This window comes from Diadema setosum, chromosome 7 (assembly GCF_964275005.1).
Source record: "Diadema setosum chromosome 7, eeDiaSeto1, whole genome shotgun sequence".
NCBI lineage: Eukaryota > Metazoa > Echinodermata > Echinoidea > Diadematoida > Diadematidae > Diadema > Diadema setosum.
This window is the reverse complement of record NC_092691.1, coordinates 5,479,091-5,540,746: the sequence shown is the minus strand read 5'-3', so window position 1 is coordinate 5,540,746 and position 61,656 is coordinate 5,479,091. Positions and strand designations below refer to the sequence as shown.

General features: G+C 37.8%; 2 protein-coding genes across 2 annotated transcripts; both read right to left on the bottom strand.

Moving 5' to 3' along the window:
• Positions 1-3,099: 3,099 nt before the first annotated feature.
• Positions 3,100-26,213, bottom strand: LOC140230409 (importin-11-like). The gene is made up of 26 exons (XM_072310558.1): positions 26,072-26,213; positions 25,222-25,322; positions 23,892-24,168; positions 23,133-23,265; positions 22,732-22,790; positions 22,049-22,097; positions 21,525-21,595; positions 20,777-21,004; positions 19,969-20,052; positions 18,477-18,554; positions 17,401-17,491; positions 16,631-16,678; positions 15,829-15,934; positions 14,622-14,785; positions 13,595-13,635; positions 13,289-13,354; positions 12,694-12,858; positions 11,709-11,824; positions 10,864-10,940; positions 9,727-9,806; positions 8,769-8,849; positions 7,903-7,998; positions 6,863-6,976; positions 5,561-5,772; positions 4,436-4,517; positions 3,100-3,351 (listed from the first exon to the last, which is right to left on the bottom strand). The coding sequence occupies exons 1-26, from the start codon at positions 26,204-26,206 to the stop codon at positions 3,193-3,195; spliced, it is 2,913 nt and encodes a 970-aa protein (XP_072166659.1). The 5' UTR covers positions 26,207-26,213; the 3' UTR covers positions 3,100-3,192.
• A 5,577-nt stretch (positions 26,214-31,790) lies between these two features.
• LOC140230616 (nucleolar protein 6-like) lies at positions 31,791-60,515 on the bottom strand. Its single transcript, XM_072310757.1, has 23 exons — positions 60,312-60,515; positions 59,090-59,206; positions 57,940-58,122; positions 55,730-55,898; positions 54,359-54,478; positions 53,592-53,752; positions 52,447-52,567; positions 51,351-51,514; positions 50,280-50,395; positions 49,515-49,692; positions 48,647-48,769; positions 47,754-47,902; positions 46,859-47,111; positions 46,046-46,166; positions 44,861-45,015; positions 38,171-38,334; positions 37,471-37,623; positions 36,565-36,662; positions 36,041-36,165; positions 35,556-35,648; positions 33,778-33,978; positions 33,111-33,212; positions 31,791-32,240 (listed from the first exon to the last, which is right to left on the bottom strand). The coding sequence occupies exons 1-23, from the start codon at positions 60,513-60,515 to the stop codon at positions 32,085-32,087; spliced, it is 3,426 nt and encodes a 1,141-aa protein (XP_072166858.1). The 3' UTR covers positions 31,791-32,084.
• Between the last annotated feature and the right edge of the window lie 1,141 nt (positions 60,516-61,656).

Below are 61,656 nucleotides of genomic sequence, written 5' to 3'. Positions count from 1 at the left end.
GTCATGAACCGTCGCGGCGATAGCTTCTCGCGATAGCAATACATCGCGCAAAACGTCGAGGGGGGGGCCTCGGAGGCCCCCCCCCGGCCTAGTTAGGGTTAAAGCTTCATCGAAATAGTATGCCAAGATAACATTTTGGAAATGTACATTGACAGATCCCTGCTTCCAGAAAGAGTTTCACTCACCTGGAAGAGATGTATAAAGTATGACATGGCATCATAATGCTTTCCAACAATGTATACACCCAATTTAATCTTTACAAACTGCTCAGTCACAAGTTTTTTAAATTTTCAACATGAGAAAAAACATTTTTTTTTTTTAAATAAAGAAAGCAAAAACACGAAGATCATGCGGGGATAAGAACTTAACAGAAATCTAGAGCATATTTGCCACATCATGTATTTAGATTGGTGAATCTAAAAGAATGTAATAAAACATTACTATCCGAGATAATATGTCCCCCACTGCCAACCACCATGTCCTAGATGGCAACCCGGTAATACTCTGGTATCATATACATATTCCACAATGTGCAATGTTAATTTTTTGTGTGTGAAAATGTACACATTACAAATAGTGAGTGACTAATACAAATAGTCTAGAAAAAAAAAATGTACACATATTAACATATTCTCCCATCTCAAACTCAAAATGAGATCTTCATATAAAATGGGCAGTATTAGACCATGATGTCCAAGATACTAGATTCTGCAGTTTGGTGCTGCATTTTTTTTTTTTTTAAATCATGACCCTCACTTTCTCATGAGGGTATTAGCAGCAAACACAAATGCTTCATTTTGAATCTATTTTTTTGTTACAAATGATTTCTGTTTTGGTTGCAAAAATTCATAACTGTCTACACTCAAAATTCATAAGTGATTCTTGAAATTAACTGCTAAATTCACATCTGATTCTTGAAGTGGAAACACATCTTCTAGGAGATGGAAGGTCCCGTTTTTCTGTCAAAAATAACATTTCTGAATTTTTTTCTCTGATCTTACGCAGAACTGATAACTTTACCTACTCCCGTCTAAGCTTTCTCTAATATCTGACATGCATTGAAATTCACACGTGCTAATTTTATGCTGACAAATGACAATTTCTGCAGATTTTCCCACAAATTGGATGTTCACAGAGTCCTAAGTTTCTCTTTATCGCTGAAAAAGAGAATGCTAATTTGCCTTACAGGAGGCAATATTTTGGTATGATTTCAATGCTGCTAATTGTAGTCAGCATGAAAACTTAAAAATTAAAAACAGCAACAACAATATCATCATGAAATACACATGTATTATCTCATAAACTATAATGAAGTTTCAAACTGAAAAAGAAAAATGATGATGTTTTCTTCTTTCCTGTAAACTTGGAAATGCCCAGTGAAGACTGCATATTGCCAAAGAACACACAAAAAAAGAGAAAAAGAAAGGTAAAGCCACAGCAATCACTTTGGCTACTCTCCACCAATCAGATAAAGCATTGTAGAAGACAGTGAAGTCAGCTTGTTAGTTTATGATCTGGTTCAGCAATCATAACTGTAAGACAATATGTCTTAATTCTGATTTCTAAGACACATCCTGATCACTATTTTCTGTCTTTGGATACTCTCTCAAGTGTCTGAAATATCCAAAAATATTTTCAAGGTTTAATATGAGATAATGAGAATGATATGGAACTGGCAGTTTGTGCACCCAAACACTGTAGATTGGCAACACACAGCATCCCAAAAGCACCACACAAAATGCAGAGACTCCAACCCAAAGCACCTTCTGATCTGGAGATTCTCCCGCCTGAAATCCCTAGCAAACGGGAGACTCCAAGTTGATGTGTACGAAGTGCAAAGTTCCTAGGGTTCTAGATGCTCTCTGGTGCTATCTAAGGCTATTTTTTCAACATACAATAGCAATAAGTAAGAAATCCTTTCCAACAGGAGTTACAGAGCCAGGGCGGGAGAAATTAAATCTCAAACGGGAGAACGGGAGATTTTGCAAAAATGGGTTTTCGGCGGGAGATCTCCCGTCGAAAACGGGAGAGTTGGAGTCTCTGAAAATGGCTGACCAACTTGGCATGTAGCCTTTTGTCAAGGCCCTCTTGCTGTGTGGTGTTGAGAACCCAGTTGTGAGTGGTGTTGCACGAGGCCCTTGCCTCAGCTGGGCTCACTTCACTCGCCCGTTACAGCGAGAGGGCCTTGACAAAAGGCTACTTGGCATGTAGCACAGTGAGCAGTGAACAGACACAAACACACACACATACCACACCAAAACTGTTCACAGACATAATTATAGTAACAACACACTGCAGTCCACAGCAAAATGCCAATGGATGATTAACTCACAATGAAGCACAGCGTAAACACACACACACACACGCATACTGTAAACACTCACATGCACACGCACTTTAACTTGTTCCTTTTATAGATACTAGGTTCTCATGATGCCAACTGATACATGGGAACCTGGTATACCAGGTTCGCAAAACATAGACAAAATTGCCTGCATTCTTGGCCTAAATTCTTGTAAATTTGTGTTACGCTGGACAGGAAAAATGGCTTTGCTGGATAGATTAGAGTCTCTTCTATCAATATCTGTTCTCCTTCTGTATGAAAAACTATGCATATCATTGCTTAATTCACCTACAGCTGTATTTCCCCCATCAAGTGTGGGTTTGTTTTGCTACAAAGCTTGTATGAAGATGTACATATATAGCGATCAAGGCTGAGCTCAGTAGATTTTGATTTTTCAGTGACCACATTCAGGTGTCTCTTTATGTATAACAAAAAGAGTTTGTCAGCCCATTAGTGCATGCTTTGCAGCCAATCAATACTTTCATCGAACAATGGCAAATATAGTTGGCCATGGAAAGGGGAGACATGTACTGCTTGACTGCTTTTGCACAGTTAGATTACTACCCTGTCTGTTGTTTGTCGACTTGCAAAAAGAATTTTGCTTGGGAGCGTTGAAGGCTCTCGGAAAACTGTGGGAGGACCGAGCTAAAAATTCCAATTCTCTGCACGGGAGCATGCCTGTATTTACTCTACTCGTCATTACCACCGCTGACCTGTTTCTGTAAAATGTTAATGCCATCTTGAGACTGGGACAAAAAGGGTTAAACCACAAGCCTGGTACACTACTGCAGCCCCTCTGCAGAATGTCTATCAGTTCAGAAATCCCAGTATCAGCTCATTACAGTCTCTCAGGAGATGAACCCCTGGAGCTGCTGCCGAACCTCCACGTCCACAGAGTCCATGATCTGCTGGAATGCCGCGGGGCCGTGGAGCCGCTCACACTTGGCGAGCTGAAACTTGACGTAGTCGGGGAAAGACGTGTTGTGCACAGGATCCTGCTTGGAAAGCTGCGGGGGGTATTAAACCACAGAGCAAGAAAAAAGGTATCAAAATCTCAACACTTATAATGTCATAATCACTTTTCTTTTCAGACTTCTTGGTACGGTTGTCTCAGGACTGCACATGACACTTTTCATCTGGAGGTACAGGGTCCATTTCGCACCATGACACTAATTGACCTTGCACATAATATTCTGTCCCTATGATGTATAACACAGACTGGATATCTAAATCTACAGAAGAATACACCAGAGTACCCTGTACCAAAGCTGGACATCCATCATTATTACAACTGAATTTAGTATGTGTTCCTAGTGACTGCAAGTCTGGCTAAAATGCTTCCCAGGGAGTGAAACGTATGCACTGTGGGTGTGGGTTAGATTCCAGTAACAAGAATTATAGTATAACATGCTGCCAAGTGCTCTGCGAACAGTGATAAGGTGATAAGTTCTTTATCTGCAGGGTACCTTTGGGCAACAACTTTAGTTTTGCTATATGATGGGTACACTACTCATAAGGATATAGCACAACTTATTTTTACTGAAAATTTCCTAGACTAAAAAAAAAGAAGAAAACATTTAGCAATTTTTTTTTTTTTTTTTTGAGGTTGACATTTTGGAAAGATAAATCACTCCAGGCAATGGATGTAACAAAAAGTAAATTTATTGCTGGTCCCTCCAGTACACCAAGTCCCAATCAAAAAGCATGCATGTGTGATAGTATTGCTAGTCTATACAATTGTATGTACTGTATGTGCATTTGGTCAGCTGATGCTTCATTATTATTGATACAGTGGACCCAATAAAGTTAGAAACAACAAGCAATGAATGTACTGTACACATAATATATACAAAGATAACAATGAAGTCACAGACGGAAGTTATACACTCAGTGTAGTCTCTACAAATTCTGTAGACTGTTGATTATTTCTTGGTTTTCTCTCCACAGAAATCATAGCCACGCCATAGCTATTTTGCAAGCAAGTGTTTTTAAAGAAGACTAACAAAGGTTATTCCTTGCATGGCGGTTCCGCTCCAAAAAAAGAAAGAAAGAGGATGATACTTATCAACATTATCAGGAAGGGGGACTCACCCGTCTCTGTCGCTTTTCGTGGAGTGTCTCATACTCGTCCTCCTGATCCTCTTCCTCCGACTCATCGCTCATCACTAAATAACTTCAGAGGATGACAAAAAATAGAAATCATCAAAGTCACATCACAACTTGCAAATATGACAGGAGTAAAGTCACTAAGACAGTAAGAGCATATCTGTTCATTTGTAGAACATATATCTAAAATATAAATTTATGGATTTCATGCTCTTTTACAGAACATTTCCACAACTTCAGGCCTGCATTACATAGCATGTGTTCTCCAAAAGCTCACATGAAAGGGACATTTCTACCAATCTCTCACAAATACAATGTATATGCAGTTTCCTTCAAAAACACCACAAGTCATCAAGGTACAATGAAGTTCTCAAAGGTGGTACAGATACGTAAATGGCTGATGCACAGACACCCAGCCTCAGATACAATGCCTCTTCAACAAACTTCTGCAAGGGCATAAAGGCTCATGGGACAAAGGCCAAAAATGCATGAAACAACAACAACAACAAGAGTCCAGACATAGATGTCACAGGTAGTGTTGCACTGTAATCAAAGCATTGTCTTCTCTTACTTTTTTCCATTCATGATTTTTGGTACATCAGTTTATAATCATTGTCATGTTGTTTTCAGCTTTCTGTAGTTAGAAAGTTTCATTGCTTCACATTTCTATAGTCCCTTCTTCCTTAGATTGATCACAGCGAAGTTTAGCACTGTTTTCTGTCATAATTTTCAAGGCAGCTTAGGGCTTTCCCTCTCTACTTGAACTTCCCCTTCTCTCCTTGATCAGTTTTTCCTTCATGCCATCTCCATCTTAGAGGAATTCCCTCACATCGCTACATCACTAGCACATCATAAACAAAAGACAAGAAGAGAATTCAAAGAGAAGCTCCCTTTATTTGCTGGTCATTCTCAAACAAAAATACATTTGTTTTTCTTGTACTCATTTCCTAGTGGTTTTAAGGAGTCTTTCCTCTTTACTTGAACTTTCCTTTCTTCAATTCATCAGTCCTTCCATCACAACATCTTCATCTAAGGGGATCTCCTCACAGGGCTTGCATCACTAGAAGATCATAAACAAAAGACAAAAAGAAAATTCCAAGAGGAGCTCACTCTACTTGCTGGTCGTTCTCCTCGCGGCAGACATCGTGAAGGACCTCTACGACCACGTACATCATGTCGGGAAGTCTCTCTGTCACCACTGGAGAGTTACTGGTCAGCAGCGAGGCAAAGGCCAGCCCGGTCAACTTTCGCCGCTCGGCCTGGGTCAGCTGGTCAGTGCGGTCCACCCAGGTTTGAATCAAGGCAGTCAATACTTCCTCGGCCTGCATCCCATGGCAGAAATGAATGCATGATCATCTCGTACACATCATACAATCAACATCTTACCCCACTGAGGACGGACTGATTTTGCTACAACACGCATTTCCCATAGACACCTGCCCAAGTATACTCGGGACTCGTCCTCAACGGGGCAAGACATGAATTGGCTGGTATAGGTCAAATAATGCAACACTGATCCCGTAAATATGTTCTGATTCTACAGAAAATCGGAATTCTAGCATCTCTCTGCAACAGCTATTGACAGATGCTACAACTACCAGTTTTTAAAATTCTCATGATATCTCAAAGTTCACGAGTGCTTATGATCACTGATGACAAGATTGAAACAAACAGCATCATCAAAATAATGAGTACAGAGTAATGAATTGCAACCCTAATGAGAAGCTTAAATCTTGTAAGAAAATCAACAAAAGCTGTCCGCTGATCCCATTACTGTTAAAGTCAAGACTATCATGGACAACAACATAATTTTGATTGATTGGTCTTGTAAGGGCTGAAGAAAGTTTAGGTGTGACTATAAGGTCTTTCTTGTAATGAATAATTTGATTAATCACAGTGAGATTAAATAAAATATGTACACTAAAATTATCACTAAATAGTATTTTATTGAGATATTCATGTCTCGCAGTCATAAGACTGAATTGCACATTCCCAAAGAATCACATCATAAAAGTGACAATGATTACAAAACAAATGTGACCTGCTGCAAGAAAAGGATCCGAAAGTCGGGGGAGGACAACTTTCTGAAAATGACATGATATTGTTCCCTTACTCTTTTTCTCCTTCAATTTCATTTATAACACAACTCATAAAAGCAGGTGGTTGCGGAGATGTACATGATTTTGTTAGCGCATATCGAGGGGTTTAGGAAATCAGCGTTTCAAGAAAACCGCCTTCAAAGTTTTCCTTCTGACACAATCATGATCAAGGGGAGGCAAACAGATTTCACCTCTTGACAATAGAAGGTATGCTCCTAGCAACCTCCGCGATGTTCATTCATTTCAAAACACCTTTATTATCTTCACTGTGGCAGTTTTGCAAGATTTACAAGGTATTATTTCAGACACTTACAGTGCTATTGTATTCTTTTGCTACAATGTCCAGCAGCTGGAAGAAATACTGTTGGTCTCTTATGATGATCCGACTGAGAAGAGACAAGTACATCGTCATCAGCACGGGGTAATTCTGATCACAGGAAAAGGATGGTTGTAAAGTAGTCAGTAGTTATTGTGTTGATGATGCTGTGAGTATACAGTGCACATACAGCTAGCAACAGCATTGTTCCAACATTATTCAGAAGACCTGTATCTGTTGCACACTGCCAAAACAGTAACAAATGTCACAACCTCGATGAAATTACTCTACCAACCAGATGCATATCGTCGCTGGGGTGACAAGACCTTGAACCTCAAATTGTGATGAAAATGACCGTTTTGGATTGATGGTCGTATAATCAGTTAAGTGATGTCCTGTCCAAATCCTAGCGGTCTTACTCCAAAAATTAAGCCACCACAGCATGTCAGAGGAAAGGCTATCCCATTTGGTATAGTAGTTTTGGCGGCCATGTTTTTTTTTGCTCTCCTGAATATTTGACATTTAGTAGATACAAGGTCTTGTGGCCCCAGCGACGATATGGCTATCATGCTAGAGCACTCCTATTGCCTATGTGCAACCAATCAACAATGTTCCTAGGTTGGAAAAGTAACCCCACCAAATAAACTTTCTCTTATATGAAATCAAGAATAATGATCACACTTTAATTGACACACTGACAGAATTAAAATTCTGCCAATATGATCACACCACATCACTGTGTCATGTGAAAGTAATTAATAGAACCATAAAGTCAAAGAATGAATTTAGATTTCATGAATACATGCTTCAAATTTTTTTTACTAAAGGGGAAAGGGATCTACAGTAGAATTTAATGCATCTTAGGCAAAACAGATCTAACTCTTAATTACTGCTGTTCACAACCAAACAAAAGGAAGTACATAATATGTACACACTTAGCTAAGAACACAAACTACTGGACATTTATTGACTGATAGGTAATGCATCACATTGATGTTGATTACAGGGAACAACAATTACACAAAACATGGACTTACATCCTTGTTGACGACTTGGTCAAAGACCGTCGGTAGATAGGACTCAAATAGCCGAGGTCCTTCCACTGGAAATACTTTGAAGATGGTTTCTATTGTCTGAAAATTTAATAGTGAAATCAGGAGAAATTTCACAGCTTTATTCTTGTACTTCATTCAGTGTGCAGTATTATATATGCGGGTACAGTAAATATGAAAAGACAGATAGCTCTGTAAAAGTTAATCAGAGCATGCTCTACAAGTGCACTTCTATGAAAAAACAATACTGATTTCATGAATTAGACATAGTTTACACACAAAATGACCTAACTTGGAGATGGGAAATACATTGGACACTGTAAATCGCAGCATGGGATCCCTTTCCAGTATCAAATACACACTGTTTTTAGATCTACTGTATATGCCGCACATTTAACGAGGTTTTTATTTTCGCAAAGTTTGCGAGTCAGGTGCTTTTTCAACTTAAAAACATACAGAAATATTATCTGTGATTCCTACACAAATGAGACGTGTACACATACACTTCTTTGTTCAGTACTGGCACTCCACAATTGCAAATTTAACCACTCGCAAAATTGTCGGGAAGTCCAGATTAAAAAAAAAAAAATTAGACTAATTGCAAAATATATGGTGCATACAGTATACATTACAATTGCAATTATCGGTACCACATTAAATAAACAAAGCAATTTTCTAATTAACATTCAGAATGTATACATATAAAGAAATAATGCAAAAAAAAACAAAAGTATAATAAACTCTTTCCATCTTCAAAGATGCCTTCACAGAGATCACCAGAGAAGTACAAAGTATGCACATGGGTTATTTTCTAATGACCACTGAACATCAAGAGTTGTCATAGGACGTACCTTCAGGACAAGAACTATCCCTTCCGTCCGGAGGTCAGTAAGCATGCTGGTCAGGCTGGTGGCAACTTGCTGACCATACATCTGGAAGAGTGAATAAGTACATCAAGACCACATGGTTGGAGGACATGATTTCATAAACCCTAGGGTACATTTTTTCCCCTTTTTTTTTTACACAAATGAGTGAAATTTCTTTCTTTTCATTTTTAAATCTACAGGATTGTTTGGAGCAACAACAGCAACAACAAAAAAATGCAATAGTACCCGGCAAGTCTATATTGCAGTATGATTACACTGATTACAATATATATCATTTACAGATTTACACTTGATTGCCAAGTGATAGATCACATAGCGCTCTGCTCACAGGTGGTGATGATAGTCCGACGGCCGTACAATCAAACAGCTTGGGTTCAATTTCCATCTCGTCAAGCTGAGCTATGTTGTAGGTAATCATGCCATCCCCTATATGAAGAGGCGTTTTAAACACTCTGTCCTTCAGATAGAGCATTAAACGGAGGATCTGTGTGCCAGGGATTCCATGACTCACACACACACGAAAAAAAAAAGATCTAAATTTTGTTCATTCGTTGCAAAGAGCAGGATGCTAACCTGGTGAAGTGGTCCACCCCACATACCAATGAAAGAAAACAGGTGAATAATACCAACCCCTCGTAGTTCACTCCAGGTGACAGCAAGAGTCAGCACATGACTATAACCCAGGCATATCATGTCATATGAATACAAATATGAATACAAAGGAAGATGGGGAGTATCGGGAGGAGGAAGAGGAGGAGGAGGAGGAGGAGAAGAGCTGCTCAAGAGCATCTGAGACATTTAAAGGTGAAGGGTGACTAGTCGATGACACAAGGCACAGGTTTAGTGGGCAAAAGGTCAAAGGTCATACAGTTCAAAGATGTTGTATTGTCAAAGGGTGTGAGGTTAAATTGCAGATACACACCTGCATAAATTGCTCCTTGCCGAGGACCACATAGCTACTAATGATGAGAAGACACGTCCTAAGGTTCTCTGTGGCTATCTCTGAAAAGTGAGGTTTGCATTGGTAAAACAACATGAACAAAATGAAGAGTTTGGTCGCAAAACGGTTTAGGCAACCTTTTTAAACATTTAAAAGTAAGTTCATCATCAGGTACAGCAAAGTAAAACCATTCCAGTGATACCTCACTTGCTGCATAACAAGGAATTTTCTTAAAGTTATGATTAAAAAAATCCAAAATTTTATTTTTCTTTTACATTGTTTTAGAAGAGAGTGAGAAAACTTTTTATGAAATATAGAAGAATGTACACCATATAAGTCTAAGAGGAATTCAAGGTTTATTTGATGAAAATTGGTTTGAAATGGCTGAGACATCCAAAATCAAAGTAAAACAAAGTGATCCTAATAAAAGGTGGAACCCATCTTTTGTTAGGATTGCTCTGTTTTGGATATCTCGCCATTTCAAAACCAAAACCAATTTTCATCAAATAAACTTTGAATTCCTCTTAAAATTATATGCTCTTCCATATTTCATAAGAGGTTCATCATTATCTCAAAAAATTACCATAAAAAGCGTTGGAAACCTAAAGCCCCATCCAACCAAAACTGTACCATGCCTTCAATAAAAATGTTGATAAATACCCAGTCATTTTGGCATCACAAATTAAGTTAAATGACATGAAAATAAAAAATCTGTTACTCACAGCTGCTGTACTTCCAGACAATTCTTTTGACAAAGAATAAAAATAGCATCTCCGCTACACATTCTTGATAATACACCTTGGTGTACTACTAGCAACGATAACAATATGATAAATGACAGTAACTGCAATATGTGTTTTATCACCCTTTTAGTCTCATCGTGTTATTTAAAAATACTGTTGATTAAGAGTGGTAAGACTATCTACAATGTACCTTTGCTGCTCATAGGAATATATAATTCAGCAGATTTGAGATGTGGCACAGGGCTCTTGTTCAAAAATGACCCACTTTTTCCTGTTCACTATTCAAATTATAACTTCTTACTGTGTTTTCTTTTAAATTCACTTACTCTGAAAACTTGAGAAATGTAATCAAACGATGAACAGCAATTCAACTTACCTAGCACTTCTGGCATGTTTGGGAAAAGCTGGAGAAGTTCTGGTGTCATGACTGGTGCATTCTCAAGAGTTGCAAACCTGGAATTTGACATAATAAAATAAACAGTAAAAATCCTTGATGGCATTCATCATTGATTTGCACAAATCCCACCATACATATGTATGTGATTTGACAACAGACGGGATCATAGCAGAACTAGGGCAGAGAGTGAAATTAGGGTTCCACTTGATAAAGTTCTGCTTGAAACATATCTATTGTAGAATGTGCAAATAAGGTAAAATTACTATTCATACTCTAGATTATTATAGTAATGCCATACACTCCCCTTCTGTACAATGTATCTACTGTCAAACTGATCTTCATCAACAGGCCATTTCATTGAGTCATTCAAAACCATAGATATTTTTCTTCTTGGGTTGTAAATTCAAGCTATTCCATTTACCTGACAGTACATACACAATAAATATCACTCATAGAATCTGGTTTATCTGCATAAGATCTTGCTATGGTAGGCAAGCTCCAGGGAAGGTTTCTGAATGTCCCAAAACACACCTTTGTTATCAAGGTGCATATGGAATTTGTATACGTACATGGATCTATTTCAACTCCTTCCCAAACTTGGCATATGAATAAAACTGATGCATAATAGAACATCATTCTTTTTCCAATCATTACCACTTTACCTGACCTTTCAAACATAAACATCATATAATTTTGTCAATGACAAACTTAAACAAAGCAAGTAATAACTATAAGGACTTCTAAACGGCCATAAGCCCAAGTGACAGATGCCTAGTTTCACCCAAAAGCCTCTCATTTCATTGTGACTGATCGATGTAGCTCACCAGAGGTCTACTCCATCCTCCATGAGGTAGACGTGAGGAGGCTGGGAGACGTCAGTACTGAACTTGATGACTGGTATCAGGAAGGAGTACAGGTTGACGCTGTATGACCCAAGACCCTGCAGGATGGGGGATGGGGAGATGGAATAATTGATTGGAATTCATGACAGCTACCTACAGTCATGCTCTATTCGGCAATAATAATAAATGGTCACGAGAGTGATGGTACAAGATTTTGCACGAGAAGTAGCCAAGTTGAATACTGCACCTCATCTTTCAGCGAGTACAGAATATTGTTCCATTGCACAAGTAAAGACCACACATTTACATTATTTGTTCAATATAACACCTATCATCATCTACCTAAATAGCCTGGCCTAGTTAGGGTTAAGTAGAAGTCATGATGAAAGAAATCATGGGCATACTCACTCGAGCAGGATTCAAACCTACCACCTTCTGATTTCTGGACAGGTGCCATCTCCACTAGACCAACAGCAAGTGCTGGTTCTAGGTGGTCTAGTGGAGATGACTCCTGACTGGAGATCAGGAAGTCATATGTTCGAATCCTGCTCGAGTAGGTACGCCCATGATTTCTTTTATTTAAGCAAGTGCTGGTTCTAATTCTTTTGCATCAGCGGGTACTGCTTCATTATCAAAATTCAACCTGTTGCAATAAAAACCTGTTGCAAAAAAAAAAAGTGTACCACCTTCTGATTTCTGGACAGGTGCCATCTCCACTAGACCAACAGCAAGTGCTGGTTCTAGGTGGTCTAGTGGAGATGACTCCTGACTGGAGATCAGGAAGTCATATGTTCGAATCCTGCTCGAGTAGGTACGCCCATGATTTCTTTTATTTAAGCAAGTGCTGGTTCTAATTCTTTTGCATTAGTGGGTACTGCTTCACTATCAAAATTCAATCTGTTGCAATAAAAACATCTCAACGGAAGAATTTCATGAATTTGAATAGAATGTGTTGCGTTGGACCCACCTGGATGAGATGGACAGAGGTTGAGAGGATGACACACCGTAACATGTTGTGTTCCGCAGAATCCTCCCAGAGGAGGGGCAAGTACTGGGCAAGGCTGGTGGAGAAGGGGCGGATCTTCGCCTCCATCCGCTCTATGATGTACGACATCACGTGCAAGACATTCATCTGGGATGAAAGGGATAAAGGGCAGTGTGTACCAAGCAGTCATTTTGATAAACTATGAAATAGGCTTCAGTCCAAGATGCCTACACAACTCATTTTATATATTAATTTCAATTTACAGACTGGATAGTCCTTTCAGTAAAAGACTGATCTTCAATGGAATACACACACAAAATATAATGATGTATAATGTAAGCAAATGCAAATTATATAAAAAAAAACTACAGAAAACAAATCAACACAAAATACAAATCACTGAACATACCTTCACCTTTGCTTCAATTTTTTTTTTCTCTACCACTGAAAATAGATTCAAATGAAAGCATATAAGAAAAAGAAATTTACACTGAACTTAAATTGTTTGAAGTACAATTGTATCTCTGATTACAATTTCGAAATAATTCTATACATTTATCTGTGATCTCCATCTCACCTTTGTGTCACACTCAGACACTTGTTGTAGCAGATTGAAGAGCAGGGAGAATATGGATTCCAAAAACTGTGTGTAGGGAGAGAAAGAACACTGCATCAGGATCAACACACATCATGAAACATAACAGTAATAATTTCTTGTTAGATATTCTGCAGTCTTGATAATGGCTGCCATATAATGCAGTTTTACTAGCATAAGATATAAAAGTGATTAAAATGACATTACGTGTACAGTTCATACCATGGAATGAACCATGGAACAAACCACAGCTGTCCTTTTTTACTACCTCAAAACTAGTTTACTCACCGGTAAAAAGACATCTGACTTGAACTCAAAGTCATCAACAGGTGAGCAGAGAGAAAGTCAAGGAAAGACAAGATTCAAACAGATCACACATGTTTGAAATTCAACTTTTTAAAAAAAAGTGTCCTGTATTTTGCTTAAAGACCCAGTAGTGCCCCTATTCCATTTGCTGCCCTCTGGGATGCATTAAAAAAAAGAAAAAAAGAAAAAAAAAGGCAAATACATACGTGCATCGAAGCGGCGAAACGGTGTTTACTTTATTGTACATTGAAATCAGTCACAAAGCTGTACACAGTAAATTACGGGAGACTCTCGATATATATCTGAACCAGGCCAGCCTTCCCACTCCATTAGTCCCCACTCTACTGGGTCTTGGCATTCATGTACTGCTTAGAATATTGCCATATCTACTTGCCCTGTCACCACGCGTGCTGCATTCTTCAAATAGCATATCAACAAATAAGTTTCAAAAGACAATCAGTAGACAGCATAAGTGATGATTACCAGTTTTTAAATATAAAGATTTTTCAAAATAGAATCAAAGTACCAAGAACAATATTACCACATGAGCAATAAAACAGCAAACCACAAAAATTAAATGAAAACACATGCAAGCACAGAACAACAAAGAAGAATAACACTCACTGATTTTACTAGTATATCAAACTATTGGTACTCTCTGCTGGCTAACCATGGCAGTATCATAGACAGTTTTTCCTCAGTGTGAACAATCTCAGCACAATTCCAGCACTTACTGGAAAACCAGAAATATTAACGGCATGAAACTTTTCGCAGATTGCAGCTGAGGGCCTTTTTTACAGCATGAAACTTCGCCACTAGCATTCAATGCATTGTGTGGACAATAACTTTTGCATACATGTACATACATCTTACTTTGGCAAATCTTGGCTCCTTACGAAAATCATGAAAATTTCATGCAAAGAAAAAATTCTGGTTTTACAGTAGTGGCGCCTGAAAACACCAACAAATTGTGCTCAGCAGAAACTTTTAGGGTGTTTTCAAAGGATATCAAGTTTGAGGGCTTGGGCTGCCGATATCCTGACAACCATATCTTCCTCAGCGGCTAAGAGAGGCTGGACGGCCTGGTAGAAGGTGGGATGGAGGGAGGGGGAAAGTTTGACCCCAATCCACTGACCAATCAGCCAGATGACCCTTCGTCGGATGACCTTGTACCTGGTACGTGATGTTCAAAAAGAAAAAAGAACAAAACATCAATACAGTACTGGTATGAGTGCTAAAAGGTATTATCAGTTCATGATGATAACTGTACCCTAGCAAACATATTCTGTAAAACCCTCTCAAATTCTCTAGATGTCTTTACTTTGTAACCTAAGGGACTGTTGCTAAAGCTGAAATTCCTGTAATGCTGGATAAGCAAACATTTAACAATTCTACAACACATATGGGCAATATTTATGAAGACAACATAATCTTCAAAATATAAGAAAAAAAAAATACATCAACATTTTTAAGAAGGCAACAATTCAATAATTTCCAAATGAAGAGATAAGAAACAGGAGTGTGCCATCTTAAAGACATAATTTACAATTTGCAGATGAAACAAAAACCCAGCATTAGTGCTTAAAAATAGTTCTGAAATGTGAGTTAGGGATAGAAACGACCAATGTAAAAATTTGAACCAGTATATTCGATGTTAAGTATTGTCAAATATACAAAATGTGAACAATAGTTATAATAAAAATGTTTCCAGACTAAACCATCTACAGTTATGGTTTAATGAGAAAAATAGTAATATCTCCTTATATTTTAGGCTTTATTGCAAAAATGTTACATGGTAGGATGTTTTGTGAAACATCTGACCTACAGGTATGCATCAAAAGTATTATCTTGAACATTTTTAAAATCACTGTTCCCAAAGGTAAACAGGACCTTTAAGCAGGTACTTGATCACTGATTGAAGCTTTGGAAAAAAAAAAAAAAATCATATGAACCACTGACTGAAGGTGATAAATATACAGTCTTCTTTCACATTCCTGTCAGCAGTGTGTACATGAGACTTACAAGATACTTCACAAAGAATTATGACAGAGGCATAATCCAGACAGTGGCATAAACTCTAACATGAAATGGGACAGACGATCATACATTGCACCAAAGAAAGATTGCAAGTAGAACATGGTCATCACACAGTGCTCTGATTAAAGATTCTAAATGGATTTCCACTGCATGGTTCAACGTTAAGATAATCCGCTCACCTTGGATGCATGTTTTGGAGTTCTTTCAGTAGATGTGTTGAGAACCACTGATCAAAGTCGACATCATCAAAGAGTTCGAAGGCCGCCTGACCAATGGCATTGTACACTGGACGGAGAAGGAGAGAGTGGTAAATGATTATTTCTCAGATTGAACATTATATATCTGGATTTCTTTGTTTTTGCTTTAAGCTTTAAATTACTAAACATTTATAGAAGTCCTCAAATGCAAGATATCCCAATACACAAACGAAATAAAAAAATGAAAGTATACACAAAACTGTAGTAGCACTCTGATAGCACTGATCTCTGTCAAGCAGCTCCTTTCCATCACTGCTCTTGTTCTTCCATAGAGATTAGTGATTTCCACCCATACGTATGCATGCTAAAAATCGCCAGATTTCCCAGCAAAAGTGTAGAAGCCTTTTGTTACGTCATCAACTTCCAGCTGCATGCCGCGCCTCGCCCTAGCAGAAACTACTTGTTCAAAACCTTAAAAAATGTGCAGCTTGAACTCCCAATTTCATTGACCCTACCTGCCAAAATATAAAAAATCATTCACAAAATCCATAAAAATTCCCATATCACTACAAAAATCTAATCATTTGTTGCTTGTGTTATTTTCAACCTTTCCTGTAAGTTTCGTCCAAATCCATTCACGACTTTTTGAGTTATTTTGCACACAGACAACAAACAAACAAACCAGCCACAAACAAACGACGATGAAAACATAACCTCCTCCCTTGGCAGAGGTAATAAATCATAAGCAACTATACTGTACAGTTGCCCCTTCATAAGGCCTCACCTGCTTCTTTCTGCAGCAATAACTGCATATTCTCTGTATCACTGGCATCTGCATGGATGTAAGGAATGCAATCAAATAAGAGTAAGAAATACATTGTACAGATAAGAGTAAGGAATATTGTGTCCCAGTCACAGAGATTTTTGTTTTGAGGTTCCTTTTTTTCATGTTCTTTTCTTTTTGCGGGGTTCTTTCCAAGTAGGAGCACTCAAAGTCTAATTGCTTAATGAAATGATAAAACAACTCACATTTGTGACAACTTGCATGGTTTTGATGCATTCAAAAGACTTCAGTATAATTTATTGTTTTGTTTGTTGTTTTTTCCTGAGGCATTAATCACAGAGAAAACATGTAAACAAAACCGAAGGCAACCTGCCATGGAGTTACTCAATCACTCTGTTTGAATGCTCTGTCACTACATACAAGTTTTGGTACATTAAATTTTCGTACTTTTATGAGAGTTAACATTTTAGAATATTAGCAATTATTCTACCTCACCTTTCACAGATAGCATTCACTGAAGTAGACAGCACAATAATAATCATGCTACTTTGATAACTGGCTCAAACAAGAGGTTATACTGCAAATGAACACTTCATGATCTTAAAAGCACTGAGTTTTATTTGAATCTTAGCATGGCATACTGTTATCTCCCAAGGGTATCTGAAACATGTCAAGCAGAGAAAACAATACATAGTTTGAGTCACTTACTTGACAACTCACATCATAGTAGGTAACAAGTATGACCATCAAAATGAGAAAGGTGAGTGTACCTTGCACTTTCTGAACCATTTCGATTAGAACTGGTGTGAAGACTCGTTTGTAGGCATGGAAAAGAGCAAGAAACAGTGCTTCTGTACAAGGCTGAAAGGGAAAAATAATCAGCAGGCATCATGATATATTGCATTAGTTTTATGTTTAAATTTGATAGATTTTTGTTATACTGGTTCATAAATGATTGCTGTGTTGCCGTGTTTTACATTATTACCAGGTTAACTTTTGTCAATGCACACACAGAGACTAAACTGAAAGAGATTTTCTGAGAGGGATAAAAGTACACAAAAAGTAACAAAAGGAAATATACAGAAATGGATTTACATTTGTCTCCATGCATTTATGTTCTAACTACTTATGAAATAGCCCTCTCTGATAATCCTAATATATCCATAATTACAATTTCTCTATGTACAAGAACACTCATTAATCCAACTGTCGTCAGTTGATCGGGATGCCTACGCTTCTCATACATCCACTACATGTGCTATATATACATGGTCCTTCATTTGCATTTTTATGACATTCATTGATCTTGACCACTGACTAAGGGCTGACCTTTAACCCTCTTTCACCCCAGTCATATGGATTAACTAATCATGGAATGTTAAAGCAGATATTTTTACTTGATTATTTTTTCACATTCCGTCTGGTTAGATGAAATTCAGATGTTTTGAATTCCAACGCATCAAAATATAAAATAGCATTATGTACAACAAGTAACAAATTCACATTATTATTTTTCACACAAGTTTCAGGTTGCACGAAAAGCACAAAATCTCCACAAAGTGAAAATAGAAAATGTCTACTTTTGCAGTATTCACTTAAAAGCTTAAATGTGTGCAGACAGATACGAAGATGGAGACACAGACACCAGGACTCAATTTCATAGAAGATCACTTTAGATGGCAACTGTCCCTGCAGTGGCAAATGCCATGGTAAGAACTAAAATTACAGTTTCTTGATTAGCTGTTGCTAATTTAGTCAAAATTGCTATCCCAACACCTCTTATGAAATGAGACCTAGAAACACAGCAAAAGAGTGACAGATGATATAAAACCGACTAAGTGCTTACCCTCAAGGTGAATTTCCAGGATTCTCCTCCCTCGTCAGCAACGAAACCTTCTGGGTCCGACTCCCAGAGCTGAAGATCCTACAAAGGGATAGAAGAGAAACAATACCAGATCATTTCATGTCACCAGTAAGTCTTTCCCCTTTTCCATAGGCTCTGATAAGAATTGCTCCCCCTCCTCGAAGGAATATACTTTGTATGTACATAACAAAAAAAATCCACAAAGAGATTAAATGGAATATCAAGGAATGCAGGAAACCATCTCTAATAGCATGTCAACTGGAGAAAGTGTCCACAAAAAGTGTGTGGATAGAAAAGACAGATATTTCAAAGAGCTAGTGGAATAATGGTGTAGGTCAGCCCCAAACACTAAATCAAACTACAAAAGTTGTGTGTTGTTGATAGTGTTGCTCTTCTTGTTGGTGGAGGATGTAGACTTTAAGGTGGTATTATATGATTATTAAGATTATAGTGGTGGTGGTGGTGGGGATGGTGGCAATATGTGTACGTGTGGCTTTTTTTTCTTTTTTTTTCAGTAAGTCTCACATTGACCCTTATCATCATGACCATTTAACCCTAACAAGGCCGGGCTATTTAGGTAGATCATAGAGCCGGGGGGGGGGGGAGGGGGGGCCTCCCAGGCCCCCCCTCCAGATCTCGGCCGTCGACTGCGTGATCGTGACGAAAATTGGCACACACATTGCCTATGATGTAATCTAAAGGATAAATTTAAATTAAAAAAAAAAAAAAAATCATCATTTATGCTAAATTATGCTAATTTATGCATAATGATGCATGAAATCAGACAATTTGGTATAAATCACTAAATAAAGCTCAAAATGGGCACATTTTTGTGTAAATGTTCTTTTTATTGTCCTGAGCAAATACAAGAGAAAAAAATTGTGCCATCAGAAAAAATTTCTGAATTATTTTATTGTTTATTGAATTTCTTATGTATTTCTTTGTTTCTTCGACTTTATGTATTTCTTTGTTTTTTTCGACTTTATGTTTTTCATTGTTTTTTCGATGAAACTTGTCCGCGACATTGTTCCGATCAAGAAAATATGTTATTAATGGATTTTAATCAATAAAACCCCAAAATAATCATACTTTTATGAAATTTGCCTGTAAGCACAAGTTTGCATTGAAATTGTACACGAATTCACATTTTTGAGCAATTTTTGGTCTGACATGCATATACATATTTATGCGCAACTTCGTAACCGTGTGCCCGGGCATCGCAAATTCGGAGTCAAAAGATGCGGGAGACTCAAAAGAAAAAAGTCGTGAAACCCTCCCCCCCCCCCCCCCCCCCCCCCCCCCCCCGGCCTAGTTAGGGTTAACTCATTGTCACCACCTAAATATCTACCATCATTATCATCTTCATCTTCATGAATACAACAATCACAATCAGGTTCATCATTGTTATCATTTCTATAATCTTGATTACCTCTGTCATTATCATCATCATCTTCACCAACCCAAAGGAACTTACATCTTGTCTGAGAGGGAAGTAATGCATGATCAACCTCTGGCAGATCTCTTGTAGCACTGCATCGGTGAAGAATGTAGTTTTTGCCTGCAGGGAGACAAGACATTACATTGTATGCAACATTTAAAAAAAAAAGAATTAGAAAAATACATTTTTATTACCCTAATTATGTTTCTTTTTTTGTTTACTACTTAAAAATATTACCTGGCATCTACTATTTATCATATTTTTTTCCTACATTATTTAATACTATAGTGCAACAATAACCTAAAAAAGTCTCAAGTTGACAAGAGAGGTGCAAAGTCTATTCAAGAGATGCATATGCAGTCACTGTAACAGCTTGAATGATGGGAAGTGTTGAGCATGATTGTGGCACACGATGTTGGGGTAATTTGAACGTTTTGGATTGCTTGCATAGTAAACGGACCGACATGATTTTATGACTACAGCACATAACATGCTACATTTAAGGGAGATATGAACTCTCTGAAAGGAGGGGACTGGCAAAGAGGAAGCATGGAATAGATGACTGTTTTTAACCAGTTGAGGACGAGAGAGTCCCAAATATACTCGGGCAAGTGTCCATGGGAAATGCATGCTGTAGCATAATCAGTCCGTCCTCAATGGATTAATGTCACAATGAGCAGAAGAAAGATAGAAATCAACTTATCAAACTTTCATGGAGAGACTGAGATTTGAAAAAAAAAATACATATATCAACTGGTTTTCCTTCCTGTCATTTCTTGACAGAAAACATGTTTCCATTCTATAGAATCTCTGTTTGTTATCATGGATCCTTTCTGGAACAAACCTTCTCCGCCTTCACTGAAATGGGGCTAGGCTCCTCATCTGGCCCTGCCCTAACTTTGTAGTTCTCGCACTTGACAACCGCCTTGATGAGGTTCATGCTCTGGACAGTGAAGCGCTCAAACAGGAGGTGCTGGTTGTCGTCGGAGAAGACGCACGCGACGCAGAATTCCAGCGAGCTCGAGATGAAGTCAACGTAGGCCAAGGGGAAACTCTCTTGGCTGTCAATAAGCTGTAGACAGATGATAATACTGCATCCTTTAGGCCAATGCTCCATCTTACATATATCTTAAAGGTCACAGTCAGTAAGAATGCACTTCAAAACAATAAAAATATTCTTGAATAGGGTAAATAACTATGAGCACATATGAATTGAAATGTAATGAAATAACAGCAATAAATATATAAACGTTTATGCAGAAACTAACATATATGTTGATATATTGAACATTAGAGATCTTCTTGCTTTATTGCCTGATTTCAGTGTAATATCGCTTCTACATCATGATTCTTTTCTGTCTGTTTCTCACATGACCCTACTTATTAATGATATCATGGTTATTGCTTTGGAGAGGAGCATCAGAACACGGGAGAAACAAAATAAACAACTTACATGTATGTCTGATGCACTAACACGCACTCAAACACACACACATGGTAAAAAGACATCTGAGCATTATGGCTGCACTTTATCACAGATCAACTGAAGAACAGGAATAATACTCATCAGCTTTAAAGAGCTTCATACTCACCACTTTGGTATGCAGGATGGCCATTTTCTCCAACTTTTCCCTTAACGAATGGCTGGCAGGGAGACTGGCTCCTGGAATAGAAATATTAAACAAAACCATACACAGTGCTACGTAAAACTTCATACGGCAGCTCTGATTAGAAGAGCACAATGAGTATATCAATCCCAAGGTATTTGTGGAACTGTCTGTTGTGGACAGCTCTAGATCATCAAGCTGATAGCAACATTTCTGTCACAAAATGCAATTAAAGACAGACTTTCCTGTTTGAGCCTCACCTGTGAGGTTTATGCATGAAGACAAGACTGTATTGCGATAGACAAGGCTGTATTAATACCAAGAATTGAAGACGACGAACTTCATCTCATTTATACTCATTAACACGTACAAAGAAAATCATGAATGATGCGTCATTTTACTGACTTGTTAAATAGTTTTTGTAAATTGGCATCACCCTAGATTCCGAGGATTCTGGCATTAAAGCTCTCGCCAATAAAGAACTACATCAAGCGAATAGTTATACTCACTGACTTCTAGGAAAGGGCGGACTCGCTGAAACACAAGTTGGAGCAGCATCTGGCAAACAAAACGATATACGTTCCCAATAGAAAATACAGCATTTGAAAATGCACAAAAAGTATCAATTATTCAGCAGGGGTGCCAACATTCACTATCAAAGCAGCTTTGATGCAGATGCTTGTTTCATACATCTGAATTTTAAAGCGAATTCCGTCCGAAGCAGGGACGGGATACCTTTGTCAGGACATGAAGAGACACCTAATGTTTCAAAGTGATTTACGCACATCTGAGCACACTGCTAGCAGGTTAAGAAATTTGTAGCTGCTTACAAACAATCCACACTTTGCAATGCAATATCATCATTCTGATGCAATAGGTGCCTTTCAGAAATGAAAAAAAAAAATCACACACACAAAGACAAACAAACAGTGGACATGCATCATGACTACAAAATTTGCAGTAAGCTCTAGAGCATTAAAAGTTTTAAATTCTAACAGCAAACCCCTTTCCCAATCTCAGATGGATGTATTAGCAGCTACTCTGTCATTTATATTATCATACTTAGTACTGATGACCTTTAAAGTAACATATCAGATAAAGCAATGATTACTATTTGTTGGTAAACCCAATAATCATGATTACAGGAGTACATGACTACGGAATAAAAACATCTCGACATGGAAAATCTTACCATGGCATCTTGAGACTTTTGTGGTTCACTCATACCAAACACCATCTGCTTTCTTAGAACTGCAATTGAGAATACAACAAATCAGATGCTCTTTTTCAGTCAAATCACCAGAAATGAACACACACAAACAGAACACAAACAAAACTGAATAATCACAATATATCAAACAAAACATGGTGATGTATACATCTCAGTCTGTACAATAAATACCCAAAGCATTTTCTTCGGATTATCTGACCCGAGGGGCACAGTGTTATGCCCCATCTATGAGAGGACGACATGCTCTGCACAAAATGGACACAAATTGATCACCCTTGAGGTTTTGAACCGATATCCTTTCTGTTCCAAAGCAGATGGTTTACCACCTGACTCAACAAGGTACATCTCCTCTCATTTCTCACCTTTCAGAGCCAGGGTGCTCAGTTCTAGTGACATCGCCATGGCTGCCTGATCCTGGCTACTGGCTGCCTGAAAGAACCTCTCAGTGTGCGTGTTCCAGAGGCTCAGCACAAAGCCAAAGATGTTACCCGTCAACTGCACAAGAAGGTCACAAGAGTTCATGAGAGCTGATTGTAGAACACACTTAAATTTTTCATTATATCGTCGGCTGAGAATGATAAGGACGTTAAGTTGCCACTAAACCCATAGTGTTCACGACCACTTAACGCCCTTCTCATTCTCAACAGACGATATGAAAAAGTAGATGACGAAAGACAGGATACACTGTTTTTGTATCTTCTCCATATCTCGCCCCACCTACATATCTCTCTCTCTTACCTACCGTATTCTATACCAAATCAATTAGCCATGTCGGTACATTATTATTCACTATACTATATTATTTACTCTACATATACTTTATGTTTTAAATCAAGTTATTTCTTTATTTAAACCTTGAAAAGGGAATGATATAAGAATTCATTAAACTTGTGTTGATATAATTATAAAATGCACACTTTGGAATCTGTTCTGATCACAGCAATATAGAGCAGTTTTTTACTACTAAGGTAATAACACAAAATTCAGAAGTAATAATAGTGAGTAAAGTGCTCATAACTAATAAAAATGCACAACAAAGGGCATTCACAGTTCTTCGTCAATGACTGATAACACAAAGTATCAATGATGAATTCCCCTACATAACGGTTAAATGTTCCCACCTCTCTGAACAGTTTCCGATCCGTTGCAAGCCTCTTGGATGCAAGCGTTTTCATCACATGGTGCAGCGTCAAGAGCGCCCTCTGTTGGGTTAGAGGATCTGGCTGCTTGACTGCCTCCAGGAGGATGGGTACCAGCTCAGGCCAGATTCGGGGGCAGTCCATGCGGGCTATCTTGCCTATGAGTACGGCCAGCTGGGTGGCGATGGGTGTGACGGGCTCATCAAACCGGGCCACTAGCTTGACTCGGATGCGTTCCTTCTCAGCATCTGAGATGGCGCTGCAGTTTCAACAAAATGAATGAATAAACAAATATAAAAATGAATAAATGAATAAACAAATATATAGATAAAAGATGAGACACATTTATGATGATAATGATCAAATGATATCAATCATCAATAAAAAGATTAAATAGGTAAACATAACCTATCAGACAAAGGTTAAGTAAATTATAAAGAAGATGGTAACTCCTATTTACTCAGGATAGCCTAATTAGTCTGGACACTGATTTTCCCTGAGGGTTACTTATCTTTTACACAAGAATTGTCAGACACCCATTTGCATTCTTGAATCAAGAGGGGCAGGGCGGGATACAATATTACAAACCTATGGTCGTTTGTTCAAAGTCTTGAGCTCTCACCATTGAATCGCTATGCTTGAAGAGTATAAAGCACTGCTTCAGTTGAGGAAAGCAACACATTCAAAGACATCTTGATTTGAGGAGGCCTGGGGGAGGGGCTGTGATTGTAGTCTGTGATTTCATTAATATTATAGATGAACTAGCCTGATTTATCTGCCATCACATTATTTCATAAATGCATGAAAATAGAAAAGCACTCAGAGTGCAGACCTCCACCAAGCAGCTCATTTCCATCTATGGTGGTGATCACTTAGAAACATCAGTATTAAGTGCTACATAAGTATTTATTATTATCATTATTATCTAGATCATTACAAAAAAATAATAGTTCCTTGCGTCACTTTTTAAATTTCCTGAAAATTTTCTCCAAGTCCATTCATACCTTTTTGAGTCGTTTTGCTAACAAACAAAGAGAAACACAACACCAGTAAAAACATAACCTCCTTGGTAGAAATGCAAAGTATGTAAATGTGATTAAACATCATTCTGTGAAGTATAGTTTGAAAGCACTCAATTTGTTCAGTCAAGGAGCAGACCAATGATATTTTTGTCACACGCACATGTGCATGTCATTCATCAAATGTACTTGTAGTTCAGCAAGGTTTGAAGATGTCTGCCAAATTCTACTGCATCTATAATCTACACCATGCTAGGGAGCTTAGGCCCAGTTTTTCCCACTGCAAAACTTACTTGTGAGCAGTTTTCCTCCAGTAACGATCAATGCCATTTTTGAAGAAGAGCACAGCCAGCCATCTCACATTTACGCTAACACTGTGGTTTTGGATGATGGTCTAGAGAGAAGAAAGATACACAATACCCAGTTGAGGAAGGCTGAAAATTGTAACAATAAAATCAAGCTATGCTGGATTCTTCGCAAGAACTCTCCAGATGGATCTATTTTTTTCTCAGTAGCTAAGCACAACCTGCAAACAAATGGACTGTTTGGTTTTTTTTTTCATAGTGCAATTCAAAATATAATGTCACTATACATGTACTTGCAAATATGAGACATTTTAAAGCAATACAATATATCATCTGGGATGCCCTCGAATACACAGAAGAGATACCATTCAGCAGCAGTAACAAGGAATCTGCCCGTGGCCTTCTTTGGATTGTGACAGTACTAACTGTAGCTTATCAATATCTGTGCATATAGAGAGCTTTTATTGGTGCTAATGCAGTTTGTAACTATTTGCTCACACCGATCATACTTCAGAATGAAGATATGGGTAAGGTTTAGGTTTGGAGTCTAGAGGTTAGGGTTTAGGTTTAGGGTTGAATTAAGCCATACATGTAAGTTCATGGTTGCTGAGTATAAAGCAACTTACAAGATGTGTGTACATGTAATCCTACAGGGGGTTGCTGTAAAGAATTGAAGCCAACATTGATGCTTACTGTAGCTCAATTGCTTCAAATTCTGCTGGGTGATGTATTGTTGTACATATTACTCAACACTGTCATAAAATTTGAAGAAAATTGGTCAATGGGAACATGAAATTAGAGCATATGGATACACAAAACTGTAAATAACTGCTCTTACCTGCAGGACTGAGTGAAAGCCGGGCTGAGTCTCCCATTGTTTGAGTTGCTGCTCAGCTGGTTTTAGGACACTAGGGTCCTGACTAGTGGCTCTGGTCAAGACCTCCAGCACAACATTGCAATCCCCCTCATTCATTGTCCAGGCACTGTCTCTCTGAAGCACAGAAAACAGAAGAGGAAATGATGGATCTATCAGTTTACAGACTGAACTCATAAAAACTTTGCTGTTTGATGGTAGGTTTTGGCTTAAGTATGGACAACATGGATGACAGATGTTTAGCTTGTGAGTCACAACATTATAAAATAAAGAAACTACAAGATATTATCACTACTGTAGGCCTACTGCAACAGGAACTGAAACAAGGCAGTGACCATCAAATACATTCACATGTAGACACACTTTTGTATGCACAAGAACATATTATTATTTACATCAAGTATACCATCAATAGCACGTGCCCTCCCTATAGGCTATATTGTGATTGATTCATTATGCCAGTTGTACACTTTACTAGTAGTAGTAGTAGTAGTAGTACAATGTACCAATCCAGACTTTAGGAGCTGATAATCCAGTGTATCGTTGAAAATGACAATCCTTCTTTTAGGCTAGTCTGCAAAAAAAAAAAAAAAATATATATATATAAATTTTATTGATGGCAGCTAGCGCTAGAGTCTAGCCAGTACACTGGATTTTTATACAAAACTTTAGAATGCCTTATCTGGCAATTTATATTGGCAGAGGAAGAAAACAACTAGCATGGGACTGGGAGTTGTAATGTTCTCTCATGCTCAGTGCTTTCCACACAACTTCATGACTTGGTCTTTTTGTGTGTGTGTGTGTGTGTTTGTCACAAACATCATTACCAGCACATGGGACTGTACAAAGAGAGATTGCGCACGAGCTGTCTTGTACAACCTGAAATTGGTGCCTTCATGTGGTTATGTCACTAGCGTAGATATTAACCACATAAACATAGTTAACAGTCATTAATCGACAACATCTTGGCAACTAAGAATTGTAAAATATCTCACCTGAACAACAGTAAAGGACTCTGATCTCCCTCACCACAACCGAGGTAAACACGTCGTAGAACACCAATATCGTGGATACGATGACTAGGTGTTAGCGCGTGTGTGCCTTCACTATGTTATCGATCCTGCGTGCACACACGTGACAGTTTTTTTTTTTTTTCATGTTCATTGCATATTGCAACTACTGATTTTTTTCCTAACTTCCTGCACTTATTTTCTTTCTTTCTTTCCTTCTTTTTCTTTCTTTCTTTCTTAATTTCTTTCTTTCTTTCTTTCTTTCTTCCTTTCTCTCTTTTCCTTTCTTTCTGCCTGTCTGTCTCTCTTCCATTAGGCCTATACTCTGACTTTATTCATTCTGATCATTACACAATGCATGTATTGGTTTATGTTCCTATTCGGCTTGTATCTACAGATATGCTTCATCATTTTTTCTTTCTTTCTTTGCTAAAAGTTATCAATTTATTCATTCTTTGGGTCATTCATTTTCCTATATTGATGCAGTAGTGTACATTAATTTTCTCTTTTTCATTTAATGCTGTAGTATATTATTATGTATATCTATTTTTTTTTTTGAAGTCATTTATTTGTGTTGCAATCTAAACCGTTTTGGGATGACCTACTGAAATTTTTATGTTATAGTACAGCCTTCTATAAATGACAACCAAGTAGCAATTTAAGTTTAAGAAAGAGAAAAAGAACTTCTTTATTTTGTGTTTCAATTCGGGGAGTTTGTCATTATTATTGCTGTTTTGTTTGAAATATAATGACTAGCTGTTGATTCCTGTAATATAAAATCATTGCTAATTTAATGACCTACATACCGTGTTTTTCGTGTTTTTTTTTTTATGAAGTGTCTTTTACTTGGTGATGCAAGTGTTCAATCGTTTGACAAAGGAAATCACTTGTATTCATGAGCGTATGAAGTAAATGATTTTCATACATACTGCATGCCCAGGATATACTGTTACAAAATTCACAGCAAAGATAAGAGGATCATCAACAGGTACACAAAGGTAAACATTTAAACCGAAAATGTGTCATATTTTCCGTGTTTTCACCCCCCCCCCCCCCGAAAAAAAAAAAAAAAAGATGATGAGGGAGAGGATTTATTTTACCCTAAGGGAGCACTTTAGCATGTTGTAAAGTTGGCACAAAGTGGCTCAGAAGTGTGAAAGAAAAAGAAATGAAAAAACAACTTTCAGGGACAAGCGATAGAGACAATTTTGCATCAACCAAGAAGCTGACTTTAACCAACGAGGGAAACTTTTCTTCCCTCCTGGATATTTTACTTCATTATCATCATTTTTCTTTTTCCTTTTTTTTATGGGGGTGGGGTTGGGATTGGGAGTTGGGGGTTCAATCTTGATGTATCTACCTATCTGTTCAGCCAACAAGTTTCCTGTCTTCCTACATTTGTATGTCAATTATATATATATATATATATATATATATATATATATATATATATATATATATATATATATATATATATATATATATATATATATATATGTATATATATATATATATATATATATATATATATATATATATATATATAATACATATATATATATATATATATATATATATAATACATATATATATATATATATATATATTATATATATATATATATATATATATTATATATATATATATTATATATATATATATATATATATATATATATATATATATATATATATATATATATATATATATGAAGAGTTTGTTCGCAAAAACCGATGTCCATTTTTTAAGATTTTGAAGTACGGTCTCTGTCATAAAGTACAAAATAATACCTTTAAAATGACCATACATGTAAAGGTACATTTTTGAAGTTATGGTCAACAGAAGCAAAAATGTTCTTATTATTCTCTTTATTTTTCTTGACCTTTAATCGCAAATTCGCAAATACACATTTGTATCTCCATTTGGCAAATATGGACTTATCGGTTTTTGCAAACAAACTCTTCATGTGTGTGTGTGTGTGTGTGTGTGTGTGTGTATCACATATAGCATTCAGCGGACGTAGATACCATGTAGTTCAACATGGTTTATTGCCTTACAGTCTTTTCTTTAGACCTTCATCAAGGCTGCACAGTATATATACAAGATCCCATCTTCTACCTGTGTTTATATTGCTTTGTTTTCCTTGTGCTGAATTGTTATCAGTCAGCAGCTGGATATGACTTCTTGTATACTGTACTGTATTCATGGAGTGGGTTTGCAAGTATTGCATGAAAGAATACAGAGGATTTACACTATGATCATGATGGCCCTATTTAAATTGTACATGTTTTACAAGTTTTAAAAACAGATGTATCAGCAAAATGTAGATTTCTTCTCCCCTGCTCCCTCCCCCCCCCCCCCCACCTCTACACATGTATTTCTCTCTCCAGCAGTAATACACACACAATAAATGCAGCATCACCATGGTCAAAATGATCAAAATATCAGATATGAGAAAGTTTATTACAGGCTGATATGATTACATGTACACAAACATTAATCAATACATGACAGCACAGTGGCATTGCAAACAACAGACATATTACATTCTATCATACTTGTATATGAAACAGTGGAATATTTCACTTGTTCATCACGACATGGCTATCCTATCTGTGCATTCTGCATCATGCCCCTTCTAATTCTGAGATGTCAGACAATGTGTATTAAACTAAAAAAAAAAAAAAAAAAGACTTCACTGCAAAATGTCTTAATAAAGTACTAGGTTATGAATCTGAATCATGACTAATGTTTAATGTGGCCGCTCTTGAAGTAATAAATGCTCATTTAAAGCAAACAAGCAAGGGACTGGCTGCTTAAAGTCCCCTCTATGACAAGAAGGACTTAGATCTACATGTTGTATCTAAATCAAAAAGGAAAAAGTGCCTTGCACAGGGCACAACCACTGCAGTCAGAGTACTCAAACCAGAGAAATCAGCGCTGCTGGTTTTTTAAGTCACAAGAACCTCTCCAATCATTGCCATCAAGACATTATTCAGGGATAACCTTATGGCATAATCACTGTACATGTACTAACATCTTTGAAGACAGTGCACACAAGAGAAATTGTCTTAAGGTTGCTTATGGTCATCAGAACAATTCATCAAGAGTGAATTTTGATAAGAAAATCAGTATCAAATGTTTTCTGGGTTTGTTCAATAGCAAAGCACACTGTATGAGAAAATCCATCAGAAGACAGCGCATTAAATAAAAGAAAAGAAAAAGGAATCATACTGAAACTAGATATATCGCTACGGCGACTGATATGCCTCCGCCATAATGCATGGTTCTCCTAATAGGTCTATAGTACAATGTCTTGACAATGTGTGATGACAGTTTCACACAATTGGCAAAATATTAAAATGACAGGTTTGCCACAAATGTGCTGAATGTTCACTTTCCTAGAACTAGGTTCAATTGGATGAATGATTAAAATGTCAGAGTGCAGGTATTTGGGGAACTGATGATTTTTACTTGACTTTTGACCCTTTTATAAGTATATGCATTGAGTAATTTTCAAGGTATTGAGAAAAAGTATAATTTCAGTGTCAAATGGGAAAATAGCTTTATCTAAACCTGGCCTTTGACCTTTGACCTCACAGTTCCAAAGAGAATCACTGTTAGGTTGAACATGCATAAATATGTAAGTTTCATGATGATACCTTGAGTTACTTTTGAGATATGGAGGAAAAAGTGCAATTCAGCACTTTCACTTGACGTTTGACCTTTTGACCTTTGACCTTTTGGCAAGAAACTTCCCACAGAATATATATTGGGTAATTCATGCATACATCAAGTTAAAAAAAAAAAAACCTTCAGGCATTGCATAAATATAAGGAAAGTAGTGATATTTTGAGGAGTTGACCTTGACCTTTGACCCCTGACCTTTGACCCATGACCCCAACTTCCCTAGATAATCACTGCCCATCGGTACAAGCATATATACTAAGTTCCATGAAGATACCTTGAACCATTTGCGAGATATGGAGAAAAACATGAAATTTCAAATTTTTTTTCACAAAATAACCTGTGACCTTTGACCTTTGACCCTGTGACCCTAAAATCCACACAAAGTATTATCCCCCAAGGATATACCCTCATACCACGTTTGATGTAAGACCACCACACGGTTCTTGAGATATCGACAAAAACAAAACGGGACGGACGGACGTACACGTACGGACGGACGGACGGACGGACGACCCGAAAACATAATGCCTCCGGCCACTTCGTTGTGGAGGCATAATAAAAAGACTTGAGGATTCTAAAAGTGAAGGATCTCCTTCTCAACATCCATTCATGAAACAAGTCAACTGCCCTCGGTCCTGAAATTGAGCAACCACAGCTTTGGAAGACTGACAAGGTGTTACAGTGTTATAAACTGTACACTGTTTATACACTAAAACAGATAAGTGTGCAATACATCTGATTGTACGCATGTATGAATGAACTGGATAAAAAAAGAAAGATGAAAAATCATTATAAATCTTAAAATAAATAAACACAAAATGGTGATTCAAACTGCAGTTTGGTTTGAAAAGGTGATGCTTTGCTCAATACACTTTGCCTAGAGATTAACTGAATGCAGTTGTGGATATAAAGAGTACAGTAAAACCACAATTTGTGTGCATTTTAATTTCATGAACTTCGCAACAGCTAAGATTCGCAAAATGACAACACTTTTTGTTAGACTTTTTGTCTACACAATGAATAGAATGCCAGGGGCAGTTCACAAAAATTTACTGGTGTGAAAAAGGCTGTTGGCTCCAATTCGTGAAAAGTTCATGCCGCAAAAATGTCTTGCTTTTCAGAAGGTCCAATCCCTGGCTTGAGTCATCGAATCCAGGCTTGTAATTCCCATGGAGTTGACGATTGGCACAAATAGATTCCATTATGCAATGGCTTCATCAGCCACGGATAAGGGTACATGTTTAATCCTCATCCTCATTATCAGACTTCAAGTGGCTTTAAATGTTCCAGTTCTCTGTGCGAACCTCAATGGACGAGACAATGCCCTGTCCCATGGTCTGAAAGTCTTGAAGGATGGCCTCCACGTTTGGGGCCATCAAACTTGATGCAGATGTGGACGATGATGTCGGCGACTTGGCCTGTACTTGGAGAGCCTGGCATGGGAGGAGATGAAACATACTGTATTATGATACTATTGTCCTGGTTTGAAAATCATTAGTGTGGTATTGACTATTAAGTCCCTGCAGTTTTTACTACATTAACATATATCTATGGAGCTCAAAAGGGAATGATTTTTGAGTGGGACTACCAAACACACAAAACTCTGTCACTGCAGAGTCATGTTATCTATTGAGGAAATATCCATTAAACCTTGCTTTGTTTTCCAAACAGCATGCATGCTGGACAGCTTTCTTTGCAAACTGACACAAATGTCTGGAAACTAATCATCATTGAATAGAGATTACCTTATTTCCCCTATCCTTTTTGTGTCGGCAGGGACATCCTGCTGTACTGAGACACATTTCTACACATGAGTGAGTTTGCTTTCACTTTACAACTATGTGACATTTGTATAAACCAATGAATGCTGATAAAAAAAAGCTTGGAAAGTCAAGTGCGTGGGCACATGAAGAATTACATTGGAGGTTCGTAATTGACAAGTCCCACATACAGTCAGGTACCTAAGCTACAGATTTTACATTGGACTTGCAATATTTTTCTTTATCCATGCATATGGATATTAAAGTGCTTAGTGGTTCCTATGTGAGTGCGTTAACATGAACACCTCCTCTGGCCCTAAATGTAACCCTGTGGACGAGTGAAACATAAGGTGATTTCTGTCCTTTGTGAGTCAACAACAATGTCCACTTTGTTGTGAGACACTATACCTGAAAGTGAGATAGTGAATCTGACTGAATCACATCTGGCCACAAGTCAGATCTTGACATGTCACAGTTTCTGCATTTTGTAGTAGTCTTGTGTACTACTCAAGACTATGACTAGTCAAAGATCTTAGAAATTACCTTGAAAGGACCTGGTTTGAAGGCAGGTCTTTTCCACAGGACTGCAATGAGATTCCCACCATGGGTGTCATGGAAAAACAAGGCCAGCTCACCAAAAGCCTCCTACATGCACAAAAGAAAAGAAAAAAAAAATCAACACAGAATTCACTTTGAATACAACCCACAACCCCCCCCCCCCCACAAAAAAAAAACATAAAAAAAAAAACAAAACACAGATGCACAAGTATTTATAATGTCAAGAAGGAAAATTATACAAAAATTACATCGAAGTAAGAAAAGGATTAGTCCAAAGTCAGTAAACAGAAACTAACACTCATGTCATATTCCGTTGAAGAGAGAAAAAAAAAAGTCCTAAAGACTTTCAAGTGAGTTTACAACATTTGTACATGTATGTCATCATTCTATAGTGATATACCAGCAATATAGGAAATGGATAAAAACATTGCAATGTTGCAAATGACATCTTAAGAATAAAGTACAAACAAAAACAAGGAGATGGTTTTGCTATTCAGTGTAATTTGGATATAATTATGAGTGTATGTGACACATTCAAACAAGCCTAGCCACACATACATGTTGTATATTTAAATAAAAATAGTTTCAGTCCCTCCGCAGGATCATAATAAGGTCCTAAATCACTCGTCTTTGTGTTAGCAATAAAACTCACCCTTAGCTCTCGAAGGTAGCATTGGACTGGGTCAAAGTTGATAACAGGAAGTTGCTTTGCACCCTGGGATGTCTTCAGGGTCAGCAGTCTTGAGGTCACTGCTCCCTGGCTTGCGTCGATAGCCTCATGCCTCCTGGTTACCAGCTTGTCTCGGAGATGAATGATGACATCATAGGGCTCCAGTGGAGGCCGAAATATCTTCTAAAATATGTAAAAATATTGCAGGGCTTTAATTCATTTATTTAAAAAATGCAGGCACACACGCACATAGACTGTACACACAAGGAATGCTCCCCAGGAAGTGGAGAGTGAGCACTGTCAGTGCTGGCAGGAAATAATGTATCCAGAGAATGGGGTAATAGTAGTATGAATGCACTTTGAGCACTCTTACAGAGTGGATTTGGTGAAATATAAATTCATATTATTAAGAAGTTTCATGGCCAGAGTAATAAATGGAGTTCAATGATACAACATTCAATGTAATCTAGAACAATTCTTGGTTGTTTCCTGGATTTTGTCATGACAAAGATTCCCAGACTAACACATTCTGCATAACAGCAACATTTATGAAAAAAAAAATGTTGTCTAGTATAATTTTCTATCAATTTATTACTATCATAATTATCAATTCTTTTTAAAGGAAGGGGCTAGGGAGGGCATCCTTTTGGGCTGATTACAAAATTACATGTGAAATTTCATCACCAACCCTTACTGTGTGTTGTTCCTTGATAGGATGAGCAGCTACGTAGCATACTTACTTGTTCAACTGACATACATATCCATAGAAACTAAATGGTAAGGAACAACGATTAACCCATCGTTCCTACTTCATTTTGAATCCAAACAGCCTCTGCGTAGAGCTACTCCCTCTGTACCTGAATGCTCATATGCAAGCAACCACAGGATTGATAGCTGAAGTCCCCCCTATGATCTGAAGGACTGTAAGTGACCATGCATCACAAAACCAACAAAAAGTCACATGTACTGAGTTTGTGTTGGGACTGAATATAGGTGAAATGGGTCAACCCAGTCAATCTTGACTTTTTCATATTTTTCAAAAGACCCAGTCTTCTACATAATACTAAAATCTGGGATCATAAAACGAACAGGAAATTGTACTTTTGGCAGTTTTTCTCAAACGCTTTTTGATTGAATAGTGTGATTAGGTGTTTCTCATGGAGTCCTCTTTTCATTTTGTAAGAACCCTGTCCATACTCTTCACTTTCAATTCCAATAACTTTGGAAAGAATCATGCTACTGCTTTGAAAGCCGCCATTAATCATCTACATAATTGTAAATGTGTTAATTAAGCATGCTCAATTTCAGCTTAATCTGATAATCCCTTCATTGTTGTTACTCTGGTGGTTAACATCCTGTTTTTGTTCCATTCACAGCACAGGTAGCGCAGCTTGGTGAAAGATTAAGCGCTTGAATAGACCCTCAGTGTGCTTCAGAGCCGCTTTTCTCAGTTCACATTTTTCAGAGTGTGTGCTTTCTTTTCAATATTAGGTTTTGTGATGCAGGGTCACATAAGCAACAAGGAAAAGGTGCCTTGCATATTAGTGGCACTACAGCTGCAGCCAGAGTACTCAAACTAGAGACCTCGGGTCTGCTGGTCTTCAGTATCATCAATCGTATTGAAAGTCCATGTCTTTTCTTTTATTTACTTCGGTGTTTTGAATGTGAGGGATATACATACTTAGCTGAATGGAGTAAGAATTCCTTTGTACATTATGGCTAAGTCTGTGGGTATATAAGTTATCATTTTGAGCGCATACCTTGAAATCACACTCAGAGAGATGTTTGGCAGACAGCTGGTCCTTCAGTTCTTTGAGAGATTCCCCAGCTAGGGCCACTAGTCTCTTGAAAATCTTCAAAAAATAATGATAACAGCAAGAATATGAAGACAGAACTTCATTTCAGCAAACTTGGTTTGAAGAACTGTATTACAGTGTAAAAAAATTAAGGAAATAAAATAGTATGAAAAGAAAAAAAATCTGAACTATTGTCAACATTTGGAAACAATTATAGTTTGTGAAGGTGGTTATCTCTTACAAAGCATGTGAAAATCATTATGTGAAAATCAAACCAATGCTGTATTTGACACAAATTTATGAGAGATGACGAAGGAATTGGATGTACACATTACTTATATGACACAGAAATCAAAGAACACATTCAGCTCATCTGAGCTTATTTCATGAAAATAAGAAAAATCAAGGCTTTTGTTGTTTTCTTTTCCTCCAAGAAGCTTACTATGTACCTGGATTGTTGGTTTTTCCTGTGTCCAGATTGACTTCTGTCTGTCAGCAGGCGTTGCTAGGAACATAGTTGGCAGATGCGAGCGATTGTTGGTGAAATGGTCTCGGATTTCATCATAATTTGCAGCTGGACAAAAAAAAAAAAAAAAAAAAAAATTAAACAGCAAAATGAATATCCAGTGTAACATATTTATAATTTTTACATTAAATTCAGGAGAAACAAAATAAACAAAATCATACTCTTCAGCATGCTGTAAATGTTACCCATTACACAAAGAGGGGAATAATTTTATCAGTATTTATAAAAGAGCTGTACTTCATGTACAACACAGCCCAATTCATTTTGAGGAGAGTGACAATACAAAATGACCTTGAATAGAGATTACACTCTGCAAGAAACACTGCGCAATGTTGGTTTATGGCTGAAGAAAGTTTTTTTTTTTTTTTTTTTTTTTTTACAACCGGGTAGACATAACAAATACAAAAATGGGTGAATGGTATCAGGGAACAGAAAGAGCTGTAATACCTTTGAGGTCATTGTTGAAGTTGATGATGAGGGGGGCACTCTCCCAGTCATGGGTGCAGAGCAAGCTCAAGAACCGAAGAAACCCTGTTTGTGGACAGCTGAGGGTGGGTGAAAAAAAAAAAAACACTTCTCAGTGCAATCATAAAGTGAATTGGAACATACAGCAAATGGTTATGTGCCTATAATTAACTACTACTAGTTACAAACTTTAAGATACAAATCATGACATTTTAAAGTCTTCACAATTTGCTCATTATCTTTAACATTTACAAAGTGGAAGGCAAATTGCTCATCAAAAAATCCCTCCCAATTATCAATGACAATCCTTTTTAAGCTTCTGAAAGTTTTTAAGAATGTTTGAGCATGGAGTAGATATTTCCTCTTCACCTCTCACTCGCTGGCTTATATTGATTCTATTACAATTAAAACCCTTCAATTTGCGTTAAAAAAAAGAAACTTCAAATCCTTACTTCATATAACTATGAATCATACGTATGTTTCCACAGTGTATGACATATTAAACCACGGTTACAATTCATTATTTTGAAGGTTCAGAATTCTGAAGGTTTATTATTTCAAAGGTTAAAGGTTCATTATTTTTGAATCCTAAAATGTAACAAAGGTGGATTAAATGATCCTTCTCAATTACAAACAATATTTCATTTTCAGATTAAAGAACCTTCAGAGTAACAAACCCTCTTTCATTTTTGGATCGACAAACTTTTCGAACCAACCTTATCTTCATTTTCAGAATTAGAAATCTTCCAAATATTGACATTTTCAGATTAGCGAACCTTCAGAATGACGAACTTCACGCCTAAAACATAACACCCCTGCTCACATCCACCTCATCCCTCCTCCCCATACGTATTCTCCACACACATCAACACCCACACATTCACTTACCCTGGTGGTGTAAGAGGAGCAGGGTGTAAGAAGAGGTACGCCACCATGAGATCTAAACTCTCGGAGGTCACATGATCAGATAGGAGATGTGCCGACACCCACCTCTTGGCCATTCGGACAGTGGGACCATACACTCCATGATGCTGCTGTACACTGCCATGTGCATTGAAAACAAACAATTTTGAAATTCCAGATATTGAAGTCATTCAAAAGACATCTTTTTCTTATTTCTAAATTCATAAGTACATTACATTCAAAGTCTATCATAGCTCAACTAAAACTTTTCTTTTATGTCGATCACTTTATAATACAACACATCATGTATACTTTTCTTATAACTTTGTTGTTAATGTAATCTGCAATAACTTTCTAAGGGTATCTCCCCCTTCCCCCACGACAAACTCTGTTTTGCATGCAGGGTGACTTCTTCTTTTCATACTGTAATGGCAATCAATAATTTTTACCACCTACCTGTGACTTATTAGATGTCATAAATGGTCTCTATCTCGTTAAAAGCTTGATCTAGCTGTTATCATTATCATTTTCATCATTATCATAATAATCATCATCTTCATTGTCATCATTATCATAATCATCATCAACATCATCATTGTAAAAATATTAACGATCATTAATATTCTGATCACTGATGCAAGCACAATTTTCATTTTTTTTGCCAAAGAGTGGTGACAGAACTCACCCATTAAGCAGATTCGTCAGGTGTGGCTGGTGCTCCGTCTCCACTTCCAGGGCGCTGGACCTTGGGTTGTCTCTGAGCATGCTCAGTCCTTCCTTGCTGACCACTTCCTTGAGAAGGGTGATCTCTCGTCTGTGAGCCACGGACACCTCAAACACGAAGCCATCCTAGACACGCAAAAAACGCAAGGTGACAACAAACATTTAAAAACAAATCATACAGTTGAATGCTATAAATACTTACTCTCTGCAAGAAAGGTGATTCTTGGTATCTGAGAATATAATGCAAATGGATGAACTGCAAATCATATATTTTCTTTCTAGTATTATGGCCCTATTTCACATATAATATAATATCTACCTCTACGGCTAGTGCTGCATAATATTTCAAGTGAGAGATATGACGGCTATGGTGCTAGGGAAAATATTCAATCATGGAAACTCATTATATTCGTTTGTGATATTAAATCATACTCACAACAAGGAAAAGTAGAAATTACGCAGTGCGTAATATATGTCCCCGCCGGAAGTAGCATTTTGTTGCAAAATGTACAATATAGGTCAAAAATCAAGGTCAAAGGTCAAAGAAGTCAAAGGTCAAAATTCTGTGTAGAAGTTTTGAAGCCCTCACCTAGAGCCATCACATAAAGTAAACCGAATCGAAATCGGGGTAGAAATGGCGAAGGAGTAGCATTTTGTAGCCAATGTACAATATACGTCAAAAATCAAGGTCAAAGGCCAAAGAAGTCAAAGGTCAAAATTCTGTGTAGAAGTTTGGAAGCCCTCACCTAGTGCCATCACATAAAGCAAACGGAATCAAAATCGGGTTAGAAATGGTGAAGGAGTAGCATTTTGTAGCAAAATGTACAATATAGGTCAAAAATCAAGGTCAAAGGTCAAAGAAGTCAAAGGTCAAAATTCTGTGTAGAAGTTTGGAAGCCCTCACCTAGTGCCATCACATAAAGCAAACGGAATCGAAATTGGGTTAGAAATGGCGAAGAAGCAGCATTTTGTAGCAAAATGTATAGGTCAAAAATCAAGGTCAAAGGTCAAAGAAGTCAAAGGTCAAAATTCTGTGAAGAAGTTTGGAAGCCCTCACCTAGTGCCATCACATAAAGCAAACGGAATCGAAATCGGGTTGGAAATGGCGAAGGTGTGGCATTTTGTAGCAAAATGTACAATATAGGTCAAAAATCAAGGTCAAAGGTCAAAGAAGTCAAAGGTCAAAATTCTGTGTAGAAGTTATGAAGCCCTCACCTAGTGCCATCACATAAAGCAAACGGAATCAAAATCGGGTTAGAAATGGCGAAGGGGTAGCATTTTGTAGCAAAATGTACAATATAGGTCAAAAATCAAGGTCAAAGGTCAAAGAAGTCAAAGGTCAAAATTCTGTGAAGAAGTTTGGAAGCCCTCACCTAGTGCCATCACATAAAGCAAACACAATCAAAATTGGGTTAGAAATGGCGAAGGGGTAGCATTTTGTAGCAAAATGTACAATATAGGTCAAAAATCAAGGTCAAAGGTCAAAGAAGTCAAAGGTCAAAATTCTGTGTAGAAGTTTTGAAGCCCTCACCTAGAGCCATCACATAAAGTAAACCGAATCGAAATCGGGGTAGAAATGGCGAAGGAGTAGCATTTTGTAGCCAATGTACAATATACGTCAAAAATCAAGGTCAAAGGCCAAAGAAGTCAAAGGTCAAAATTCTGTGTAGAAGTTTGGAAGCCCTCACCTAGTGCCATCACATAAAGCAAACGGAATCAAAATCGGGTTAGAAATGGTGAAGGAGTAGCATTTTGTAGCAAAATGTACAATATAGGTCAAAAATCAAGGTAAAAGGTCAAAGAAGTCAAAGGTCAAAATTCTGTGTAGAAGTTTGGAAGCCCTCACCTAGTGCCATCACATAAAGCAAACGGAATCGAAATTGGGTTAGAAATGGCGAAGGAGCAGCATTTTGTAGCAAAATGTATAGGTCAAAAATCAAGGTCAAAGGTCAAAGAAGTCAAAGGTCAAAATTATTATTATTATTATTATTATTTATTCGGCATTTGCAAAACAATAAAAGTGATAACAGAGAAACAGAGTAAACAAACAAAACACAAGAAAACGAAGTGTCAGGCTTTCCCTGTTGAGCTTCCCGAAGGAGCCGGGTTGGAAAAAAGCAATCAAAATCACTATGACCCTTGGGCCTCTCCAACCAACTTAAGGAAGCACATCAGGAAATTGTTGAACATAAAAGAAAAGAAATAATACAATTTTGAATTAAGCGTGTACACCAAGGGATTTTTTCTTTATACAAGCAAAAAATATCATTGTGGCAAATGGGTATTCCTTCCACCCCCCGTAAAAAGAAAAGAAAAAAAAAATCCAGTATACAAAAAAAAAAAAAATGTTATCAGAGTACATCTCAACAACAAATATCCCCTCTAACTGCACTGCAGTGTATGAAGCCAGCAGGTATTTCAAACTTCAAACATCAACATCCCCCAAACATCCCCCAAATCTTCAATACACAGTAAATATAAAAATAATTTCAAAACTTTAACTTCATCATTATCCTGAGACTACATAACCCAGCACTTTCTTTAAAATTCCCTTGTGTGGTATTACATACACCACTGTGCAATATACATTATATATCAGACGCCAAAAGTCATAAATACAGTAATATCAAATAATACAAAGCATGAATTAAGGCATAAACATCCCCCAGAAAAAAACTATAAAATTACTAATCAGTTCATGTTGTATATGTCTTACACAAAAAACTGAAACCCACAGACAAAAATATAACTGGGTCGCAAACAAAACTGAATATCAATCATTATTCTGTGTTTTATGGCAACCAAGAGCAATCATGGTAAGAAAAACAGCAAAAAAAGAAATCACAATTATCAGGTAAAATCAATCATAATCCTCCTTTAGACATGTCCTGCATCGTCCAGGGATTGAAATTAGCTGAGTTACAATATACTGATGATACAGAAACCTGAAAAAAGTCGGTAAAATCCTCTCCAAATGAGAGCAGAAATCAGGGCACCAGGGCACCCGACCTGAGATAACACACTCATACAGTTTAACTTAACAAATTTGTGTATTTCAAACAAAGTCAAAGTACAGAGACTTTCATACACATGTACATTGTATGTTTATCATGCCTGTGGTTATCAATACACTACATTAAAATGAACTTTTCAGTTGTTGAAGGAAAGATGAGAGAGAATCAATGACTGCCGAGTCCCTTACTGAGTCAGGTAATTTGTTCCAGAGTCTGGGAAACCTACGGGTGGGGGACAGGAAGAGTACTTGGGTTCTAGACGGGTGGTGAGTGAATGTAAGAAGGTATGGGTGCCGGGTATTTATCTGAACAGTGTTGGATATAGCTTCACATTTAATAACCCCTGAAAGGCATTTTATGGTGAACGCGCATAGAGCATAATCCCTTCTGGACTGTAACGATGACCAATGGAGCAAGCGGAGGCGCTCATCGTAGGACATCTCACACCTCCTTTGATGGAGTGCGGCTCTGGTCGCTGTCCGTTGAACTTGCTCTAGTTTATGCTCCTGGGCTGCAGTGTTGGGGTGCCATGCTGGTATGCCATATTCCAGAATTGGGAGTACCAGGGACCGGTAGAGACAAAATATCGCCTGCGTGGAGGCCCCACGTGCGATGCAGCGAATAAAACCCAGTAGCCGATTGGCACGAGCTACAACAGCGTCCACATGCAAGTTCCAACGGAGATCGGACGATATGATCACTCCAAGGTACTTGTAGGATGGTACATGGGCTAGCGGGTCATTGTTAAGGGTGTAGACTGGGTATTGATCCGGTATCCGCTTCCGGGTGATGTGCATCACCTTGGTTTTCGCGGTGTTAAGTGACATTTGCTTTGACGTGCACCATTCGTGAATTTTGTCAAGGTCTGATTGTAACACTGCTTGGTCATGTAAGGATCGTATCATTCTGTAGACGAGGATGTCATCAGCAAAAAGAACTGTGGTGGACTTTATGGAGTGAGCCACATTATTGACAAACAAGTTAAAGAGACAGGGTCCGATCACGCTTCCTTGCGGTACCCCCGAAGAGGCTCTAGTCCAAGAGGAGAATGCGCCCTGGTACATCACACGTTGGTCTCGCAGAACAAGGAAGGATTTGAGCCATTTCCAAACCATTCCGCGAATGCTGTAATCCTTGGCAACTGTATCGAGCAACGCAGAATGTGACATTTTGTCAAATGCTTTTGACATGTCACAGAACACAGCATCGATCCGGGGAGCTTTAGGTCTGTCTAGGGTACAAGACCAATCATGAAGGACATTGGTTAGTTGGGTAACGCAACTTCTCCCTCTCATGAAGCCATGTTGGTGACAATTCCACATGCCATATGAATCCATGTGTGATTGAATAGCTGATGTTACTATTCGTTCAAGGGTTTTGCAGAGCACAGAAGTTAGTGCAACGGGTCTGTAGTTAGTGAGCAACTCTCTGTCACCCTGTTTGTATATGGGAGTAATGTTTGCCTTTTTCCACATGTTTGGTACAACCCCTGTATGAAGAGATGAATTGAATAGGGCACACAAGGGATACACAATCTCATAAGCAGTTTCCTTGATGATTTTAGGGTGAATTCCATCTGGCCCTGGGGGTTTATTTGCTGGAAGAGAGAGCAACATTGGAATAATCTCACCTACAGAAACGGACAACTGACTCAGTTCAGGGACTAGGCATGAGCTGTCTAGAGGTTCATCTGGGATAAGTTGTGCAGGGTTGAACACAGAACTAAAGTAATCATTAAAAGCTTGCGATATACTGTCAGGATTATTGAGAGTAGTACCATCATGAACAAACACACGAGGGGCAGATGATTGCTTACATGATCTAACATAGCTCTGTGAAGAAGTTTGGAAGCCCTCACCTAGTGCCATCACATAAAGCAAACGGAATCGAAATCGGGTTGGAAATGGCGAAGGTGTGGCATTTTGTAGCAAAATGTACAATATAGGTCAAAAATCAAGGTCAAAGGTCAAAGAAGTCAAAGGTCAAAATTCTGTGTAGAAGTTTTGAAGCCCTCACCTAGTGCCATCACTTAAAGCAAACGGAATCGAAATCGGGTTAGAAATGGCGAAGGGGTAGGTAGCAAAATGTACAATATAGGTCAAAAATCAAGGTCAAAGGTCAAAGAAGTCAAAGGTCAAAATTCTGTGTAGAAGTTTGGAAGCCCTCACCTAGTGCCATCACATAAAGCAAACGGAATTGAAATCGGGTTAGAAATGGCGAAGGAGTAGCATTTTGTAGCAAAATGTACAATATAGGTCAAAAATCAAGGTCAAAGGTCAAAGAAGTCAAAGGTCAAAATTCTGTGTAAAAGTTTGGAAGCCCTCACCTAGTGCCATCACATAAAGCAAATTGAATCGAAATCGGGTTAGAAATGGCGAAGGAGTAGCATTTTGTAGCAAAATGTACAATATAGGTCAAAAATCAAGGTCAAAGGTCAAAGAAGTCAAAGGTCAAAATTCTGTGTAGAAGTTTTGAAGCCCTCACCTAGTGCCATCACATAAAGCAAACGGAATCAAAATCGGGTTAGAAATGGCGAAGGGGTAGCATTTTGTAGCAAAATGTACAATATAGGTCAAAAATCAAGGTCAAAGGTCAAAGAAGTCAAAGGTCAAAATTCTGTGAAGAAGTTTGGAAGCCCTCACCTAGTGCCATCACATAAAGCAAACACAATCAAAATTGGGTTAGAAATGGCGAAGGGGTAGCATTTTGTAGCAAAATGTACAATATAGGTCAAAAATCAAGGTCAAAGGTCAAAGAAGTCAAAGGTCAAAATTCTGTGAAGAAGATTGGAAGCCCTCACCTAGTGCCATCACATAAAGCAAACGGAATCAAAATCGGGTTAGAAATGGCGAAGGAGTAGCATTTTGTAGCAAAATGTACAATATACGTCAAAAATCAAGGTCAAAGGTCAAAGAAGTCAAAGGTCAAAGTTCTGTGTAGAAGATTGGAAGCCCTCACCTAGTGCCATCACATAAAGCAAACGGAATCAAAATCGGGTTAGAAATGGTGAAGGAGTAGCATTTTGTAGCAAAATGTACAATATACGTCAAAAATCAAGGTCAAAGGTCAAAGAAGTCAAAGGTCAAAATTCTGTGTAGAAGTTTTGATGCCCTCACCTAGTGCCATCACATAAAGCAAACGGAATCGAAATCGGGTTAGAAATGGCGAAGGAGTAGCATTTTGTAGCAAAATGTACAATATAGGTCAAAGGTCAAGGTCAAAGGTCACAACTGAAATTCTGTGTTAGAAGTTTCAAAGCTCCCATGTAGTGCTATCATATAAAGCAAACAGAATCAAAATTGGCTCATAAATGACAGAGAAGTAGCAAATTGAACATTTTGATCACACACGGATGCACACACAGACGGACGGACGGACGCACGGACGCATGGACACACACACGTACGGAGCCCGTTTCATAGTCCCCTGCTCGAACTCGAACGCGGGGACAATAATTACTCCCTACGATTTTTGTGAAATTGGTACTAATAATCACAAAGAAATTGAGAATAAACTAGCAGGATAGATATACAGCCTGTATCAATCAACTAAACCTGGTATAATCATTACAGTGCATTCTCATACTATATGGAGGTAAGGTGGCCTTTACTGATCAAACTGAAATGCCATCAACTCACAAGCATGACGAAGACTTGCTTTGCTGTCGCCACAGTGACAAGCTTACACTGCTTCCTCAGCAGCTCCGCCATCTTGAGGTGAAAGGCGGCCTTGATGTGATGAATGGCTTCAAGATCATCGGGCCACTTCCCGCTGCTTTCCAGGTGACACATCACTGACATGTGGGTAATATTCAAAAGCAGCAGGTAAGCATACCCTGGAACCACTGACAAAAATATTACCTCAGCAAGTGACAGCAGTCCTGATAATTAATGACCATATTGTCCTTTTCATTTGGCTAAATAAATAATGATGATGATGATAATAATAATAACAATAATAATAATAACAATAATAATAAAAATAATAATAATAACAATAACAATAATGATAATAATAATAATAATAATAATAATAATAATAATAATAATAATAATAATAATAATAGTTCGTTAATAATAATAATAATAATAATAATATAAGCAAGTTAAAACTGGTGGAGTACTTGACCTGTTGCCAATGGAAACTTTGTTAATCCCACACAGAGTCAAAATACAATTGAGAAACTTGTAAGGAAAAGGATAATGGGGAGATGGTGGGGGGGGGGGGAAGTTCTGTGCACAAGTCCAAAAATGTTCAACTTTGGAATGATTGGTTGCTATCATTTTTGCAAAGGTAGACCTGATAAGAAGGTCATACATGGTGGACACAAACAAACGAAATAAAATTAAAGTTCACTTTAACATCTCTGGAATTATCAATTATGGTAGATCACTTAAAGATAGTGTAAGAGCTGGAAGAGTGTGGCAACATCTGTAAAATTAATGACATACATAATGGACAATTAAAATAATACTGAAACAAAACATACTTCTGAGCCAAAAAATAATAATTTGGTTAAAAGTTTGAAAAATAGCATATACTGAGCATGCTGAACGAAATTTCAGCAGAAACATATTTTTCATAACAAAATCATATTCTGCTGAAGAAAAAGAATTAAATGATATACAAACATACAAGTAGGGAGTTCTGCATTGTTACCCAGTATCATGGAAACCTAGTAAAATGCAACACACGAAAAAAGATATAAAAATATTCTAGGAAATGGCCAAGCAAAAAATAAACACAAAACACAAACCATCGGTTCACTGGAAGCAACATCTTTTTGGAATTCAAATGGAGGTGAAAAATTTGTACACACACACCTTTGAGAGATGGCACCCAGGCTGGACTCTGCTTGTCAGGTGAGGGTGTCCTAACAGGATTAATCTTTTGGGTCTGCTTGAGCTTGATAGCAGCTGGAAAACCAGGAGCGGGAGGATGAACCTGTTAAAGGATTGGTGCATTGATACATTGAACTTTGAATGGCTGGGCTTTAACCCATTGAGGACGAACTGATTTTGATACAACAAGCATTTCCCATCACATGCTCGACTATACTCGGGACTCGTCCTCGACGGGTTAAGCAACAAGGACAACATTCCATGATGCATTGATGAATTGAGCAAAGGTGTGGCCTGCTTCAATTTTTGTACCAGAGAAGTGCTTTGACCTTTCCTTGTATTTTCTCAAACTCAAATTCCATATGTGGGACAGTGAATGATGAAAGTCCATGGCAACATTAGACATCTGCATAAGGCAGATACTTGCTGCACAGACAAAGACTACACAGACTCACAGACAAACTGACAATAATAATGTGGCAAACTGTACTTTTCCTTTTGCAAGATAATCCTTTGCAACCAGCAAATCCAAAGACTGAGCAGTTGAAAGTTTTCTCTCATATCGCATATGTTAGGAATTAGCCAGTGAGTAAATAAAATCATATCTCTGTGAGTCCTTGTCTGAATTTTAGTCATCATTTAGAGCTATTCATGAGGGACAGTAGTAGAATTTAAACCAGAACAAATCAGGGAGTAAAAATACACTAAGGAAGATTTGCTGCACAGAATTTTGTTGCACTTAATTAGGGTTCCCTAAAAAATGATTTGCAATCATCGGGTGGGCACCGAGTGTACCTCTGTGTGGCGGAATGCTTGTGACGTTCCCTGCACCGATCCGATACTGAGAGGAAGATCCTTCAGTCCTCTCAGATGCTGACTGAGCTTGGTGTAGGCCGCACTGATGAGGGCATGCTCTTCTTCCCCCGTTCCCATGACGGGTTTGTCCGGTCCATCCGTCCCAGAAGAGGGGTCGGGGATGGGTTGGTGCAAGATGGGGTCCAGCTGGTCGCCGATGTAGCAGACAGAGTCCGGTGAAATACCAGCATGTCTACAGCAACAGAAAAAATAGTTGAGAAGCTGTTCTATGAGAGGATCAATATCAAAGCATCAATATAATAAAATTCCTTTTTAAGCCGTTAAAGACGAGTCCCGAGTATACTCGGGCAAGTGTCTATGGCAAGTGCGTGTGGTAGCAGAATCAGTCCATTCTCAATGGGTTAACTACAAAATATCTGCCATTAATGACACAACCTTGTCTATTTGTACACATCAAACCTCACTGACGAAGTATTATCATTCTTGCATAGTCAAATGTCTTTACAGTTGGGGCTTGTGTCCGATGTTGAAACAGAGTCATCAAGTTCTAGGCCAAACAACAACATTGAGGAATGAGTATGCCAAGGAAATAATATTTGTATAAATGACAAAAAAATTGACACTCTTGGAACAGTAAAACTTGATTAATATCAGACATCTATCAAAGAGTATGACCATTTATTTGACTGTGATCTGATCAGGTACTACATGTATGCTATGTTAGGTCATCTAACACTTTAGTCAGGTGACCATTATTTCATTATTCCTCTTTTTGATGTTTCCTCACACTTTCTTGTCATATCACATACAGGTTTTCAAGTCAGATTGTATCATGAGGTGATTTTCCTGGTAAGTATTCACTTAGGCAACTCACAATTCAAAGACATGCTTGACGATGTGACAACAGACTAGTCTCTTTTCAGACACCGAGGAGCCTGGCCACACCACAGCTTCACAGATGGAGCCATCCTGGAAACGCCGCAGCTCACACTTCTTCCCCCAAAACTCGCTGAACTCGGCAGCCTGAAGAATAAAGACACTGATGACTTTAGGGTGAGCAGTAACACCTCAACTCAGGATTACAAGATTTTCAAAAGACTTTGTCGGTACTGGCTGTACTCAATGGCCACACTTGAAAGCCATAGACCATCAAAAAAATAAATAAATAAATTTAAAAAAAAAATACTGAAATGGCAGGAAAGTGCGGTTACCTTTTATTAAGACACAAAAGAAGATGTGTACGTGTATGTGCAGGTACCAAGTTATTCATAACTTGAAAGTTGAGCATGCTGCTTGGGAAAAAAATCTAAAAATATTGTGCATGAAGCTACGTGGGCAAAGTCGTTTGTGCCTCTGGCCCAAGGTCCAGGCCCTGGAAGCACCCTAAAGGGTTCTACATGTTCTCTGGTGCAATTAAAGTCTTACTGTTGAGTCAAAGTTAATGAGCTGTAATCAAAGATGGAGATTTTCAAACCAGATTTTAGTAACGCTTGAGGAGACATTTGAGTCATTTACATTTACATTTACATTTACATTTGAGTCATTTTCTTTCTATATCAAATACATTTTTAAGACCCCCATGGACTATTCTGAATACTTTATTATGTGCATCATAACACTACAACACCCATCACTTATTTTCCTCTATCTCTGAGGGTATAACTTTGCACATTTATTCAACAAGTAATCTTTCCATAAGATAATTTTATCCAAAATGTTATGCAAAGAGTGGCTAAACGAAGCAATACTTGGGGTGTACTCGCTTACCTCTGGAGTGTTAGCTGTTGGTCCCTTGTCCAATATGCTTGATGCAAGACTGGGGTTTAGCAATAACCCAATGCTCAGGGGTCCCTGGTCCACACTTTTGGGTGGGGCAGCATTGAGTGGCCACTGTGATGGGTAGGAATAAAAATAGTTACACTGTTACTGACAGGAGGAGAAGAAAAATAGGCAATCTGCACAAACTTTGTACGTTCATCCATTAGATGACTCTGGCACAAACTATCGTATAAATGGGTTGTAGAATGTAGTCAATCAGAAGCACTTAAATGAGTCAAGTGTCTCCTCTTAATTTACTTACAAAAATGAAAGGGCATTAAAAGAGTACAGCAGCAAAAAAACAAAACAAAACAAAACAAAAAACATACTAGCACAGCATGAGCCCAAACAATCGCTTTGATTTACAGTCATCTGCAAAGCTAGTCAGAGACCAACCCAATTGTATTGTAATATAAAGTTTTACTAGCTACAATCATAATTAATTGACCCATTTTTATAAAACAAATAATGCACAGGTTTTAATTTGTGATGCTAGTGGAGATGCTTCACACTCTCTGGCATCCAAAATGTCATGCAACATGCACCATGGTAAATACCCTCTAGCGTGCTGCATAAACACACTCTCACTTGTGCAGTAATTTGTATTATATTGTATTGTATAATAGCTTTAACATGGAATAACATGGCAACACCTATTGGAACAGGCAATTACCTGCAGCAAAGTTGAAGACGGTTTGATTTTGCTACAACACGCATTTCCCATAGACACCTGTCCGAGTATACTCGGGACTCATCCTCAACGGGATATGAGGGAAAGACTTGACCAACATATATGAAACTAAAGCATACGACGTACCTGTGAGGTATGGTGGAGTTGAGAGCTGATCAGCTGCACCCTCTCACCGAGAGCTCGCTTCAAGAGCTCCAGCAATCTCTGTCTGACCACCAGAGTAAAATCACCTGCTACATCCATCACTTCATCCTGTAGACAGAACTTCTTGATACCTGGTCTCATCTCACTGAGATTGTCAATTCTGGAGGGAAAGAGATAAAGTAGATAAAGATGTGTAAATCAATAAAAATGAATTTCCTTTATTTCATTCACTATTCTTTTAATTTGTTGCCTTTTTTGATACTACTGACATGACACTGGATTAATTCTGTCATCACAACATTTGTTTCACTAAATTAGCATTAACTTTGAGCAAATTATCAATAAACTGAAACCAATTTTGTGTGGTTACACAAAGCCATTGTCAAACTTCCCACCCCCCCCCCCTTCCCACCAAAAAAAAAAAAAAAAAAGGAAAGTGACAGACATAAGAATACAAACTCTTCAAAAGTTCTTTAAATCAGCAAGGCACATCTCCAATGATCTAATAAGGAAATGCAATAAAGCTATGGCATCACTGAAATGTGCTCAAATAATGGAGAAGGGAAAAAAGCTAGATAACCATATTCCCTACACTCATTATGAACTTTATTCTATCTCTATTTACCAAAGACAAATGGAGCACGGCATGTGGAATTACTCTTTAACCCCTTCCATATGGGAACCTGGTGGCCTGTGTATTAAGTCTGTGGGGATTTCAGAATTTAGTATGGGACAGGTTAATATTACCTGATGAAATGATCAAACTTCCTCGAGAAAGGAACAGGGGTCATGAAGAGACACTGGAAGGCGTCGATTCGCCGGTCCTCCAAGATACCAAGACTCTGAGAGGCTTCATGCTTCAACTGCCAGAAAACAAATAGGAAATTGATCTCAGTCACAGGTAACTCCAACTACAGAGTATGCAGCAATGTGAAATCTTACCTAACCCCTTTACAGTTGGCCCTGAGTGCACTCAGACTGAGGTTCTTGGAGAATGTAAATTACCGGTAGAACAAATTACATCACAAGTCATGTCGTCTTTAAAGGGTTAAATAGAAACAAAAAAGTGAAATCACCATACATGTATGTCTACCAATCATAAAGAAATGCTACAAGGTACACGATGTAGAAAAAAAGCAACAACTGCAAATACAATTGTAATAGATTCATTTTTCTTTTTTGCCGAAACCCTTTAGCTGTGTTTGTCAACTTTCCCATGTTTGAAATGCATTTCAACACCTACTATCAAGACACATTATTTTGCAAATGCCTTTGGGATCGCATTTTTCCAGTTGTCGCGTTTATCAACTCTGTCATGAGTTGATTGGGAAGGCTTGTCAGTGCACAGCTCCATCGCACAGTTTTCCCCAAGGAGTGGAGATGTGTTGTTGGCAGCTTCAAGTTACAAACATGTTTTAAAACAACTTTGTGTATATCAACTCCACAGAAACACATTTCCGGTTCAAACATGTTTGCAATTGAATTTTTTTTTTCATTGTTTCAGAAACCTGTTTCTAACCCAAATCAAATCAGCTATGCATTTATCAACTGCCCAAAACTCCCTGAAAGTTGTTTGGAAACCTTAATTCTGCGCAAAGAGTGAGTTGATAAACGCAGCCTATATTTCATCCAGCATATGCTTTGGAAAGTTTAGACACTATATAAGTGCACACTCCTTAGGTGAGTGGCTTTTGCATTTAGTCAAATGACTTCATTCCTTTTTACGATTTGACATTGTCCCCAAAATGTCCCTATAATCTTATTTTGTATTTAGTTTTAGGGTTATAAAGTTCAGAAGTTCAGGAAAAATGAAGTTACATGCTCGTAGGAAGAGACAGTCATCTCTGAACACAGGTTGAGACATCCAGATGGATCCAGGAAGACGACAGGAAAGTGCCGGTGGAACTCTAGGAGAGGTGGAGCATCATGGGAAGGTGATCCTCTACTCAAGTCCAAGCCATGTGATGTCCAGTCTGATGAAGCTGTGTTGACAGCGGAAAAGAAAACAAAAATTCATCTTTTCTACCGATTTCAATTCATTCAATTGAATCTATATCCAAATTCATATAACTCTGTCAGTAGGACTGGTATACAATCAGATTGTACTAACAGGATATAAAACCCAAGAGGCATGTTGGAAAAGATAGGATCATCGCCAAAGATACTGAATTGAAATAACATACACGAATAAACCAAAAACACATTAGTAAATTAATACATAATAAACTAAAGACTCAATATAGCAAATGTAACATCAGAAAATAGATTTCTGACTGAATATTCACAGTTCTTACTCTATTAACAAGGTATCTGCAGTTTGGGTCTGAAAATGACATGTATTTTTTTTTTTTTTAAATGCAACAATAGCAAAACAAAGTCAAACAGTTGTTTAATACAATGGTGATTCTTCTACGGCAAGCTTTAAAATGAAACAAGGCTTAAACCACCACTATGATGAAAGTCTGATAGAGCTGTAGAGTTGTACATATCCTCTTCAAATTTGAGAAATCTTGATTTTCTCGGCTTTCTGCTCACCATTCAAGCATACTTTCTTTATTATCATTTTCATACACATTTGTTCATACAGTCTTGAGAAAGTCAGCTTTGAAGTTCAAATTGCAGTGAAGCACGCGAGTGACTAGATGTTTAAAAACACAATGAATTGATTAAAAATGCCAAAGTAGTAGGCTTCATAAACACTGAAAAGTTCCAATTTCAGAAGAATCCTAAGCTTTGTTCAGTAAGCAGTAAAGAAATCAAAGTTTTGATATCTTTATGAAAAGATATCAAATTCCTAACATTTCAGCAAATCATCTTTCTTGGAAGATTTCTCAGTTTAAATGTCTGCAACTTCACCAAGGTGTCACAATGAGGGGTCTCACACGTGCCGATGTCGCAACTGATGTCTACTCACCAATGAAGTGCATGGTATTCCTGAACACTTGGTATGCACTCATCATCCTGTTGATTTTACCCACATCCAAGAGGTGAGCCACCAGCATGGAGGCCAGGAAACCATGGAAACCGTCTCCACCCTGGCAGTGGTGGATAGCATGGGAAGAAGAATGCAACAGTGTTGACATACGGAAATTACACAGGAATGCACCCTCCTGGAAGGAAGCAAATCCCTGGTCTTCATTCTGTATGGTCTTACCATAAAGATGATGTCTACCATCGGATATTGAAGTTATGACAGCTGGCAAGTTTGTGCATTAAGTACATTGTAATAGTCCGTGGATAGTTTTAAAACAAGACTATATTGCCTTCTCACTAACCTCCTCAACCTCAACTAACCTCCTCAACTGATAACTTTGTTTTATCTGTCACCTTGTCAAGTCATGTTTGTTCATACTATTGTCACATTTTTTATCCATATGTACGATGTATGCCTGTCTGAAGCGAGTGAAAATGAATGAACGAATGGATGTCTCGAATGAATGAATAATTGCATGAAGGAATGATTGAAGGAATGATTGAATGAGGTGAAATAGAGAACAGTCCCTCCAAATGGGGTTTACATTTCTGTGCCACAGAATTTAAAACAGTGTGTACAACCCTTTGGAGGGTTTTTTTTTTTTGCCAATTGGCATTCAAAGGACACAGAGGACTAAAGCGATTACCTGTAACAGCTTGGGTTATGGTATTTTATTATTTTTGCACAGTACATCATCATTCTTGTCTAATTGGTATCATTTGCTTTCTGTGTACTCAATTACATGTATGCTCACCTATTAAAGAAAGAACATTTGTTGTGCCACTGGAGAACATCACAAATCATCCACTATCGTGTGATTTTTTTAATCCAATCACCATCTGGTATTTGACTGACCTACATAATATACCTTGATGCCTTTCAACATGTGGAGAGGCTATTAAGATTATACGATGCACTGTAATCAGGTACCAGAACTGTGAGGGAACATATAAACTGATAGCATTGCATTTTTTTCTCTTTTTTTTGGGGGGGGGGGGGGAGGGAGGGGGATCGCACAGTATTTTATCATCTGCTCTTATTTAAATTAAAGACAGAAGACAGAATTAATTTACACTTCCTCTTACCTGATCCAACTCCCTCTGATGCAGCCACACCTTCAGGAGGAGAACAGCCTCCGAGAATGCTGGGAAGTCATGTGATGCATTGAAGAGGTAGTGGAGATGGCTCTCATACGACATGTCTTGGAGTATGGTGGAGTTGTACCTCGGGGTAGGGGGAAATGTCTCTATACAAGAAAAGAGGGGTGGGGTGGAAAAAGAGGCATGAGCACACCGATATTCTTTGCTCTCCTGTCATTATGCATGCTACAAACAAACTGAGAATGTACAGGTACAAATGTACATGGTGTGTAAACCATATACAGGCTGTACTGTCGCATAATTGGGACTTTTGACACTTTTGTGAGTGGCTGCATTGGAGATTAAGAACCATATTGGTGTAAGAAGAAAAGTTAATTAATTTTTTTTTTTTAATACAATTTTCCACCTGTAAAGGAATGACATATGATGTACTTGAAAAATGGGAACTCAGATTTTTGCAAAGATGTTAATTTCATCAATCCCAAGTGTGCCAGTGAATATTACAAGACTCCATCTCTATAGGTTTTTTCATGTATCTGAGATGTGATGAAATATACCAAGGACACATATGGCAACAAAATTTCAAGAGTTATAGAACACATTAATTTAAACTTGTATTATGCTAGTGAAAGGTTCAAGAAAGTTTAAAAGCATCAAAACTTAGATGTGACAGATCAATGTAAAAATAATTATTACAGTGAGGAGTTCACACACTATAATGAAGATCTTGCAGTACATTTATATTCCCTCACCCTCCTGACAGGCCTTTCTATACCACTGGCGGCGGACGTTGTTCTTGGATGGCGCAAACCTTGTCTCCTTGAAGTTATCCTTTGGTAGGCAGGGAATCAGCCTCACTGTTGCATTCTTGGCTGAGAAAATGACAGTGGGTATCATCATACATCAAAATCAATTTTAAAATCAAGACATTGCTCTACAGTTTGATAAAACTCTCAAACTTTTGTGTTGCTTGAAGGTTTCAACTTTTAATTTATTGTGGACTCATGCTATTTTAAAGGTACATTTGTACCTTCCTGGTAGTAGCATTTCATCATTCTCATTGTGATGGGACATTACAATACTTACCTCCAGACGTGTTATGTAGGGATGGCAGAGTGTAACTCCAAGTTTCAAAAGTGGAAGTGGATTAGATAAATTTTAAGTCAGTACTAATGACGGGACAAATATCAATTCTATTCTTGCTTTTGTAGACAGCCAAATTTGATATATATATATATATATATATATATATATATATATATATCCCTAGTTGGCACCTTAGGGAGACATATTGGGGGGAAGTGTCTTCATTAGGGAGACAACTGGTCATTAAGGAGACAATTTTCGTGTCTCCATTGCGTAAATTGCCATTGAACATGTATTTTAAAATTTGCATATAAAACAAATGGAAATGTCTCCCAAATGACCCATCTAGGAGTATATATATATACACACGTGTATATATATCAAAGACAAAACCTGCAAGTAAAATAACAAATTTCATACATGGATGTCTGTATGCAGAACTTGAAGTGTTTTGATTCTTTTTTTCCATATCTCAATTTTATGTGCTTGTCCCAAATTTCATCTCATATAATACCTTGTCTTGCATGTTTACAACATGATGTCCTCTTATTTCACATAACATTTCTGGTGATGCTCTAGTCATCTTATCAGATTCCACAAAAAGTGTCTACCCATCTGCATACCACTAGTTGCTTACGAACACAGACAATTCTGAAAATATATTTTGCAATAATATAATACATTGTATCAGTACATACATTATGTAAAATATAACAGAGTTTACATATTCAATGCTAACGCACTGCCTTTCAATAAAGCATTCCAATGCTTTACAAATATGTATTTCTCTAAACAAACTTTTGAGTCAACCTGACATGGTAGCTTCAAAATCTTGCAGATGTGAGCTTGATCCCCACAAAATCTAACCCCTCTACCAGTGAGAAGAGGTTCCCAAACCAAAACAAAACAAAACAAAAAATATAGAAAAAAAAAATATGTGGGGTCTAGATAGACTTTGAGCGCACAAAGGACACAATTCCACTGCTTCAGCGAAGCCAATCACTGAGCACTTCAACAAAAATTATCAATTTGTATACCAGCCAACTTGATCAGGACCACCGGCATCAGTTGATTTCCGTGCATCATTCCATAAGAAACAGTTTTGACTGACTCTTCCTTCCTGAGATGCCTGGCAAGATGGGCACAATAGAGGGCTCTCTTGTGGTGATATTTGAAATTCAGGTAGTCCTTGGGTTGCAAACATTCCTGTGATGTAAAGGAACAACAACCAAAAAAAAAAAAAAAAAAAAAGTAGAATAAAGTTGATGCATGAAATCAATAATTAATTGGCTTGTAATACAGATAACGTCTCATTTAAAATACATGCTATTATGCAACACTTTCTTGTTATTCTTGTAATGTGTCTTTAAAACTGCACTCACAGATAAAAATGCTCACATATACAACTATTTCATCTCTTTAAGGTTATCTTGCACTTCATAATCCAGCAGGGGTAATCATAATAAATGTTTTGATAGTTTTGTTTTGTTAAGAAGATTTTCAACACTTAAAAATGTAGTGGGGATTCAACAAATGTAATTATCAAAGTTCATGGTGAGTGAATTCCATTCATGATTCTGTCACAGGTCATGTGAGACAGGAATTAACTACACAGTGTGAGCATGACAGACTGAGTTAATATAATTTTTGAAAAGGCAGCTATTTTATATTCTGGCATCTGTTTGATTTGTATGTCATGACCATGCAGACTGCACAAAAAAATAAGAAAGATGTACAACTTCAAAAAAAAACTAGAAATGTCGCTTTGGCGACTGGTATGCCTCCGCCATAATGCATGACTTTCCCAATAGGTCTAGATAGTACATGTGGACACTGTGTGATTACATTTTCACAAAATTGGCAAAATATTGGAATGACAAGTTTGTCACAAATGTGTTGAATGTTCACCTTCCTTGACGTAGGTTTAATTGGATGAATAGGAGAGCATGTATCTAGGGATTTAAGGACTTTAACTTGACTTTGAACCATTCATACATTTATGCATTGAGTAATTTTCATGGTACTGGTATAGAGAAAAAGTGCAACTTCTGTACTGAATAGTAAATTGTTACCATGTTCATCTGGCCTTTGACCCTAAAATTCATAAGATAATCACTTTCAGGTAGAACATGCATAAATATGCAGTAAGTTTCACAATAAATTGAGCCACTTCCGAAATATGAAGCAAAAAGTTAGTTCAGCACTTTCACTTGATCTTTGACCTTTGAGGCAAAAAAAAAAAAAAAAAAAAAATCTCCAGAGAATTTCTATTAGGTTACACATGCATACACCAAGTGAAAAAAAAAATGATCCTGCTGGCATTGCATGAACATGAGGGAAATAGTAAAATTTTGAAGTGTTGCACTTGACCTTTGACCCCTGACTTTTGACCCCATGAACCCTACATTCTCTAGATAATCACTGCCAGTCAGTACATGTATATACTATGTTCCATGAAGATACCTTGAACAATTTTCCAATTTACAGAGAAAAAAAAAGAAGTTTTAATACTTTTACTCGACCTTTTGACCTTTGACCTTTGACCTCATGACCCAAACTTTCACCAGAGAATCTAAATTGGGTAATACATGTATACACTAAGTTTCAAGAAAATATCTTCAGGCATTGCATAGATATGGTGGAAATAGTGAAATTTTATGTATTTGACCTTGACCTTTTGACCTTTGACCTTGAGCATGTGCACCCAAAAGTTGATAGGCACAACTTCACCCCCTAATACACATACATGCCAAGTTTCATTAGGATACCTCAACAGCTTTTGATAGTTACCTTGTCCACAAAATTCATTACGGACGGACGGAAGGACGGACGGACGGACGGAAGGACGGACGGACGGACGGACGGACGGACGGACGGAAGGACGGACGGACGGACAACCCGAAAACATAATGCCTCCGGCACCACTTCGTGGCGGAGGCATAAAAACACACAACACACACATACCATATTCATTCTTGTTGTTCTATCTCTACAAAAGCTGTTAAAAGCTACACTAAAATTGAAACATATGTAACCAATGATGATTAAAACAGAATTGCACTTAACCCACTGAGGACGAGTCCCAAGTATACTCGAGCAGGGTCTATGGGAAATGACTGTTGTAGCAAAATCAGTCCATCCTCAATGGGTTAAAACAAAGAGAACCACAACCTTTTCTTGTGGATTAAGAGAAATGTCTTTGTTTATGATGAAACACAGTCATTTTCAGACAGACTAATGTACATACTGTGGGTATCTGCACAGCCATGTCAATGGTTAGATCCGTGTTGATACAAGTCCCAAGTAAGTAGCTCCCGACTACTTTGACCCCTGCTGGTCTGACCAGCTTGAGTTCACCTTTGACCTGGGTCTTGCTCCACTTCAGGGGCACACAGATGTCACGAGGTAATGAAGCACCTGGATTTGAAGACTATATCACACAAAGTAGAAGTTCAAAGTACTTAAAAGTGGACATTTCTGTGGCATGGAAATATTATTCACACAAAAATAAACCCACAAGATTATTTTTTTTTTTTTTTGCTTGTTACATTTATACCAGTTTATACACAATAAGTTCATCTAACCAGCCCAAGCACACACACACACACTCGCAGAATACTTGAGTGAAAATTTCCACTTTTACAGTAACAGAGTAGTCATCTTGTCCAGTATGAAAGGGGTACAAGTCATGCTCGCAATTTATAACCAAATTAAAAGTAACAGCAAACAATGTTCAAATAATACTGCAGGTAAAGAATTTGAAAGAAATGTAAGGTTGGTACAGTGTAATGCTGGAAGTCAATTTAGTTCGCGACTAGATCTTAAACACGCCACATGAAATATGGCCTTTCTAGTGTGTGTGAGCTGTGCAATCTCTTGGGACAGAAGTCCTGAAGTGGAAAGTAGACGTTCTTAAAGCAAAAGCACAATCAAGGCACATGTATACACACATCATTACGAAAAGAAAACAATAAAAAAAAAGCAATCATAAATATTGGCACGATGCATAGGATGACCAACATTTCATTTGATATCACATGAAAACTTCACTATATGCACATTGAGACACAAAGAAACCTCTCACAGGACAACTTTTACTGGTACTTTATCCTTCCACAAAGATGTGTTAAAAGAGTAAACACTTTTCCAAAGGTCAATAATATTCAAGAGACAGTTAAAAAAAATACATGCCTATAACAGTGTGATAACTTTAGTAAATGGTTTGATTCATTTAAGATATTTCAGCCTTCTGTCATAGCAGTGTTCAAACTTTCATATTTCAGTCTGTTTTTTTTTAAGAAAAAATAAAAGAAATAAGAAAGAGTGAAAGAAAGGAGGAAAGAAAGAAAGAAAGAAAGAAAGAAAGAAAGAAAAAAGAGACATCCCAGGACAAGTACCTCCTTAATGGTGAGTGGGGGACACTGCTTGAGGGCCTGCTCCAGGGAACAAAGGATGGGTAACAAGGCTTTCTTCTTTTTGCTCTTCACTCCTACTTCTGAGCACAGCTCTTCCACCTATTACATGTGACACATATGCACAAAGAACAACAAACAAAAATAAAAACAGAACATGGGTAAATTCACAAAATTGTCATTGTGGGCTTCAAATTGTAAATGGGTTACTGTAAAAGTGGATATTTTCGCGCCACTAATTTTTCGCGCTCGACCGGATAAGAAGAGTTTCGCGTGTTTTTAATTCCGCGGTATCAAGACATCAACTACAGGAACATATGGCAAGCAGAAATGTTCGCGTGCTTTTATTTTCGCGCTAGTTTCTGATTGCGCGAAAATTTCAACACCGCGAAAATTTCCACTTTTACAGTATTAGCATGTTTGTAAACATACATGTAAAAAATATGAAGTATTGACATATATGTATGCATAATATAATAATACTCTGGTATGTATCCATGTACACAATGTGTATGCACATGCATGAGTGCTTGCATAAAGCTTGTATCCTTTTCAATGTACGCAAAGGGTGTATTTTATGCAAGCATACTATGCATTTATTTCTACAGTAGGTTTTTAAACTTCCAGAACATTGATTAGCTCAAGATATACTAGCTTCTGAACACTGTATGCTTTTCTGCTGCTTTTCCCAGTTTGGAAGCTTGTGGATAAAGTTATTGATAATTTGTTTTAAGGATGTGAATGGATATTGGATTTTCACAAACAGAAGTTCATAAAAAATACAAATACTAACTAGTGTGAAATGAACAACTTCAAATGAATGCCATCTATCTGACCTATCAACCAAGATACTACACCATCCACAGTATCTAAAAATGCAAATATCTAATCATTTGATAATTATCAAGAAATATTAGCTGTCAGTGTGTTGCCGACCATATATGCTGTGGAACTTGTAGTGTACCAGCAATCAATCAAGAAGATACAGCCATTTTCAAATATATCAGTACCTGATACTGCAAATAAACATAGAGGGAATAGCTTAGACAAGGTACAACTACAATGTACATTTATTGTACTTGTACATGCTGCCTCTCTATTGTTTCCACTTCAAAGAAACACAGATATGGCATAAGTTTTTATGCTAAACAGGATCAAATTGAGAAGGATGCTTTTTTGAAACTGTACGTGCACTGATTTCACTGACCTGTAGTCTCAACAAGCTAGACTGGTAGAGTGTGTCTGCTTCCTTGAGGGTAGCAAGCTCCTCAATGGTAGGGGGCTTGTAGAGATCCTTCTTGGTCAGTCTTGCCCTCTTGGTAAGCGATTGATCCTGGTGGGCTCGTCGCTTGTTGCCCATCATCGTTGCTGGAGAAACGTCTCCCATCATCTCTTTCTCTTCTCCTTTCATTACTACTGAATAACCGTGGCTAGATTTCTGTGTATAGAATAAAGCACACTTACATTCTACAGTTTGCAATCCGTAATGGAGAAGTTCATGACATTGGTTATGACATGTGACGTGTGCTTTCCTTTTATTTACGCAGTGATCCATGGCCCATTATAAACATGTACGTCGTACGACATAAACTCAACACAAATATCATCATTTACAAGATGTGATAACCTAGCTAGGCTCTAGGCTATGTCCACATAGACTGCCTACAGCTTTTCAAAAGAAAGAGGAACTATATGTGAGAATATCGTACCCGTGAATCTTTAAGGAACGTACCATATGATGACTAAAGACTCTTTGTTTCAGAAATATGTTCCCAGCATATAGTGACACTTTGCCCAACAAATTATTTCACATGTGGGACTGGGAAAATGAATATCTGGCGTGCATGTGTGCTGTAGCCTGTGGTAGATCACAGAGCACAGGTCCACGTTTTAATATTAATCAGTACAAATTCGATTGCCGATAATTACAATATTGATGTGTTCTTTATGATACACAATAGAACCCACATCTAGTCTAGTTAAATCAAAGAGATTCTTACCCCGACTTCACTCAATTCGCACGCTTCGCTTGTCTCTCTTCAGTGGACTGCTGCGGTAATGCCAGCTGTGGGCGGCGCGAGTGGAGCGACGCCGCCGGCGCCGGCGGATGGATTTGAGCGCTGTGGCTGCCGCTGGCGGCCGGCCGCGTGAGAAGGGCTGGCCTGAACACGTGCTTCGAAAGGGCACGGAGTGAGGTGTGTACGCATACCATATACAAACGCGATTTGTACCAGCGCACCAGTCTCAGTCACACATAGTGAAACATGCCTTTCATAAATCTTGCCCATCTTTCATCTCCACTTACAGACCTAAGACTGAAAAAAGAGTTTTTCTCCTGTTTTTTTTTTTTCTAATTTCATTGTCTATAACCTCCTAAGTTTCATCCAACGAACTGTTTCAAGAGGTTGGAAAAAATCTAATGCGATCATAAAATCTAAACTCAGTAGGCCTATACTTTGCGTTTCATTCTGCCATGTACTACTACTTCAGTATATAAAAGATTTAATTGCTCTATTCAGTCTGTGACTTTGCCACTGAGCAGCTTTGTTTAT

Bases quoted from the DNA above. Each gene is read 5' to 3' on its own strand.
- LOC140230616 (XM_072310757.1), bottom strand. From the start codon at position 60,515: ATGAAAGGAGAAGAGAAAGAGATGATGGGAGACGTTTCTCCAGCAACG. The intron at 58,123-59,089 runs GTACTTGTCCTG...TGTGTGATATAG, and splicing joins CCCCACTCACCATTAAGGAG to TCTTCAAATCCAGGTGCTTC. The intron at 36,166-36,564 runs GTATTACAGCTC...TTTTTTGTCCAG, and splicing joins CTTCAACAATGACCTCAAAG to CTGCAAATTATGATGAAATC.
- LOC140230409 (XM_072310558.1), bottom strand. From the start codon at position 26,206: ATGAATGAGGGGGATTGCAATGTTGTGCTGGAGGTCTTGACCAGAGCC. The intron at 22,791-23,132 runs GTGAGAAATGAG...TCTCAATTGCAG, and splicing joins GAGCACCCTGGCTCTGAAAG to TTCTAAGAAAGCAGATGGTG. The intron at 11,825-12,693 runs GTGGGTCCAACG...CCCATCCTGCAG, and splicing joins CCTCTGTCCATCTCATCCAG to GGTCTTGGGTCATACAGCGT.